This window comes from Rutidosis leptorrhynchoides, chromosome 10 (genome assembly GCF_046630445.1).
Source record: "Rutidosis leptorrhynchoides isolate AG116_Rl617_1_P2 chromosome 10, CSIRO_AGI_Rlap_v1, whole genome shotgun sequence".
In the NCBI taxonomy this organism is placed as follows: domain Eukaryota; kingdom Viridiplantae; phylum Streptophyta; class Magnoliopsida; order Asterales; family Asteraceae; genus Rutidosis; species Rutidosis leptorrhynchoides.
In genome coordinates this window covers 139801978-139874066 of record NC_092342.1, presented here as the reverse complement: position 1 = coordinate 139874066, position 72089 = coordinate 139801978, and the positions used below count along the sequence as shown (strand labels likewise).

The following is a 72089-nucleotide window of genomic DNA, read 5'->3' as shown; positions in this document are numbered from 1 at the left end:
GCGTCTATACCGAGACACCCGAAACGGAGAATGAGGGTGAGCAACGCTCAAGCGCTGACCCTGTTGTCCAAGGTGATGGTTCTGATGGCGCCGGTGGTTTTGGTGGCGCTGAGCAACATGAGAGTCATGAAGGTGACAACTTTCAACGAGTGGATGCCGAGGGGTCCAAGGTGACTGAGGCCCCAACTAAGAGTGGGCACAAGTGTAAACGCACTAAGAAGGCAAAAGGTAGTTTCATTTTGCTTAAGTTATGAACAATTGCGCTACTAATTATGTAACTAATCGATTATCTTTTTGCTTGCAAAGGCTCGCTTTCAGTTTTATGGTATGAATGACCTTATGTCAATACCAGAGAAGGCGGTGACCTCCCAATTCGACTACTTGGAGAGTATCAAACTCCCCAACTACTTCACGCATCTATCGCCCAAAGCAGCATGGCGCTTCGATGTTCAACTAACTATGTTGAACTTGATACGTTCTCAATTTTACTTGCAGGGGGCAAGGGCTCATTTGGATGGCGCTAGCTCCTCTATGCCGGGCACCTTGACTGATGATCAAGCCCACGATCGCATCGTGCATCTGAATTAGAAGCTCAAGGAGGCAGAAAAAGTGCGCAAAGAGGCAACCACCGCCTCGTCTGCCTTAGCTGCTGAGAAGGCGTCTTTGATTTCTCAGGTTGAGGGGTTAACCGAAAAGGCTAACTCCCCTGAGTCTGAAAAGAGCGCTCTGGCTAAAGAACGCGAAGATTTGGTTAGTCGATTGTCTACTTGTGATGGGAATCGTGACACGGCGGTGCGTCAATTCGAGACCTTGAAGAAGGGTCTTCCTTCGGTTGTTTCTCGCGCTTGCGATTCCAAATATGTGAGCGATCTGTTTATTGACGCCGTTCTTGCCTATATGGCGAAGAAGAGGCTTACTACCTGGAAGAAGATTCAGCCTCACGTTCAATCTTTCGAAGCTTTAGACGCCATTATCGCTAAGGAAGTGGATCTTCTTGCTGTGTAAAAGAGCGAAGAAATCATGCCGTCGTTGGCGAATATCATGGTGCCTTCGCTGATAGCTTTTTCCAACGATCCTACTGACGACGCCCATCGTTTGTTAACCGAAGAGTTGTAATTTATTATTTCCTGCATGTATTTAATGACTTTTTGGGAAATGAAATATCTATTTTCATTGCATTTTTCTTATTGTGGATGGTGTTTGCATTTTATAGCGCACTTAAGTTTATGAATGCGCATGTATGCTATTTCGATATCTTTGGTGATTTGCTTGATTTATAATTACTGTATAGTCAAGCGCACAAGATCATTTGTTAAATTGTTATTCTGTGTGGCTAAGTTTTTTGTTGATTTTAATCGCAATTACACTCAAGGCATGTCAACATCTAACTTATCACATATATTGTTGTGCACACAATATATGCTTAAGTTAAACATCCTTATGTGCGCATCAGGAGTCTTGTAAGTGTGCCAACACTTAGGACTGAGGTCAGGCACGACCAACGCCGTCGTTTATATTCATGACTTGCAGATCTCAAGTTCTGTGCAGTAGGTTAGGTCAACACAATGACGCTTAACCATCAGGTTATAATAGACTAGCTTGTCGCCAAACAAGCTTCTGCCGCACGGGTGCCTGAGAAAGCAACCCTTCAAAGGCAGGAGTGCACTGTCTACAAGATTGTGCGCACCGTTTTCAAGTTATAGAACTACTTTGCATGTAAATGGCACAAAGATTTTAGCAGACAATAACTTGGAGACATGCAAACATAAAATAAATTAAACTGCGCACAAAGCACTTAGGATCATTATTATAAGTACAAACTTCAAATTTGCACTGGACACAATGCACATTAAGACAAAAATCCAAACTTTTCTAACATCAATAGTAACCGTATCCACCATGATCATAGCTGAAACCACATGCTCTCTCCCTCAACTTCTCATCCTTGTACTCCTCGAACTCATAGTCCACGTCGGCAATTTTGTTTCCCTCGTCATTTCCAGCTCCTGAAGAACTGGCCCCATCTTTCTTCACCTTTGCTGCGGCTTGAATACTTCGGATCTATGGATACCAGTCAAATATTGTTACAAACCAACGAATGCGCGAGTATGTGTGCAAGCACACTCTAATATGCGTCTTATGTTTCGGATTATGTAAGATTGTGCTCATTTTAATGCGGTAAGCGCGCAGACTGGTTGCGCGTTATTGTATCCCATCCGGTTAAGTATGTAAGTACCTATTTCACCATTGTGTGACCGCGTATGATCTGTAGTTTTAATTTTCAAAATAATTAATTATATATGTACCTGTTGAAGTCGGTAGTCCTCCACTATTACTTTGGACTTGAGCGTGGATTTTCCCAGTGGGGTAGGTAGCGTTATGAAGCCTTGATAAAGGAATGTGCTGATGGCAAAGTGTGATAACGCCGGTTGCCCAAGGATATCGTCGTATTCCGATTCCACGCGTATCACTTTAAAGTCAACCACCAACGTGTACTCCTTTCCCTGTCATGATCATCCCGCAGGGTCAGTGCTACTCCGAGTATCCATTTTAACCATGTGGGGTCACCATTAATTCCTCTAAATTGTTACTTCACCTCTCTTATGTTGCATTTCATTTTGTAGGATAGGTCATCAAAGCAGTGGAAGAAAATAACATTGGCACAGCTGCCAGTGTCGATAAAAACGTTGTTGATGTATTGACCGCACTCAGGCAAGTAACCCTCCATAACCAGCGGGGCACATTTCCTTTCATAAATAGGCTCACGTGGAAGGTGCGCCTTGAGGGTTTCAAATGACATCAACGGTTCTTTCTCGATTTCCTTCCTCTTCTCCCACGAAAAAGACATAGATAACATTGTCGTTCTCAGCTCCTTCATTCTCCTTCTTGTTCCCACATGATTCATCCTTCCCCGGATTTAAGTGTTTTAGTTCTCCGCGCTTGAGGCAAACGACCACCTTATCAACCAATGCTTTGCAATGATTGGTCTCGTGTCCGAAGTCGTCGTGAAAGTCGCAGAATTTTGACTTATCACGTCGCGCATATTCGGACATGCGCGCAGGTTTCTCAAATGTTTTGGAGATGGGCTCCATTACGTATATCTCCTTTAGACTCTTGGTAAGGCTTCTGATTAAGGCTTGCTTGTTTTCCCTTGTGTCGTTGTCTCTGTTTCGATGATGTTGCTAGTTGTTATTGTTGTTCCCCTGATGGTTTCGCTGATGCCTTCTATCGCTGTGATGATTGTTACCATGGTGGCGGTACGGGCTGGAGTCATGTTTATTTCTTCCAAAACCTCCTGACTAACGTCCATCCCTTGGCGAATCGTAGCCGTCGCGCCGACCATTTCCTGAACCGCAGTAACCCGAATACCAGGTAGTATCTTCTTCAGCACGCATGTGCTCGTGCGCTTCTCTGATTGCTTCTACTAGCGTCTCTGGAGGGCGCTTCCGAAGTCTCTACCATAACGCTAGGTGGCGTTCCCGGCAGATTCCATGTATGAAGCCAGATACCTTTAACGATTCAGCGCAGTTAGGGATTTTGGCTACTTCTTGGCAGTACCTATCGATGAACTGTCACAAGGACTCTCCTCGTTCATGCTTGATGTCATGGAATTCGACATGCATCCTTCGATTTGTGCGCATGTTATGGAAGTTAAGCTGAAAATGCGTGTGAAGATCATCATAACAGCTTATAACGGGCTCTGGAAGGTGGTTGAACCATTGTCGAGCCACACCTTCAAGAAGCGGAGGAAACTCCATGCATTTTGTTTCATCAGCCCAGTGCTAGTTTCGCGCTTTTCCTTCGTACTTCTACAGGAAGTCATCCGGGTCCGAGAACCCATCGTAATACCCCAAGGTGAGCAGTATCACGTTCAGATTGTGCGCTGAAAACTTTTCCCCAGTGGGAGCGGTTTCAAAAGAGGGTTTGACGGGTACTCCTTTCATTCCCGCATACAGGTTTTTGATCATGAGTTCGGCCTTCCCAGGCTGTTCAAATTCATGCACCATGTCATCTGGCGCATCATTCATCAAAGCATAGATCAGATTGGCTTGGCGGAGAGCACGTTGTTCGCGCGTTCGAGCCAGTGATTTGGTGGAGGCTCCTCTTCCCGCGGGCGAGGTTCCTTGTGCGAAAGTAGTGGTGCTAGATCCAGGGGTTGATAAGGAGGCATCCCTTCACGGCGAGGGCGAGGGCCTTGTACTTTGTGGGCTGGCAGGGCTGCTAGTGTGACTTGGGCTACTGCATGTAGCCTCAGGTGCTGGGTAGGCGGGGGTGAACCCCACGCTTGCGGTGTTCGAGGCCCAGGGTATCGGCTTGATCGCCTATGAGGTCTTGAAAGGTGATGTGGGCACACCAAGGGGAGGTATCTGGGTGCCCCTTGGTGGCATACTGTCGGAGGTTCCTACAGATCCTTTGATTGTCAGCTTAGGTCCTGTGGATGAGGTAGCTCGCGCTTGTGCAGGTTTAGGTACTTCTGGCTTGCTAGTCATTTCAACACCTGTTACTGTATCAAAAAGAAACAAGCGGGTTGTTAGTGGACATACATAGAAAAGATCAAATCAAAATCTTTTAACTTGTGTGTCCCACGAATGGCGCCAAATGATCAAGCTTAGAATAATCTGGTCGGGTTCGGTCCATGCTTGAAATCAACGAAGGGGGGATTTAAGGGTCAATTGGGTTTAACTCTCCGGTCTGGAGTACCGTGAATAACCCCTCACGAGATGATGATCTCTGTAGGGGTGGTTAAAGATAGACTCACCATCGACGGGTTATCCGGTTAGTGATGGATCGCGCAGGGAATAAGGTTTATGTTCATAGAACGTTACCTGTATATCGAGAATATCTCGTGATATGCTATGAGTCCGGTAGCACGGGTAGAGCAGCGCTATGTGCTATTGTTGATAGTGTGTGTGTGCAAAAGTGAAAAGTCCCTCTGTGCTGTGAATGAAGTCCATTATTTATAGGGCAATCCTTCTTGTCTTTTATCGCCACATAATAAGGTTAAAAGGATCCTGGCCTGCCAATAGTACATATTTGAGTGAGCTGACCTGACAAAAGTAAAAACTGTTCTTGTCGGACTTGACCTCTTGTCTGCCAGGTGTCTTCTGCCAGCTACAGCATCGCCTGACATGTACACGTCACCAATGCGTATGAATGGGATTAGCGCTATACAGGTTATGTTAGCACTTTCTGCCTACACGCGCGTTTCTTACAGCTCTTGCGGCGTTGCTGTTTGATGCGCTACATGAGCTGATCAGGTATGCGTATCATTATTTATGTATCTAGGATTCTATCCATACGGTCGTTTAAACCCTCTAAGGTTAACGTTAGGATTAGGGATATCCGTCTTAGCCAGAATCTTCAAAGCCTAAACTCTTAGTGACAAATCAGTTAGGTTCATAGCCCAGTTGATTGAGGTTTAGTGTTTATTCTAGGAAGTTAAACTCTTGTGATAGTTTCCCATCAGAATTCTATTCTTCATACCTATCCATCTTTATCTTTACAGTTATATTATTATTAGTTAATCTTAATTTATATCACCACTTATCACTAGGGTTAACTATTTAAGCACTTTTGTCCCACGTTACTGAGCAAACATACAAAAATACGAACCTGTGTTGTTTACCACTTACTCGTTAAAAGGAAGACAAGTATGTGAGTTATAGCTAGGAAATCCAATCTAAATATAAATAATGAAACCGTTACTCTCTTTTGGTAGCTAATTCTGACGTATTACGACCTAACGACACCACACAGATAAAACCATCCGTTTTGGCCATATCAAGAGAGTAACAAGTTTTTGGCTCCGCTGCTGGGGATTGAATTTTCTGTCTGTTAAGGTAATCGTTGATACTTTCAAGATATCTAAGATTCTTGAGTGGTGTCTAAGAAAGACAATTATACACGGACTTGGTTGTTGGATTTTCTGAACAGTCTCCAATTATATTAGAACCAAAAGGATCCTGCCTCTCCGTTGTCGTCCTGGCCACTTGTTTCAAAAATAAATTGATAAGAAACACACATGCTTAACAAACAGGGAGTTTGTCGATATAGGATTTATAGTCGCCATTATAGTAAACCCTTTTTAAACTATAAAAACAAAATATTAATTATGGTATTTATTTCTGTAGATTCCAGTTCAAACTTAACGATTACGAAGAAAGTGCGAAAGGCAGTTGCTCTCCCACAACTTCGGAAACCAGAGAAGTTTTTCTTTATAAAACCAAAACAAATCTAAACCCTGATGAATCTCATCAAGAATTAATTCTTAATCCTTGTAGTCCAAGAAGCTGGATAACTTCATCCGACTTATAGATTTCATTGCTTTTTGTTAAGTTTTACTCAAATGAACCAGGATTCGACCCTCTTCACGATCCAAAAGGGAGGCTCAGTCATAACGAACTCCTCATTATGGAAGATGAAATAAGGGAAGAATACCCAACTATTTTCAAATATCCAGACTTGTTTGAATTTAATCCAAAAGAAAAACAACACGTTGATAAGTCAGAAGCTCCGTTCACTAGAAATCTGTTAAATCCTAGTAGAAGGTTAGACGTCTATAGAGAATTCATTAGGCACCTCTATTCCTCGGATTTCCTGTTCTCAACATTTCAAATAAATCTGTTAAAAGAGCTGCGTTCTCAAGTTCGTTCTTTTCACAAACTGTTAAAAGAATGTGGGTATGATATTTTTATCAAGTATCGGGATGCAGAAATCGACCTCAAATTTGATTTAGAGTCATTCATCAGTTTTCTACCTCACATCAGTGATAAAGAATTTTCTCAAATTCATATCAACCGTTATGTCGTTGCAATGATTTCTAAATTAGAATTTTGGATTGAAAGCAAAAACCCTAACCCTATTTCAAAATATGGAGATCGAGATTTCTTTTACTTTGATCCAGCCTCATTTCTCATCAAAAGATTAATCGAAGTTTTTTCGGATTCAACCCAGGAAAGAATACATCAGAATTTCTTCACAAAAAGAAAGAAAATATATTCTGAACTCGTGCAAATCCTCACTATGTCAAAATTTCCATTTACAACTCCATAAAGAAAGATCATTCGGGAAATATCTGAAAACTTTAAATTTACTATCGGTGATCCTGACTGCGCAAAAGATCTTTTATTTCAAGACACAGTGTCAAAACTTCTTTTTGAACTTAATTATCGAGATACTGGACCTAGAGATCGAATTTCAAATATTAAAAAGTTAGAAGGGCTTTGGTTAAACTTATGGACGACATCAGAGATTTACAAAAGCGTGAGCTTAAAATGCTAAGTGATTTTGAAATATTTTCAGTTCCGCTGATTTACTCTGGATGGTCAAAGAAGCTTTAAATTTATCTTTCTTTCCGCGTCATTTCTGGAACTTAGTTGTGAAACCTGTGTAATTTGTGTTATTAATAAAATAAAAAAATTTATTCTACTCCATCCATTTGTCTTTTTCTTTTTATTTCCAGTTTAATTAGTAAAAACAACCGGATTAAAATCTGAAGTAAAATTTTATAAATCTTTTATTAAATTAGTGATAACAATTTAAAATATAAAAATTCGCGAGTCGGGTCGGGGAAATAAGCCCGTGCGCCACACGAGCCCATTTTTTTTTCTTTTCCTTTCTTCTTCTTTTTCCTTTCTTTCCTTTTTTCTTTTCCTCTCCCCTTCCCCTTTGCTTCGTCCGACGAGTGCACACACACACTTTTCAAATCTTAACCAAATTAAACAATTCAAAGCACTAATCCGAGTCTCTCGTGCCTCCTAAACACGTTTCCATCATCAATTTCGCATAAAAGGTACTCTTTCATTGTTAAAAATTGAATTTTTACTCGAAGTCAAATTTTTGACTTTTGAGAAAATTTGTGTTTTATGCCCAATTTTGATTCCATATATGCTTAGTTAGACAATGTGATTGATATGTGTTAGTTTCTAGGTTCGATTGAGGAATTTTGGTTCACTTTTAGCTTTTGATTCGTTAATTTTAGTTTTAGGTTAGAAATTGGTGAAATTTTTGGAAATTTGATGTTTTGCTTGCTCATTTACGCTTAGTGATTCATCTAGTATGCTTAGAAACTAGTTTTGGAACAATTTAGGATTGTTTGATTAAAAATTGAAGTTTTAAGAAAACTATACAAAATTAGGCTTTAGGTTTTTTCTATAGTTAAAACGTTTTTAAAACTTAGGATGACTTGGAAATTAGCCAAAATTAAGATATTATTGACTTGCAAATGAAATTTGAGCCTAGTCTTTGACTTTTCTTATTTTGTACGTTTCGATCAAAATGAATATTTTTTGATAAAAATGGTCCTAAAATTTGACTTAAGGAAGTTATAGGCAAAGTTTGATGTTTAAAAATATTTAAGGTAATTAAAAATGATCATTAGAATCATTGTATGCTTAAAAATCATCTTACTTTGATCAAAATTGCTTATTACGACTAACTCACTATGATTATTATTTTTAGCATTATTTGTTGCAATCACGGGTACGCTTTGAATTTTGCTTAGAAATAAGTTTATACCAAGATTAGATATTGTTTGCGGTAATTTTGGCTATAATCGACTATAATAGGGATTTGGAAAATGTCATTTTTAAAGCCCTCATTTCGAATTTTTTTCAAAAAATATAAGCATTTTTTCATTTCTAAGTGTTATTATAAATCTTATTATTTTGGAACATAACCTACATTATTTGACTCTCGCAGATGGCTAATTATCTACCAGAAGAGTACGAATTGCCCCACCCCATCCACGGGCAGGATAACCCGGTGGAATGCGAGCCGTTCATGAGAAACTGGATAAACTGACAAAAGGGCTCCAACAAGTACATAAACTGGGAGATAATGGAGCAGTGTGGGTGGGCTGATGAGCTGAGACAGATTTTGAGTTTCACGGCACATGGAAAAACAAACAGCGCGTGGAAAAAGCTGTTTGAAATCAATGAACCGGTGTATCAGGAACCGTATGCAGAGTTTATGGCAACATGAAGATTCGAAGCAAATGTTGACCAGGAAGAATATAACAGTCATCAATGCATCCATTTCCGCCACCAGAACCAAATGCATCACCTGACTCTCGCACAGTTCGCAATTCACCTAGAACGATACAAGAGATCTCACGTTAACCGATCAGTGTTTAAGAGAGGATACACCATCCTGAACCCAATCGATCATCAAGCTTTCTGGTAAACCTACACCTCCGATAATGAAGCCTAGAGGCCAAGTAAAAGGCCTCAAAATTCATTAACCCCATTCATCGCATTCTCCACCACCTCATCGCCAAAACTCTTCACCCAAAAACCCAACATGGCGGTGCTGTCACCATTAATGATATGCGCCTAATGCACGCCATGATCCACAACCAAAATATGCAGGTTACACACCTCCTAGCTCAAGCATTCACTAATGAAAGGAATGCCCCGAGTTCAGTTATACCAGTTTCGGGAGCCGTTGTCACCAAACTCCTTTGTCGGATGCATGTTTTAGGTAGTGTTGAAAGATTTGGTTATATAAGGGCAACTGAGTCAGAAGAGATAGGGTATAGATTACTGCACACTTGGCAGTACATTCGGATAGATGATAGGCAGTTGATAGTTGCAGCTAATCTGGCAATCCCATACTCGGAAGATCGAACAGTGCATGGGTGAGAGTTAGGGAATTTAGGCATCATACAAGAACTAGGGATGGTAGGAGACGGCGAGGTTCACAGGAACCACGAGATGAGGATGATCCTACAATGCAGGGAAGGCCCGCAGACACTCATCAGAAGATCAGGGAGACCAGCTGCGATTTGAGCCGTACCATTATCATATAGGGGATTTGCCCAGACGGGAGAGGTGGTTCACTGAAGCTGCTATCTTTTAGAACCTAGATCATTTCACACACTACGCAGGCAGGCAGCTTAACGTTCCCCTGTATCCTCATGAGTATCCATTGATGTTCGCCCACAGAGACCCCAAAGGTGCAGGGCCTAGCCATCAGTATCCATAACCTCCATCTCCTCCTCAGCATCACTATACACAGCACACGGTCATTCCATCTCCTCCAAGGGAACAGAGAACAGGGGCCGAGGATTTTGTTACCAGCCTTTTTGGAACAACCCGCGTCAGCACCCACAGAGACACATCCACTGATGCTCAGACCAGTGTATGGGATCAGGCTGCAAGCCAGTATATGGCTAGGATGTTGCACAGGGTATGGGAGGAATGGTTATGAACCCGAATTGGGGTCGAGATCTGCAAGAAGGGCAGTGTTGGCGTACAGGGCCTATGATTCACACGACCACCTCATCACTTACCGGACTGATAGCGCATTCAGACGAGGTTCAATTCCGGATATCTTCAGGCATGAACACTTCGGAGTTAGCACGACAGTTCACTACCGATGAGGAGATGACCGATGAAGGGTAATCAGCTTTAAGGAACCCAACGAGGCCACACACGAGCGTATCTTACTCTCTCCCCTACCATCCAGATCAGCCATGACTTTCCCTATCTCTCTGCTCTATTTTATGATTACTTGTGATCTTATGACACATTACTACATTACTATGCTATGTATGTACGCCCAATCTTGGGCATAACTACTTTTATGTTTTTAAGTTTGTATGATAATTAGAATAAATTGCATGAATAAAACGTCACAAACAAATGACGATCGAGACCAAACAAGATGGGAGCACGATTTGGAGTAAGGACGCACTAAACAAGGAAGGCGCTAACACGAGAATAGAAGAAACCGTAATCGGCAAACCATCCATTACACACCTTGCAACCATAGGGGAGTACTACGTCTTCACCACTTTTTCAGTAGAATATACGTAGTATACTAGACCACTTTAAACACTAAGTGTGGGATTAGCAACCCCACCAACATAAACTTTTAATAACAAAACGTCTCTTTCAAAACCTAAGTATGGGATACGCCGTATCCTTAACATTGAGGACAATGTTATTTTAAAGTGTGGGATAGCAAATATTACACATAATGATTCTCGTAAAATCCTCAAGTGTTTATAAAACTAAATTTTTCACAAAATTTAAAACTTTTCGAGCTATAAAACACTAAAGGATTATAAAATTCTATAAATGATCAAAAAGTTTTAGTTACAAAATAGACAAAATGGTAAAACAAGGTCAAAAACTTTTTGCGAAAAACCAAACTACATTTTCCAAAAGAGCATTGCATAACGAAATGTGCAATTCAACCCATTATAATTGTTGTGAGTTACCCCAAATAAGGCTTGATAAGCACTCATTTTTAGTGCTTCACTATATTTCCGTTGAGCGCGCCGATGTTAGTATCTCTGAATCAGAACTTGCTCTTGATCTACATTTCGGAATCACACCTTTTGACGAGAACTACTAAGTTAGAAACCTCGGCTATTCGTGAAGACAAAACACCTCCATCAAATACCTTCATTTCCATTTTCACTCCAAGCCACCACAAATCAATCTATCATAACCTATTCGGAAATCCCGACAAAATCATCACTTCCAAAAAATCTTCTATAAAACTGCATTTAGAAAATGCGAGCATCCATGCCAAATACCAAAGAGACCGCCAATAAAAGGAGACCTCAAGAGAAAAGCAAAAGATGCTTGCCAAAAATAATATATATGTATATATATATATATATATATATATATATATATATATATATATATATATATATATATATATATATATATATATATATATACATAGTGGTAGGATCAAGAGGGAAGTAGCCTATCGGGGGGAAGCGGGGGGAAGCAAAAAAAAAATTTCTTCATTTTTTGAAAAACGTTTGTTCACCAACATTATAGATTGGATAAAAATATGAATATTTAATAAAGACACTTTGTGATAAATATTTTTATTTTGGCTGGAAAATGCTCGAAGAATTAATATATAACAATTATCGTGTTTTTCGAGCGTATGTTGAGGTTTTAGATATTAGAGTTTATATATTAGGGTTTAGATATTAGGTTTTATAGGGTTTAGATATTAGGGTTTAGAAATTTAGGGTTTAGGGTTTAGATTTAGGATTTAGATTGAGTTTTTAACACGGACGGTTTAGAGTTTAGGGTTTAGGGTTTGGTGTTTTGGGTTTATTCCATAAACCCAAAACACCAAACCCTAGACCCTAAACTCTAAATCGGGCTAAATTTTACTTCACAAAACATGAAAAAAAAAAACGTTAACATTCTTCACGAACAATATTATCTCGAATGTTATTTTTGTCTATCGTTTTCTCGCCAAAATAATAACATTCATCACAAAGTGTCTTTTTTAAATGTTCATATTTTTGGGTGATCTTTATGCCTGAAAAAAAAAATTCAAAAAAAAAAAAATTTTTTTGCTTCCCCCCGCTTCCCCCCGATTGGTTACTTCCCCATTGATCCTGCCCATATATATATATATATATATATATATATATATATATATATATATATATATATATATATATATATATATATATATATATATATATATATATATATATATATATATATATATATATATATATATATATATACACACACATTCTGATGAATAAAGGTTCTAAAAAAAGGAGCGAAACCAGAAAGATTCGAGAAAAGAACTCTTGGCAGTCAAAAAGAAGGATGCTCGTCCTGAAATTCCCGACAAATAGCTGAAAGGATCACCAAAGCCAATATTTAAAAAGAAATCCTATCTATCAAACCCTTCACACCCCTAAAACCTCCAAAATCACCATCTCTTCACGACATAAGCTTAATCTATAACTGAAAATTCTCTCAAATAAGTGATGGAGATTTGAGTCTTGATCAAGCCTATGACGAAGAATGCGAACATGACTGGCTAAGAGAGATTTCATTTCTTAGAACTATAGGACACCCGAAACACTTTAGTAAATTGAGTGACCCTAGTGAGATAGCCTCAGTTATGTAACCTCCTCTAATGTTTGCGGGAAAAAGGTTTGAGAATAACAAAAAGAATAAAACCAAGTTTTCGCTCCTACGTCTTACGAAACAAAGATCACTTGATCACTACAAATAAAAATCATCGGTGTTAAAAGCTCAAAAGTTTGCTTGAGGACAAGCAAAGTCTAAGTGTGAGATATTTGATATCGGCTAAAAAGTCACGTTTTTACCCCCGATATTGAGTCCCAAAAGCATAAAGTTCAAAACTTTGTTGGCAAAATAATCGCTTTTTCAATTAAATGTGTAGATAAAGTAATTACAAAGACGATGCAAAAAGAATCAAGAGAATCGGAGCTAAAACGAAGATTCTAGAGCGAAAACGGTGAAAGATAAGAAATCAAGTTACGATCCAGCAAATCAACAAGCCAAACAGCTTGCCAAACGGCTTGCCACTATGGCAAATGGACTGCCATACGCTTAAGGCAAACGATCACAGTAAACGGGCTGCCTGTACAAACTGCCTGTGCAAACGGCTTGTCAAATGACCTGCCAGCTGTTTGCAGGCATTTTTCATTTCTATTTAAAGGCTTGTTTTCATCCATTTTAAACACACCTCTCCTCACTCTCTCACTACAATACACTTTCTCTCACTAGAGCTTTCAAGGCCTTCTCACCTCTGAGCGGGAAATTAAGTAACCGGAGGTGAACGTCGAAGATTGTAATAGGAGCGGTCTAGAGGATGTCAACACTTGTAATGGTCCAGATCTCTTCTGTAAACAGTGAACGCTTTCCTTAATTTAATAAAGTTATCTTGTTACTTTAAGTTGCTTTCATCTTGCATGCTTATCTATCTGTTGCAAATGTTTATTATGTGTTGAATACTTTATCTGAAACTTATGCTAATGTTATGCTGAAACCTTGACGGTTTAGAATTTTAATTTACGAATCATCCTTTCCGCTTATTCACGTGGCTATAACCTAGAATTAGGACTTGATCAACCCTAGGATACAAGGTAAGTAGTTATGTGTACGTAACGTCACAATAGGGATATAGTACCTACGTATGAATAACCATTTATTCGTCAAAGAAGAGCTGCCCAATTAAGTTGTGATTAGAGTAGGCAATATAGAGTTCAGTGAACACTGGCTTACTCAAAAGTATGACAACCCGAAAATTTCCGACTAAATTCAAACCTAACTGTTATATAATTCCGACGATTCACGAACCATTGTTTGTAAATAATTATGTATTAATATTAATTTGTTATATTAATATTATTATTATTTACCATCATTTACAAGCATTATTATTACAACTAATACTAATGTTATTATTATTAATAATTATTAATAACATTAATATTATTATTATTATCACTTTTACTAAAAGTGATAAGATTATTATAAATATCATTATTATTAATACAACTTATTATTATTAATAATATTATTATTATTATTAATATTTTATAATGATTATTATCATTATTATTAATTAGAATTTTAATTATCATTTTTATTGTCATATTAATATTATTACCATTTTATATTTTTATCATCATTATTATTATTTGTTATTATTAGTATTATTATTATTATTTGTACTAATATTATCATTTTTATTATTATCATTATTAATTGTTATTAAACTTATTTTTAATTATTTTTAAGTTTATTATTACTAGTATCTTATCAATATTACTATTAATATTATTAACATAATTATTATTAATTAGTATTATATTGACATTATTATTATTAATATTATTAATAATATTATTATTATTATTAATTCTATTATTATTATTATTAAAAGTATTATTACTTTATAAATATTAAATATTAATATAAATTAGGTATATCTTCCTTTTATTTTTTTCTTCGTGAATCAGCTGCACAATTTTTTATCATCATCAGATTGTGATATCTGCTTTTATTTATTTTATTATTATCTGCCTTTTTTTTTAAATCCCACGATCAGTTTATTTTTTTATTATTTATTCTAGCTTTATTTTTTATATTTTCTTGCCTGCTCAAATTGAAAATGTCGACCCAATTATTGGCTATAAAATAATCGATCTTCCATTATCATCAGCAATTACACAACACTTTTTAACAGCTTTTATTTGATGAATTTAACAAAGATATTTTTATATATATATATGCTCGTACCTCTGTTCATGTTTCATTTTTCAAAAGCTTCAAAAATGAATGAAATTTCAAAATGTATTAATACAATCTTGTTAGGAATCCTTCATTCATACTCTATGCAAAATCCTAGGTTCCAATTTCAATTATCGAGTTCGAATTCTCAAGTCAAAGTTCTTGTTTTCAATAGTCAAATGTTGTTCTTCGATCAAATTCGTAATCGTTTTTGTGTTTCAAGTTCAATTGAAGATTCAAACAGTTTCTAGATGTGATTAGAAAACTATTTCATGAAGGAATCTAAGTCTATAACGTCCTTAAAATCCAAAAATCCAAAAAAAAATTATATATATGCCGACGAACAGCGGGCCTGTTAAAAAAAATTTTATATATTTTTTTTCTAGCTTTTCTATTAATTCAAACACTCACATGGAACGTTTATGTTTCAAATCAAGTTTTAAATCGAACAAATAATTTAATTATTAAGTTGGATTGATCTCTGGTTGAATGAAGAACGAAGAAGAACAACAACTTATTATACGGGTCTTATATAATTAAAATCTGTTTTAATTAAGAAAAGCAGAAGCAGAAGAGTGGTGTGGGATGTTTACGGGTATTCGAGAGGTCACGGGTTCGAGCCCGGTTCGGGTCATATTTTTAGAAAAAGCTTTAAAGGTAGCTTTCTTTATCAAAATTTTTTATTATTATTATTATTGTTATTATTATTAGAATTATAATTATTATCATTATTATTATTATTATTATTATTTTAATTATTATTATTATTATTAGTATCATAACTATTATAATTATTATTATTACTAATAAAAGTTACCATGTATTATTATTAACATAATTAAAATTATAATTACTATTATTATTGTTACTACTAAAATTATTATTATTACTAGTATCATTAGTAGTATTATTATTATTAAAAATTATTATCATTTTTACAAAAATATCATTATTATTGTTATCATTTTTACTACTAATATCATTATTATTATTACTATTACTATTGTAGATATTATAAAAATTATTAATATCATTATTATTGTAAACATATAACATTTTAATTATTTTAATTATCAGTATTATAAGAACTTTCATTTTCACTATTATTATTATTTTACTAAATAAGTATAAAGTCATATATATTATACTTATTATATATATCAATTATCAATAAATTAGTTAATTAAAATAGTTTAATAAGACATGTAATTTATTGAAATAACAATTACACCATTAATAATATAATTGTTCAATTACAATTATAGATTTTAATATATAAACTTGATATAGGTTCGTGAATCCGAGGACAACCCTACACTTGTTCAGTGTCGTCATATGCATATTTACTACAAACTATCGTATCGTATCATGAGTTTTCATAGCTCCCTTTTTATATATATTTTTGGGCTGAGAATACGTGCGCAACTTTTATAACTGTTTTATACGTTAGACACAAGTACTAACTATTAAACTGTGCTATATCTGGCTATGTCATGCAAGTCCCTACTGTGATATTTTTAATTGCTTTTACATAATGCATTCTTAATTATTGGGGGTAGGCCTATCGGGAGTAACGTCCTCGATACATTTGACCAAGTCATTGTATTACTTAATAATGATTCAAACTGACAAGGACAGTACAACTTGTCACGGGGCAAACTTCGAAACTGTTTAGTCTAAATATCATAAACTTGGCACTACTTTTAGATCCCTGCGAGATCTACTTTTATAAATAAAAATCTTGTGGTCTATATCTATTACTGAAATCATTATTTATGACAAACCTATGAACTCACTCAAACTCGTGTTGACTTTTTAAGCATGCTTATTCTCAGGTATTTAAATATTGCTTCCGCTGATTATCTGCTGCTTTGAATGATGATTGCTTGCCATGATTGGAATCTTCATGCATTACTTATCGATTCATTTAAAAACATTTAATGCTCTAAATACAATGTAATCTATTTATCTTCCGCTGCAAAACTCAATAAAACGTCTCATATAGAGTCGTTCTCGTTTATACAACTGTGATTTGATATAATTAGTCACAAATACCCCAGACCCTATTTGGGGGTGTGACAGATTGGTATCAGAGCAGTTTGTTGTAGAGAACCAGGATTGCATTTTATGTGTGCCTTATACAATTAGGTACCTTAGCAATGTAGGACTACAACTTTCCTTGACCATAGTGCCTTTAATTGTTGCCTTTAATTGTTAAATGCTACACTATACCTTAGAAACTATGCTTATTAAATTCTTTAATCTCCCTTAGAATGTCAAGCCAATCTAAGAACTCTGCTCACTTTCCTAAGTACTATCCAATTCCGCTACCACATTTAAATGCGACACCATGATTTATGAAATTCTCGACATTCCTTTGTCATCTATCATGGTTTTGTGTATTACATATGTATTACATGAAATGTTATCCATAATTTTTGAAATCTCTACTATTCATATTCATTACTTTCAAAATCTTGCTTTCTCGTTATTTTTAATCATTGAATTTTCTTGACGAGTGGCGTCTACGAAACTCTAGAATGGAAGGGTTTGGATTTCCGATTTAAAGGATCCTATAGATCAAGCCCCTAGACCTGAATAGGCCATTACGAATTGAAAGTCTTTAATCGAATGATTATCTGATTACATACTTATCATTTTTATCTCGACACGTTATACTGCAATTATTGCATAAATGGAGTATAGACACATCATATCTTATCATATCTTATCATATCAATCCCAATAGATTTTGTCTAACACTTTTTCTAAATTTCCTCCGTAAATTACGAAAATCTTTTGCTATATATACGTATTCAAGGAGACGAATATATCATTCAATATTCAACACCCATTTCATATCAAACCCTATTCCAAACACATAATATGGATTTCTTACCTGATTCCTCAAGTTTTTCTAGCTCCGAAGATAGCGTGACGGGAGCACACCCACCGATCAATTACCGTGATTTCTTCAGAAAATGGGGATGGGCTCGCGAAATACTCACCCTATGGAGAAATGAAGAAGGTACTCCGTATCATGAGCCAAACTTACCACCAAACGTTGGAGTACTCGATCCACTTACCGGCGAACCTGTTCGCAATACCATTTTCAATCTTTTCGCAAGGATTTTCTGCCTCGAAGGTACACTCGATGAAGCCCAAGACAGTATTCGTTCTCTACTCTCGAATTCTAACCAGATAGGGTTATTAGAAGAAGTTAGAAGACTTCGAACTAAATATCAAGAATTGACAAACCTTACGGAGGAATGGGTAGAATAAATCCATAGACTCGAGCGTAAAGTAGAAACCCTGGAGGAGACAGTGCACGATTTGGAAGCTAGGCTCACACCTACTACCCAAGTACCATAAGCAACACCAGCAGCATAACCAGCACCACCAGTACCATCAGCATCACCACCAACAGCACCAGTACCACCAACAACAACATCCGCATCCCACGCCTCAACATCACACTCGTTACCTCAAACATTAACATCACACGCCCCATAGATACCAAGGAATATTAGTAATAATGAGTTAAGATGTATTGACTCATTCTTTCTGAAGAATTATATATGTATACTTTATATATATATATATATATATATATATATATGATTTGGAGCAATAATAAATCTTTTCGTACTAAGCTATTACGTGTGAATCTTAACTAGTAAGTACTACTTGGTTAATTCATATCACTGATATGCTATGATGTACACCCTTCGTTAATGACTTAACAATTGTTAATCACTGATTCAACACAATAAACTCCATTTCATAATAAACCAAGTTTATTACTCAAATACATGATTGATTGTATACTTTCATTTTCGATGTACTCGAAACTTTTTAGAAAACATTATTCGTGCCTTGCAAATTTCACAAGAATTCCACGAGCACCAACATCATATACCGAGGTATATCAATAAATATGAACGACGAAGGTATTGATTCATAACTTCATTAGCGAAATATTTCGCGACAATTATGAAATCTCTAAGGTTTTGGAGATTATTTATTCTCGTTTCAACCGCAATTCAAATGAGTTTAAAATTAAATTAACTCATTAAATCTATATTATATCTAAAGAATACATATATGAACGTATATCTTCATAAAGATTGTAATTAAAAAAATCTTTTGTACAAACTGTTAATTGTGAAAATATTTTAAAGGGTAGGTAATACCCAAGAAATATTTAGATTTCACATTAATATGTTACATTGTACATTCTTCCATTCTGATTCAGCAGTTATTAACTATACTACTTACATTCACAAGATATATGTATCCTTCTGATTTTGACATATCAGAATCCAATTAAAGCTCTAGCAAGTGTTATCTTCCTAAATATCACTACATTCCTGAATTATATTCATTCGCATTCTGTGATGAATTATCACATCAAACCACCGAAATTATCATTTACGACATTTCTTCGATAACCGTTAGAACCATTGATGGTTACATCCTACGCTTAAACACTTCAAATTCAAAATTCTTGAAAACACCTCGGATTGATAATCAATGAATCAAATTCGTTAACCTTGAGAATGCTGACGATGCAGCAAAAGCTATAGATGGTCTTAATGGCCAAAAGCTTGATAATAAATAATGAAGTGTTGGAAACGCTCAATAGAAAATTTGAAACTGAAAAACGGATTGAGCAAACCATGAAGGAGACTGTGGACAAATCACAAGGATTAAACCTATACTTAAAGAATCTAGATGATTCGATTTCTGATGGAAATTACAGAAGACATATATGCTCCTTACTTATCTTAAATCCTTACGGAAGAATTTTTTTCATTATTCTTCGATCTTAGAAATTCTAAGATATCATCGTATCTTTAAGTATAAATATCCTCGATATTTCTGAAGATATCTTCATAACTATTCTTGTCTGAGATTATTTATCACTTCGCACTATCCATGTTACATAATAAAGGAAACTGTTTTAGTTTTTATATTTCTATAACATTCAAGTTTAAATTATGAATGTTTTGAAGTAGTGTTGAGAATTGAAGCATGAGTTAGTATAATATAATGACGTCAGGCCAACATGATTATATTACAGTAAGTCATGCTAAATTTTTAATGGAAGATGATGATTCATAGACTTTATAAATCATCATTTGCCATGTTACATAATTCTTTCATTCTATTTAACCTCTAAACATATCAATAAAATATTTTTCTTGATGATTCGATCTTTTCCGTATATTCTGGTAAATTGACAAATCAAATCGTGCTATTACCTTTCCTTTATGCTTTGTATATTATGATAATTTGAAACTCCATGCCTACAAATTCTGGACCATTACTCGCTTTACTTAAAGTCGAGAAGAGAAAACAAGAGCATAGAGCTCCGACATATAAGGGAAAATATAAAGCCCGATAACAACACGGAAATTACAAACCGTGTATATCAATATGTATTGCAACGTAAAGACACGGGAGAATTAAAAACATTATAACCCCAAGGGAATAGTAGAAGAAAAAAATTCCTCTAGTGGTAAATGAAAAAGAAGAATGACTGTATATATGGTCAATATAATAACAAGGATCAGAACTGGATTAAGCATTTCCTTAATCTTTTGGAAGTATGAATTGAGGAAGAAAGTATAGAGGTGGAAAAGATAATGAAACGGAAGAAGCTAATTTATAGCGAAATTCCAGACACAGCAATCGAGGCAATTCATCGCATTTAATCAAAGAAAATCCCAAATTCCTTAATTATTGGATAATCAAATCTTATGGATTATGAAGATTTCCTTTAATCCCTTGAATCCTGGAAATCAATTGTGACTACGTCAAAAGTTAAAGCAAACAAATATTTCAACATTTCAATCTTTTACAATAGCTTCGTTTATACCCTTCCTCTAATCGAATCGTTTCATCCATATTACCCAATATTGATAAAACTCTATTTTTCAACTCATATTCATCATTCTTGTAGTAAACAATGACGATCTCTATCAAATTTCATGACCGTGATTTTCACGAACTCCTCTCTATTTTGTCTACCCTAATATTGTGACATAAACGCTCAAGGTTTAAATGAGCTCAATATTATTCATAACGCATTTCATGTATCCAATTTACTGAAATGACTTGTATAACATCATCATTTTGAATGATCTCCGCATTAATAATAAAATGCACTTCATCGAAGAACCTGTAGAATTTATGGTTCGTATGATTTAAACGCTTGAAACAGAACAATATTCTATCCGTTGGAATTCATGAAAGGCCCCGAGTATACCTGGGAATGTGAAGACCAAATAAAATGTAAATATCCTCGTCTATGTACGAACAACGCCGATTGATGGCAACAACTAAATTTCGGGACGAAATTTCTTTTAACGGGTAGGTACTATGACAACCCGAAAATTTCCGACTAAATTCAAACCTAACTGTTATATAATTCCGACGATTCACGAACCATTGTTTGTAAAAAATTATGTATTAATATTAATTTGTTATATTAATATTATTATTATTTATCATCATTTACAAGCATTATTATTACAACTAATACTAATGTTATTATTATTGATAATTATTAATAATATTAATATTATTAGTATTATCACTTTTACTAAAAGTGATAAGATTATTATAAATATCATTATTATTAATACAACTTATTATTATTAATATTATTATTATTATTATTATTATTATTAATATTTAATAATGATTATTATCATTATTATTAATTATAAATAAAATTATCATTTTTATTATCATATTAATATTATTACCATTTTATATTTTATCATCATTATTATTATTTGTTATTATTAGTATTATTATTATTATTATTTGTACTAATATTATCATTTTTATTATTATCATTATTAATTGTTATTAAACTTATTTATCATTATTTTTAAGTTTATTATTACTAGTATCTTATCAATATTACTATTAATATTATTAACATAATTATTATTAATTAGTATTATTTTGACATTATTATTATTATTAATATTATTAATAATATTATTATTATTATTAATTCTATTATTATTATTAAAAGTATTATTACTTTATTAATATTAAATATTAATATAAATTAGGTAAATTAGGTATATCTTCCGTTTATTTTTTTCCTCGTGAATCAGCTGCACAATTTTTTATCATCATCAGATTGTGATATCTGCTTTTATTTATTTTATTATTATCTGCCTTTTTTTTAATCCCACGATCAGTTTATTATTTTATTATTTATTCTAGCTTTATTTTTTATATTTTCTTGCCTGCTCAAATTGAAAATGTCGAACCAATTATTGGCTATAAAATAATCGATCTTCCATTATCATCAGCAATTACACAACACTTTTTAACAGCTTTTATTTGATGAATTTGACAGATATATATATATATATATATATATATATATATATATATATATATATATATATATATATATATATATATATATATATATGCTCGTACCTCTGTTCATGTTTCATTTTTCAAAAGCTTCAAAAACGAATGAAATTTCAAAATGTATTAATACAATCTTGTTAGGAATCCTTCATTCATACTCTCACTAAAATCTTAGGTTCCAATTTCAATTATCGAGTTCGAATTCTCAAGTCAAAGTTCTTGTTTTCAAAAGTCAAATGTTGTTCTTCGATCAAATTCGTAATCGTTTTTGTGTTTCAAGTTCAATTGAAGATTCAAACAGTTTCTAGATGTGATTAGAAATCTATTTCATGAAGGAATCTAAGTCTATAACGTCCTTAAAATCAAATTTATATATATATATATATATATATATATATATATATATATATATATATATATATATATATATATATATATATATATATATATATATATATATATATATATATATATATATATATATATATATATATATATATATATATATATATATATATATATATATATATATATATATATATATATATATGTCGACGAACAGCATGCCTGTTAAAAAAAATTTATATTTTTTTCTCGCTTTTCTATTAATTCAAACACTCACATGGAACGTTTATGTTTCAAATCAAGTTTTAAATCGAACAAATAATTTAATTGTTAAGTTGGATTGATCTCTGGTTGAATGAAGAACGAAGAAGAAGAACAACTTATTATACGGGTCTTATATAATTAAAATCTGTTTTAATTAAGAAAAGCAGAAGCAGAAGAGTGGTGTGAGATGTTTACGGGTATTCGAGAGGTCGCGGGTTCGAGCCCGGTTTGGGTCATATTTTTAGAAAAAGCTTTAAAGGTAGCTTTCTTTATCAAAATTTATTATTATTATTATTATTATTATTATTATTATTATTATTATTATTATTATTATTATTATTAGAATTATAATTATAATCATTACTATTATTATGATTTTAATTATTATTATTATTAGTATCATAACTATTATAATTATTATTATTACTAATAAAAGTTACCATGTATTATTATTAACATAATTAAAATTATAATTACTATTATTATTGTTACTACTAAAATTATTATTATTACTAGTATCATTAGTAGTATTATTATTATTAAAAATTGTTATCATTTTTACAAAAATATCGTTATTATTGTTATCATTTTTACTACTAATATCATTATTATTTATTACTATTACTATTGTAGATATTACAAAAATTATTAATATCATTACTATTGTAAACATATAACATTTTAATTATTTTAATAATCAGTATTATAAGAACTTTCATTTTCACTATTATTATTATTTTACTAAATAAGTATAAAGTCATATATATTATACTTATTATATATATATATATATATATATATATATATATATATATATATATATATATATATATATATATATATATATATATATATATATATCAATTATCAATAAATTAGTTAATTAAAATAGTTTAATAAGACATGTAATTTATTGAAATAACAATTACACCATTAATAATATAATTGTTCAATTACAATTATAGATTTTAATATATAAACTTGATATAGGTTCGTGAATCCGAGGACAACCCTACACTTGTTCAGTACCGTCATATGCATATTTACTACAAACTATCGTATCGTATCGTGAGTTTTCATAGCTCCCTTTTTATATATATTTTTGGGCTGAGAATACGTGCGCAACTTTTATAACTATTTTATACGTTAGACACAAGTACCAACTATTAAACTGTGCTATATATGGCTATGTCCTGCAAGTCCCCACTGTGATATTTTTAATTGCTTTTACATAACGCATTCTTAATTATTGGGGGTAGGCCTATCGGGAGTAACGTCCCCGATACATTTGACCAAGTCATTGTATTACTTAATAATGATTCAAACCGACAGGGACAGTACAACTTGTCACGGGGCAAACTTCGAAACTGTTTAGTCTAAATATCACAAACTTGGCACTACTTTTAGATCCCTGCGAGATCTACTTTTATAAATAAAAATCATGTGGTCTATATCTATTACTGAAATCATTATTTATGACAAACCTATGAACTCACTCAACCTCGTGTTGACTTTTTAAGCATGTTTATTCTCAGGTACTTAAATATTGCTTCCGCTGATTATCTGCTGCTTTGAATGATGATTGCTTGCCATGATTGGAGTCTTCATGCATTACTTATCGATTCATTTAAAAACATTTAATGCTCTAAATACAATGTAATCTATTTATCTTCCACTGCAAAACTCAATAAAACGTCTCATATAGAGTCGTTCTCGTTTATACAACTGTGATTTGATATAATTAGTCACCAATACCCCAGGCCCTATTTGGGGGTGTGACAAAAAGCATGATTCACGTCAGAAGCAACGTTCTTGAGATGTTGTAAGATGATCCGGGATTTAATAAGTGATCGCAAAGGAGAGACTTCTAATCCAATTAGCAGTACCTTAGAATATCTAAGATTGCACATCTGTTAATGTTAAGGCAGAGCTTAGTATTAAGTGGAGAAATATTGTTGTAGTTAGACCAACTAGGATTAAGAAAAGCTGAGACTTTCCTTTAGGAATATACCACTTTGTTCATGTACCTAGGATTCTATCTATAAGGTCGTTTAAACCCTCTAAGGTTAACGTTGGGAGTAGGGATATCTGTCTTAGCCAGAATCTTCAAAGCTTAAACTCTTAGTGACAAATCAGTTAGGTTCATAGCCCAGTTGATTGAGGTTTAGTGTTTATTCTAGGAAGTTAAACTCTTGTGATAGTTCCCCATCAGGATTCTATTCTTCATACCTATCCATCTTTATCTTTACAGTTATATTATTATTAGTTAATCTTAATATATATCACCACTTATCACTAGGGTTAACTATTTAGGCACTTTTGTCCCACGTTACTGAGCAAACATACAAAAATACGAACCTGAGTTATATTTATCACTTACTCGTTAAAAGGAAGACAAGTAGGTGAGTTATAGCTAGAAAACCCCAGCTAAATATAAATAATAAAATCGTTACTCTCTTTTGGTAGCTAATTCTGACGTATTGCGACCTAACGACACCGCACAAATAAAACCATCCATTTTGGCCATATCAGAAAGAACACAAAGAGGGTTTGGGTTTAGGTTGGGAAGAAGAAGGAAAAGGTTGGCTAATAGGCTGACAAAAAGATTTGGGCTTGGGTGGTAAATTTGGCTTGGAAGGTTCATTTTCAAAACGGATCTTGGGGTTATTGGACTCATTTTGTTGGGCTTCTGTTTCGAAGAGATTAGAAATTCTAATTGGGTTGATTGGGCTAACGTCAACTGAAGAAGGGCAATTGGGCTTGTTAGGCCCAAATGGGTTAAAAAGGTTAGCAGGGCTGGAAGAGGGTTTGTGTGTCGATGATGTGGGAGAATTTGGTGCAAAGTTTAAAAAATTAGAGTTGCTTGACTTATCTGTAACTTTATCTTGATTGACTGCGTTCTCGCCTGACAAGTCGGCTGACAGTTTGCTCTTCGATTTCTTCAAAACCTCGTCATTAAAATCTTAGTTGGATAATTCCTGTTTTTCAATACACCTCGACGCTTGATATTTAGCCAATTTTAAATCACCTTTTTTCCGGTATCTTTTCCTATGTCATGTGCCGAAAAATCCATCTAAGCTTCATCTTCCTCCAATATTCTGATATCTTCACTATCCGAAGAAATCCAAGTGCTATTTGAGTCGTCCATATCTAGATCCATTTCTAAGGTATCACTTGCTTCTTCCACCACTTTAACATATAATATGGACGAATCTACTTTGGCAGACACAAATTTATGAAGAAAATTTGTCCCTCTTACTTTAACAAGGACTTTCCCTGAAATTAAATTTTGATTATCCCCATCGATAGAGCAGTTTTTAAAGTAATTTATGCTTAGAATTTGTTAGAATCGTGTACATGGGTTAAGATACACACGGACACACCCATGTTATGTATGTATTTGATAATGTACCCCACCCTTACGAGGTAAAATACGCAGTAGTTTACGAAGAAAGGAAACAAAGTCATACTCTGACAGAGCGGTGGCATCAAAAACTACGCACCGAATCTTGAATAGAGTGAAGTCAAAGTAATAGTGACCTACTGCTACTAGTCCGACGCCCCAACAAAGAAGGAAAGAAGACAACATAGTTTTTATGGTGTAAGAAACCAAAGAGGAAATTCAACTAATACCTCCAAATTACATGTGAACTAGTGGTCTTGAAGGGAGAGAAAATTCTCCTATAAATAAGAAAGCTAAACGAGACATATACACAACATAATGAACCAGAGTTCACATCTTCACAATCTCAATACTCTCTCGGTGGTGTAAAGCAGTTATCACACTTGCTACCTTCGGGGAATCGCCAACAAAGAGAAATTCACCCTTACATTACCCATATTTAACCTTCTCCGTGACCTGGCGTTGGTATACTTATCTCTTCGATATGGCTCATCAAGAATTGTACAAACAGTATTCTACTTTTGAGATTAATAATTTTTTGAAAGGAAAATTATATTGAAACATGAAGGTATAGTAAGATGAGTGTCCATACGTCCATGAATCACCCATGAGAAGCTACATGAGAACTATGGGCATGAAAATTATGGGTTAAAAAGCAAGCAACCCTATATATACATAATCACGAAATATTAAGATAGATGCTTGAATTAGATAACCATGTTAGCCACTCGAACTTTCTTCCTCTCAATCTATTTGAAGTTCATAATTTGTATCTCATTTAAAGCTACCGGTCCATTCCAACATTTACTTTAAAACACCATGTTATTTGAGTTCTTCCAAATTAGGTATGCACACACCCAATGTAAAGCTTGCCAAATCTCTCTCATATCTCAACATTGTGTGATTTTCGTTGTCATTTGTAGATCGGGCAAATTATGAAATGTCCCGTTCATATTGATTATAAAAGTTCCATATTAATTGATTTCGTTGCGAGGTTTTGACCTCTATATGAGACGTTTTTCAAAGACTGCATTCGTTTTTAAAAACAAATCATAACCTTTATTTTATCGACAAGATTAAAAGGATACCACCTAGATTATCATAAATGATAATCTAAAAAAATATCACACTTACACACTACCAATACATATTGGTTTACAATATTAATATGTTACAACAAAGTAAATTTCGAATGCAGTTTTAAACAATATTATACAAGCATGCTGACTCCAAATCTTGTCCATATATTAGCATGCAACAGCGAAAGCTCTTAATAATCACCTGAGAATAAACATGCTTTAAACGTCAACAAAAATGTTGGTGAGTTATAGGTTTAACCTATATATTTATCAAATCGTAATAATAGACCACAAGATTTCATATTTTAATATACATCCCATACATAGAGATAAAAATCATTCATTTGGTGAACACCTGGTAACCGTCTTTAACAAGATGCATATAAGAATATCCCCATCATTCCGGGACATCCATCGGACATGATATAAAACTCGAAGTACTAAAGCATCCGGTACTATGGATGGGGTTCGTTAGGCCTAATAGATCTATCTTTAGGATTCGCGTCAATTAGGCGTGCACTAATTCTAAAAATTAGTGATGTTCCCTAATTCTTAGGCTACCAAGCAAAAGGGGTATATTCGGCTTCGATCATTCAAACATAGAAAGTAGTTTCATGTACTTGTGTCTATTTTGTAAAACATTTATAAAGCTGCATGTATTCTCATCCCAAAAATATTAGATTTTAAAAGTGGGACTATAACTCACTTTCACAGATTTTAACTTCGTCGGGAAGTAAGACTTGGCCACTGGTCGATTCACGAACCTATAAAAAATATGTACATATATATCAATGTATGTTCAAAATATATTTACAACATTTTTAATACATTTTAATGTTTTAAATATTTTCAGTCAGCTGTCCTCGTTAGTAACCTACAACTAGTTGTCCATAGTTAGATGTACAGAAATAAATTGATATATATTATCTTGACCCAATCCACGACCCAGTGTATACACGTCTCAGGCTAGATCACAACTCAAAGTATATATATTTTTGGAATCAACCTCAACCCTGTATAGCTAACTCCAACATTACTGCATATAGAGTGTCTATGGTTGTTCCAAATAATATATATAGATAGGTCGATATGATATGTCAAAACATTTGCATACGTGTCTATGGTATCCCAAGATTACATAATATATTATAATACATGTATAATACAATATAAGTTAGCTAGGATATGATTTGTATAGAATTGTTACAATATTTCCCGTAGCTACAACAATCAAAAAATATCCAATCTTGTTTTACCCATAACTTCTTCATTTTAAATCCGTTTTGAGTGAATCAAATTGCTATGGTTTCATATTGAACTCTATTTTATGAATCTAAACAGAAAAATTATAGGTTTATAGTCAGAAATATAAGTTACAAGTCATTTTTGTAAGAGGTAGTCATTTCAGTCGAAAGAACGACGTCTTGATGACCATTTGGAAAAACATACTTCCACTTTGAGTTTAACCATGATTTTTGGATATAGTTTCATGTTCATAAGAAAAATCATTTTCCCATAAGAACAACTTTTAAATCAAAGTTTATCATAGTTTTTAATTATCAAACCCAAAAGAGCCCGGGGTGTTACTACGACGGCGTATGTCCGGTTTTACGGTGTTTTTCGTGTTTTCAGGTTTTAAATCATTAAGTTAGCATATCATATCGATATAGAACATGTGTTTAGTTGATTTTAAAAGTCAAGTTAGAAGGATTAACTTTTGTTTGCGAACAAGTTTAGAATTAACTAAACTATGTTCTAGTGATTTCAAGTTTAAACCTTCGAATAAGGTAGTTAAAATATATGAATCGAATGATGTTATGAACATCATTACTACCTCAGATTTTGTGGATAAACTTACTGGAAATGAGAAAAATAGATCTAGCTTCAAAGGATCCTTGGATGGCTTGAAAGTTCTTGAAGCAGAATCATGACACGAAAACAAGTTCAAGTAAGATTTCCACTCGAAATAAGATTGTTATAGTTATAGAAATTGAATCAAAGTTTGAATATGAATATTACCTTGTATTAGAAAGATATCTTACTATAAATAAGAAAGATTTCTTGAGGTTGGATGATCACTTTACAAGATTGGAAGTAAGCTAGCAAACTTGGAAGTATTCTTGATTTTATGATACTAGAACTTATAGAATTTATGAAGAACACTTAGAACTTGAAGATAGAACTTGAGAGAGATCAATTAGATGAAGAAATTTGAAGAATGAAAGTGTTTGTAGGTGTTTTTGGTCGTTGGTATACGGATTAAATATAAAGGATGTGTAATTTTGTTTACATGTAAATAAGTCATGAATGATTACTAATATTTTTGTAATTTTATGAGATATTTCATGCTAGTTGCCAAATGATGGTTCCCAAATGTGTTAGGTGACTCACATGGGTTGCTAAGAGCTGATCATTGGAGTGTATATACCAATAGTACATACATCTAAAAGCTGTGTATTATACGAGTACGAATACGGGTGCATACAAGTAGAATTGTTGATGAAACTGAACGAGGATGTAATTGTAAGCATTTTTGTTAAGTAGAAGTATTTTGATAAGTGTCTTGAAGTCTTTCAAAAGTGTATGAATACATATTAAAACACTACATGTATATACATTTTAATTGAGTCGTTAAGTCATCGTTAGTCGTTACATGTAAATGTTGTTTTGAAGCCTTTAGGTTAACGATCCTGTTAAGTGTTGTTAACTCATTGTTTATTATATCAAATGAGATGTTAAATTATTACATTATCATGATATTATGATATATTAATATATCTTAATATGATATAAATACAATTAAATGTCGTTACAACGATAATCGTTACATATATGTCTCGTTTCGAAATCATTAAGTTAGTAGTCTTGTTTTTACATATGTAGTTCATTGTTAAAATACTTAATGACATGTTTACTTATCATTTATCATGATTAAACATAGTGTATCAATATCTTAATATGATTCATATGTATTTAGTAAAACGTTGTTATAACGATAATCGTTATATATATCGTTTCGAGTTTCTTAATTCAATAAACTCAATTTTATGTATATAACACATTGTTAAAATACCTAATGAGATACTTACTTATCATAATATCATGTTAACTATATATATAATCATATATCATATATATGTCATCATATAGTTTTTACAAGTTTTAACGTTCGTGAATCACCGGTCAACTTGGGTGGTCAATTGTCTATATGAAACCTATTTAAATTAATCAAGTCTTAACAAGTTTGATTGCTTAACATGTTGGAAACACTTAATCATGTAAATAACAATTTCATTTAATATATATAAACATGGAAAAGTTCGGGTCACTACAGTACCTACCCGTTAAATAAATTTCGTCCCGAAATTTTAAGCAGTTGGAGGTGTTGTCGTATTTTCTCTAAATAAGTGCGGGTATTTCTTCTTCATCTGATCTTCTCATTCCCAGGTGAACTCGGGTCCTCTATGAGCATTCCATCGAACCTTAACAATTGGTATTTTGTTTTGCTTAAGTCTTTTAACCTCACGATCCATTATTTCGACGGGTTCTTCGATAAATTGAAGTTTTTCGTTGATTTGGATTTCGTCGAACGGAATTGTGAGATCTTCTTTAGCAAAACATTTCTTCAAATTCGAGACGTGTAAAGTGTTATGTACAGCCGCGAGTTGTTGAGGTAACTCAATTCGGTAAGCTACTGGTCCTACGCGATCAATAACCTTGAATGGTCCAATATACCTTGGGTTAAATTTCCCTCGTTTACCAAATCGAACAACGCTTTTCCAAGGTGCAACTTTAAGTATGACCATCTCTCCAATTTCAAATTCTATATCTTTTATTTTAATGTCAGCGTAGCTCTTTTGTCGACTTTGGGCGGTTTTCAATCGTTGTTGAATTTGGATGATCTTCTCGGTAGTTTCTTGTATTATCTCCAGACCCGTAATCTGTCTATCCCCCACTTCACTCCAACAAATCGAAGACATGCACTTTCTACCATAAAGTGCTTCAAACGGTGCCATCTCAATGCTTGAATGGTAGCTGTTGTTGTAGGAAAATTCTGCTAACGGTAGATGTCGATCCCAACTGTTTCTGAAATCAATATCACATGCTCGTAGCATGTCTTCAAGCGTTTATATCGCCCTTTTGCTCTGCCCATCAGTTTGTGAATGATAGGCAGTACTCATGTCTAGACGAGTTCTTAATGCTTGCTGTAATGTCTGCTAGAATCTTGAAATAAATCTGTCATCCCTATCAGAGATAATAGAGATTGGTATTCCATGTCTGGAGACGACTTCCTTCAAATACAATCGTGTTAACTTCTCCATCTTGTCATCTTCTCTTATTGGCAGAAAGTGTGCTGATTTGGTGAGACGATCAACTATTACCCAAATAGTATCAAAACCACTGGCAGTCCTTGGCAATTTAGTGATGAAATCCATGGTAATGTTTTCCCATTTCCATTCCGGGATTTCGGGTTGTTGAAGTAGACCTGATGGTTTTTGATGCTCTGCTTTGACCTTGGAACACGTCAAACATTCTCCTACGTATTTAGCAACATCGGCTTTCATACCCGGCCACCAAAAATGTTTCTTGAGATCCTTGTACATCTTCCCCGTTCCAGGGTGTATTGAGTATCTGGTTTTATGAGCTTCTCTAAGTACCATTTCTCTCATATCTCTAAATTTTGGTACCCAAATTCCTTCAGCCCTATACCGGGTTCCGTCTTCTCGAATATCAAGATGCTTCTCCGATCCTTTGGGTATTTCATCCTTTAAATTTCCCTCTTTTAAAACTCCTTGTTGCGCCTCCTTAATTTGAGTAGTAAGGTTATTGTGAATTATTATATTCATAGCTTTTACTCGAATGAGTTCTCTGTTCTTTCTGCTCAAGGCGTCGGCTACCACATTTGCCTTCCCCGGGTGGTAACGAATCTCAAAGTCATAATCATTCAACAACTCAATCCACCTGCGCTGTCTCATGTTCAGTTGTTTCTGGTTAAATATGTGTTGAAGACTTTTGTGGTCAGTATACATAATACTTTTGACCCCATATAAGTAGTGCCTCCAAGTCTTTAATGCAAAAACAACCACGCCTAATTCCAAATCATGTGTCGTATAATTCTGCTCGTGAATCTTCAATTGTCTAGATGCATACGCAATTACCTTCGTTCGTTGCATTAATACACAACCGAGACCTTGCTTTGAGGCGTCACAATATATCACAAAATCATCATTCCCTTCAGGTAATGACAATATAGGTGCTGTAGTTAACTTTTTCTTTAACAATTGAAACGCCTTTTCTTGTTCATCCTTCCATTCAAATTTCCTCCCTTTATGCGTTAATGCAGTCAAGGGTTTTGCTATTCTGGAAAAATCTTAGATGAACCTTCTGTAGTAACCAGCTAGTCCTAAGAATTGGCGTATATGCTTCGGAGTTTTCGGAGTTTCCCACTTTTCAACAGTTTCAATCTTTGCTGGATCCACCTGAATACCTTCTTTGTTCACTATGTGACCGAGGAATTGAACTTCTTCCAACCAAAATGCACACTTTAAAAACTTAGCGTACAGTTTTTCTTTCCTCAGCAACTATAGTACTTTTCTCAAATGTTCTTCGTGCTCTTGATCATTCTTCGAGTAAATAAGTATGTCATCGATGAAAACAATGACAAACTTGTCAAGGTATGATCCACACACTCGGTTCATGAGGTCCATGAACATAGCTGGTGCGTTAGTCAACCCAAACGGCATAACCATAAACTTGTAATGATCGTAACGCGTTCTAAAAGCAGTCTTTGGAATATCATCCTCCTTCACCCGCATTTGATGATACCCAGAACGTAAATCAATCTTCGAATAAACTGACGAGCCTTGTAGTCAATCAAATAAGTCGTCGATTCTTGGTAGTGGGTAACGGTTCTTAATGGTAAGTTTGTTCAACTCTCGGTAGTCGATACATAACCTAAATGTACCATCCTTCTTCTTGACAAACAAAACAGGAGCTCCCCACAGTGATGTGCTTGGTCGAATGAAACCACGCTCTAAAAGTTCTTGTAATTGGCTCCGAAGTTCCTTCATTTCGCTAGGTGCGAGTCTGTATAGAGCACGAGCTATTGGTGTAGCTCCCGGTACAAGGTCTATTTGAAATTCAACGGATCGGTATGGAGGTAGTCCCGGTAATTCTTTCAGAAATACATCGGGAAATTCTTTTGCGACGGGAACATCATTGATGTTCTTTTCTTCGGAATTGACTTTCTTGACGTGTGCTAGCACAGCATAGCAACCTTTTCTTATTAGTTTTTGTGCCTTCAGGTTACTAATAAGGTTTAACTTCGCATTGCTCTTTTCTCCGTACACCATTAAGGGTTTTTCTTTTTCTCGTATAATGCGAATTGCATTTTTGTAACAAACGATATCTGCTTTCACTTCTTTCAACCAGTCCATACCGATTATCATATCAAAACTCCCTAACTCTACTGGTATCAAGACAATCTTAAATGTTTCGTTAACCAGTTTAATTTCTCAATTCCGACATATATTATCCGCTGTAATTAATTTACCATTTGCTAATTCGAGTAAAAATTTATTATCCAAGGGCGTCGGTGAGAAACTTAGTTTAGCACAAAAATCTCTACTCATATAGCTTCTATCCGCACCCGAATCAAATAAAACATAAGCAGATATATTGTCAATGAGAAACGTACCCGTAACAAGCTCCGGGTCTTCCTGCGCTTCTGCTGTATTAATATTGAAAACTCTTCCACGGCCCTGCCCATTAGTATTCCCCTGATTTGGGCAATTTTTAATAATGTGGCCCGGTTTTCCACATTTATAACAGACTACGTTGGCAGTACTTGCTCCGACACTACTTGTTCCGACAATACTAGTTCCGGCATTATTTGTTCCTTTAGTTCTGTTATACATTGGTCCGTAGACCTCACACTTTATCGCGATATGACCATTTCTTTTACACCTGTTGCAAAATGTTGTGCAGAACCCCGGGTGATTCTCTTCACACCTTTGGCATTGCTGTTTCTGATTATTGTTGTTGTTGCGGTTGTTATTGTTGTTAGGACGATTATTGTAATTGTTGTTGTTGGGATGTTTGTTGTAGTTGTTGTTGTTGGGATTGCGATTGTTGTTTTTGAGATTTATGTTGCGGTTGTTGGGATAGTTGTTGCGATTGTGGTTGTAATTGTTGTTGTCGTTGTTGTACTGGTGACTCTTGCCACTGTTTTCCTCCCACTTCCTCTTGAGTTGTTTCGTGTTGGCTTCTTCGGCCACCTGTTCTTTAATTCTCCCCTCAATTTGATTTATGAGTTTATGAGCCATTCGACTTGCCTTCTGTATGGAAGCGGGCTCGTGTGAACTCACATCTTCTTTAATCCTTACTGGTAACCCTTTTACAAACGCGTCGATCTTCTCTTCTTCATATTCGAACGTTCCTGGACACAATAGGCACAACTCTGTGAATCGTCGTTCATACGTGGTAATGTCAAACCCTTGTGTTCGTAATTCTCTAAGCTCTGCCTTGAGCTTATTGAACTCGTTTCTAGGACGGTACTGTTCGTTCATCAATTGCTTGAATGCTGACCATGGTAATGCGTAAGCAGCATCTTGTCCTACCTGCTCAAGACAGGTATTCCACCATGTTAACGACGTACTTGTGAAGGTATGTGTAGCGTACTTAACTTTGTCCTCTTCAGTACACCGATTCGACCTTCTTGATCCACCGTTTCAATCCAATTGGCCCTTCGGTTCCATCAAATTACAAAGGTTTGCAGGCAGTGAATTCTTTGTAGGAGCATCCTACACGATTTTTTGTGGAATTAGTTCCACTGTTAGATCCAGAGTTATTGTTATTTTTCATCGCAGCCTGTACTGCGGCTAGGTTTGCTGCAAGGAAAACACGAAAGTCTTCCTCACTCATGTTCAAATTCTGACGAGTTGCCGGTGCCATTTCCTTCAAAAATAGCAAAAAGAATTGAGTTAATCATATAGAATTTAAGAGTAGTCAATAGTATTTCGTAGCATAATATGAACTTATTTATAAAAGCTTTTTCTTCATATTAGCATTTTATAGTTTTAATTCGGGTAGTACCTACCCGTTAAGTTCATACTTACTAGCTACTATACAACTTAACTACTACGCTTCTATATGAAAAACTTATTACAATAAAATTTCACGTTCAAACTTTATACAAAATATTACAAACTTACAATACCGCTATTATACATATAGGATGAAATATAACACATAATAACATTGCTACTCGGCAGCTATAAAGGCAATTCTAGTTAATACGCAAGTTGTTCAGCAAAAGAAATAAAGACACGTAATTCATAAGTCCAGAAACAAGTCATGCATTCTGGTTTTACTAAGACGACTTCCCATCCTTGGTTTTGTGGAAAGTAACCGTTATGACCATTGGCTAAGCAGCATGTTGTAATCTCGTCAAAAGAACAAGGGTTTCGTAATGCCCAACAGCCCCGTAACAATCTAAAAACCTTGTTTCTCATCTCAACTACCGAGTCCGTCACTTGTGGGAATGTTTTATTTAAAAGTTGCAACCCAATGTTCTTTTTCTCAATTTGATGAGAAGCGAACATTATTAACCCGTAAGCATAACATGCTTCTTTATGTTTCATGTTAGAAGCTTTTTCTAACTCACGAAATCCTATGTTGGGATATGTTGAGTCAAAATAGGTTCTTAACCCGTAGCGTAAACTTGCATTTGGGTTCCTCGCATTTAACGCTTTAAAGAAAACACTGCGTAACTTACGGTCTCCCCAATGTGATATACCCCACCTATCAAAGGAAAGCCTTTTATAAACTAAGGCATTTCTGGAAAGTCTTTCAAATGTTTGACAAGTTAATTTCGCCATAACTAAATGTGCTGATGAATTCTGACCGACTCTAGACAAGATTTCCTCAATCATATCCTCTGGTAGGTCTTCTAAAATATTCGGTTGTCTACCCTTAACGTCCATTTTGTTTTTATACTTTAAAATAGACAAGGATTAGATTCGTAAAAGATAATTAACAAACAATACAAGCAATTTTTACATAGAACATAAAAGGACAAGCACACTACAATACACATAATACACAACATGATTACAACCCTCTAATCTGAATCACTGGTTTCTTCTTCTTCGGACTTGGTTCGTTTTCCTAATTTTCTAGGGATATATGGTGTTCCTCTAATACGAGCCGTCGTTTTCCATAATGGTTTAGAAAAACCTGGTGGTTTAGAGGTTCCCGGGTTATTGTTACAATTTAAGAAATACGGACGTTGCCGATACATATAAAGTTCATCGGGGTTGGAATCAGGTTTCTCTATTTTTATACCTTTCCCTTATTATTTTCTTTTGCTTTATTAAATTGGGTCGAGGTAATTTCTATAATATCATCGGAATCCTCATCGGGATCCGATTCATCGGAAAATTGGTAATCTTCCCAATATTTTGCTTCCTTGGCGGAAACACCATTGACCATTTTTAACGTTGGTCCGTTGGTTGAGGATTTTCTTTTATTTAATCAATTTACTGTAGGTATCATTATTTCTTCCTCCGGAACCTCTTCTTCTTCCGGTTCCTCCTCTTCCGGTTCCTCCTCTTCCGGTTCCTCCTCTTCTGATTCCTCTTCGGGAATTTGTGAATCTTCCCAAAGTATATTCGACTCTTCATTATTATCAGGTGAGGCGATGGGATTTGTACTAGTGGTAGACATCTATCACACAATATCAAACATATTAAGAGGTTAATATATCACATAATAATTACATATAGTTTCCAACAAAAGTGTTAAGTAATCGTTTTTAAAGAAAACACAGTCGAAGTCCAGACTCACTAATGTATCCTAACAAACTCGATAAGACACACTAATATAAATTTCTGGTTCTCTAAGACCAACGCTCGGATACCAACTGAAATGTCCCGTTCATATTGATTATAAACGTTCCATATTAATTGATTTCGTTGCGAGGTTTTGACCTCTATATGAGACGTTTTTCAAAGACTGCATTTGTTTTTAAAAATAAAACATAACCTTTATTTTATCGACAAGGTTAAAAGGACACCACCTATATTTTCATAAATGATAATCTAAAAGAATATCACACTTACACACTACCAATACATATTGGTTTACAATATTAATATGTTACAACAAAGTAAATTTCAAATGCAGTTTTAAACAATATTATACAAGCATGCTGACTCCAAATCTTGTCCATATATTAGCATGCAACAGCGGAAGCTCTTAATAATCACCTGAGAATAAACATGCTTTAAACGTCAACAAAAATGTTGGTGAGTTATAGGTTTAACCTATATATTTATCAAATCGTAATAATAGACCACAAGATTTCATATTTCAATATACATCCCATACATAGAGATAAAAATCATTCATATGGTGAACACCTGGTAACCGACATTAACAAGATGCATATAAGAATATCCCCATCATTCCGGGACATCCATCGGACATGATATAAAACTCGAAGTACTAAAGCATCCGGTACTTTGGATGGGGTTCGTTAGGCCCAATAGATCTATCTTTAGGATTCGCGTCAATTAGGCGTGCACTAATTCTCAAAATTAGTGATGTTCCCTAATTCTTAGGCTACCAAGCAAAAGGGGCATATTCGGCTATGATCATTCAACCATAGAAAGTAGTTTCATGTACTCGTGTCTATTTTGTAAAACATTTATAAAGCTGCATGTATTCTCATCCCAAAAATATTAGATTTTAAAAGTGGGACTATAACTCACTTTCACAGATTTTAACTTCGTCGGGAAGTAAGACTTGGCCACTGGCCGATTCACGAACCTATAACAAATATGTACATATATATCAAAGTATGTTCCAAAATATATTTACAACATTTTTAATACGTTTTAATGTTTTAAATATTTTCAGTCAGCTGTCCTCGTTGGATCCGGATTCTCTACAGTTAGAGATAACATGACATATCATGTTATATTAATAATATCCGTCAGATCTAATGTACGGTTAAGATTGACAAATTTCCCCACCTTTTTTCTTCCCTCCTTTTTGACCACAACTTCCCTCCAATTTAATGTAACTTCTCTATCTTATATTCTACTACTGACATTTACGCATACATGTATGACATATGTACTACAAAAGTAACTCATTAGTTTTAAAAACTAGCATGAATGGTATGGATGGCATGGATGACATGGATGACAAGAATGACATTGATCACTCTTTTAGGTATACTACAATTAATTGTCAGATGTTGATTTTTTAGCTTTTTGTAGGAAAGCACAATTCGTAATATATATACATCATGTGAATTAAAGAATATATAAGCATCATGTAAAAAGGAAATAAATATTTTTAAACTAACAATTGGTTTTTAATGTACTTATAATAGGTCTACACAGATAGATATCACCTATGAGCCTCAAATGGGCATGAAATTTGAAACTGTTGAGGATGCATGGCAGTTTTGGGTTAATTATGGTGCACGAATTGGTTTTGACGTTCGTAAAGAATGGAGTAATAAGAACAAAAATGACCAGCGTATAACTTCCGCAAGATTTGTATGTAACAAACAAGGCTTCCGGAAAACGGATAAAAGAGATCATCAGACTAAATGTCCGCGAGCCGAGACTAGGACAAACTGTGGATCGCGAATGGGTATTATATTCAATAAGGATACACAAAAATATAAGATAACTGATTTTGTACGTGAGCATAATCATATGCTTCATACTCCCGAAACCGTGCACATGATGTCATCACAAAGAAAGATATCTCAAGTTCAAGCAATGGAGATTGATTTAGTGAATGATTCCGGGATTAAGACCAAAGCATCTTATGAGCTAATGAGTCGACGTGGCGGAGGAAAATCTAGTGTTGGCTACACTTATATAGATCAGAAGAATTACATTGGAAGAAAGCGACAACGAGAATTAAAATATGGTGAAGCTGGAACTTTATTGAGGTACTTTCAACAACAATCACTAGAAAATCCATCCTTTTTTTATGCAACCCAATTAGATAGTGAGGAACAAATAACAAATATATTTTGGGCTGATGCAAGAATGATTATGGATTATAGTTATTTTGGTGATGTAGTTACTTTTGATACTACTTATAAAACTAACAACCAGTATCGACCTTTAGGTGTATTTATTGGTTTTAATCACCATAAGGGAATAACTGTGTTTGGGGGTTCACTTCTATATGATGAAACTATTGAATCTTTTGAGTGGTTGTTTAGGACATTCTTAGAAGCACATAACAACAAAAAACCAATTACGATTTTTACTGATCAAGATCAAGCAATGGCAAGTGCCCTAGTTAATGTTATGCCAAATGTACATCATGGGTTATGTACTTGGCACATTATGCAAAATGCTATAAAGCATGTGGGCAATATTGTGAAGGATGATCGTAGGCTTCTTAAGGATTTTAAAAAATGTATGTATCAATATGATGATCAACAAAAATTTGAGAAAAAATGGGAAACAATAATTGATTATTACAATGTCAAAGAGAATACATGGTTGAAAGGTATTTATGAAAAGAAAGAAAAATGGGCTAAATGTTATATGAATGATGTGTTCACATTAGGAATGCGAAGCACACAACTTAGTGAAAGTTTGAATGGTGATTTAAAGGACTACTTGAATTGTGAACTGAATATTCTTGATTTCTTTAAGAATTTTGTGAGGGTAGTAGAAGATAAGCGTTATAATGAGTTGAAAGCCGAGTTCGATTCTAGGCAAAAGTTACCGAGGGTGAGGATGCCTAAATCGCCATTGTTACAACAAGTTGCCCGGGTTTATACTCCATCCGTTTTTGAATTATTTCAAGAGGAGTTTGATTGGTCATTGTCAGCTTCAATAAAGCATCACAATGAGACGTGTAATGTGCATACATATGTAATCGACATGTTCAATCAATATGGAGAGTACATTGTCACAATCAATCCTTCAGAAAATACCATCTGTTGTAGTTGCAAAAAATTCGAAACTTTTGGATACCTTTGCTCTCACAGTTTGAAAGTTCTTAATGTCATGGATATAAAAATACTTCCAGAGAAATACATCTTAAAAAGATGGTCAAGAGAAGCCAAGAATGAAAGTGTTCAAGATGTTAATGGAAAGGAGGTGCATGTAGATGCAAACTTGAGTGCAACACAAAGGTATAGATATTTGTGCTCAATATTAGTTAAACTTGCATCAAAAGCATCTCAATATGAGGAGACCTATGATTTTCTAGGAAGAGCTTCGAATGAATTATGTAAACAAGTTGAAAGCATGTGTGTTAACCTTAATAAAGTTACTGTTGAGAATAGCGGAGTTGATGGATCGTCATCTAAAAGTAAGGATAAAAAAGAGAATGATGAATCACCTTCAAATGTGAAAGGGATTAAAAAAACAGCAGGTCAAAAAGGAAGGAGAAGACCAAAAAGTTGGGTAGAAAAACTTCCAAAGAAGAAAAAAAATGATATTGACTCAGTTGCGGACAAGGTATTCGAGAAGTTCAAGGGATTTCTTTGTGATGCTCAGGTATATATATTATAATTGTAAGTATATATATGTGTGTGTGTACTGTGTATTGAGTAGCATGTAGATGTGGATTATATTATTATATACTGACTTGACTTATTTTTGAACAGGCCTATAATCTCAATCACTCTTTTCAATTATCTCAGGATACAAGGACCTTGCTTAATAATGTGGTAACTTAATAAGTTATACTACATACTTTGTAATAATAAGAAAGTAAACCTTTTACCCTTTAGTTCATATACGGAGTAATTTTGAAGCATATGTGCTTTTTTGTAGGACACTCGAAATGGGAATCAGGATTCAAATATAACTTCACATATGAACTGATTTTTGGAGATCAAGTCATTGTTATCTCATGAAGTCAGACTCGAAATTTAAGACTAATTGGCTTTTTTATTATGAATGAATCTTTATTATTTGTTGTGAGGATGTTACTCTAATTTGGTGGTAATATGAATTTTAATTTGTAGAGAATATTGTTCATACATATTATGGAAGTACTTCCTTTTATCCAGTTTTTCGGAGTGTTACAAGTAAGGAGAGAGAAAAAAGATATAGAAATTGGAAGTTACATTAAAAAGGGGGAATCAAAAAGGGTACGAAAATTTTCAATCTGGGCCGTATATTAAATCTGACAGATATTATTAATATAACATGACATGTCATGTTATCTCCAACTGTAGAGAATCTCATCGTTAGTAACCTACAACTAGTTGTCCATAGTTAGATGTACAAAAATAAATTGATATATATTATCTTGACCCAATCCATGACCCAGTGTATACACGTCTCAGGCTAGATCACAACTCAAAGTATATATATTTTTAGAATCAACTTCAACCCTGTATAGCTAACTCCAACATTACTGCATATAGAGTGTCTATGGTTGTTCCAAATAATATATATAGATGGTTCGATATGATATGTCAAAACATTTGCATACGTGTCTATGGTATCCCAAGATTACATAATATATTAGAATACATGTATAATACAATATAAGTTAGCTAGGATATGATTTGAATAGAATTGTTACAATATTTCCCGTAGCTACAACAATAAAAAAAATATCCAATCTTGTTTTGCCCATAACTTCTTCGTTTTAAATCCGTTTTGAGTGAATCAAATTGCTATGATTTCATATTGAACTCTATTTTATGAATCTAAACAGAAAAATTATAGGTTTATAGTCAAAAATATAAGTTACAAGTCATTTTTGTAAGAGGTAGTCATTTCAGTCGAAAGAACGACGTCTTGATGACCATTTTGAAAAACATACTTCCACTTTGAGTTTAACCATGATTTTTGGATATAGTTTCATGTTCATAAGAAAAATCATTTACCCAGAAGAACAACTTTTAAATCAAAGTTTATCATAGTTTTTAATTATCAAACCCAAAACAGCCCGCGGTGTTACTACGACGGCGTATGTCCGGTTTTACGGTGTTTTTCGTGTTTCCAGGTTTTAAATCATTAAGTTAGCATATCATATAGATATAGAACATGTGTTTAGTTAATTTTAAAAGTCAAGTTAGAAGGATTAACTTTTGTTTGCGAACAAGTTTAGAATTAACTAAACTATGTTCTAGTGATTTCAAGTTTAAACCTTCGAATAAGGTAGTTTTATATATATGAATCGAATGATGTTATGAACATCATTACTACCTAAGGTTTTGTGGATAAACCTACTGAAAATGAGAAAAATAGATCCAGCTTCAAAGGATCCTTGGATGGCTTGAAAGTTCTTGAAGCAGAATCATGACACGAAAACAAGTTCAAGTAAGATTTTCACTCGAAATAAGATTGTTATAGTTATAGAAATTGAATCAAAGTTTGAATATGAGTATTACCTTGTATTAGAAAGATATCTTTCTGTAAATAAGAAAGATTTCTTGAGGTTGGATGATCACTTTACAAGATTGGAAGTAAGCTAGCAAACTTGGAAGTATTCTTGATTTTATGAAATTAGAACTTATAGAATTTATGAAGAACACTTAGAACTTGAAGATAGAACTTGAGAGAGATCAATTAGATGAAGAAAATTGAAGAATGAAAGTGTTTTTAGGTGTTTTTGGTCGTTGGTATATGGATTAGATATAAAGGATGTGTAATTTTGTTTACATGTAAATAAGTCATGAATGATTACTAATATTTTTGTAATTTTATGAGATATTTCATGCTAGTTGCCAAATGATGGTTCCCACATGTGTTAGGTGACTCACATGGGCTGCTAAGAGCTGATCATTGGAGTGTATATACCAATAGTACATACATCTAAAAGCTGTGTATTGTACGAGTACGAATACGGGTGCATACAAGTAGAATTGTTGATGAAACTGAACGAGGATGTAATTGTAAGCATTTTTGTTAAGTAGAAGTATTTTGATAAGTGTCATGAAGTCTTTCAAAAGTGTATGAATACATATTAAAACACTACATGTATATACATTTTAACTGAGTCGTTAAGTCATCGTTAGTCGTTACATGTAAATGTTGTTTTGAAACCTTTAGGTTAACGATCTTGTTAAATGTTGTTAACCCATTGTTTATTATATCTAAAGAGATGTTAAATTATTACATTATCATGATATTATGATATATTAATATATCTTAGTATGATATATATACAGTTAAATGTTGTTACAACGATAATCATTACATATATGTCTCGTTTCGAAATCATTAAGTTAGTAGTCTTGTTTTTACATATGTAGTTCATTGTTAATACACTTAATGACATGTTTACTTATCATTTATCATGATTAAACATAGTGTATCAATATCTTAATATGATTCATATGTATTTAGTAAGACGTTGTTATAACGATAATCGTTATATATATCGTTTCGAGTTTCTTAATTCAATAAACTCAATTTTATGTATATAACACATTGTTAAAATACCTAATGAGATACTTACTTATCATAATATCATGTTAACTATATATATAATCATATATATGTCATCATATAGTTTTTACAAGTTTTAACGTTCGTGAATCACCGGTCAACTTGGGTGGTCAATTGTCTATATGAAACCTATTTAAATTAATCAAGTCTTAACAAGTTTGATTGGTTAACATGTTGAAAACACTTAATCATGTAAATAACAATTTTGATTTAATATATATAAACATGAAAAAGTTCGGGTCACTACAATTAAAAGTTGCAAAATTCCCCAAATTCCACCATTTGAATACTCGATCCCATATATCAAGTGCATGCTTGTAAAAGATAAGAGAATGATCTACCGATTTCAAGTCATCGTCACAAAGAGTGCATATTTTTAAAAGTGAACAAACCATCAAAAGTCATATTCGAGTGCCACGAGATAATAATAATAATAATAATAATAATAATAATAATAATAATAATAATAATAATAATAATAATAATAATAATAATTATTATTATTATGATTATGATTATTATTATTATTATTATTAATATAATATATCCATCCGTCGAATACAGAGAGAGATGACTTTTCACACTCTTGGGGTGTTTCATTCGGGGTAGAGAAATGACTTCTATTTATTCTAAGTTAGAGGAAAAATTGTCTACGTCTCACCTCCCTCATACCCCACACATGGGAGATTGGATATTTTGTTGTTGTAATAATAATATTAATATTAATATAATAATAATAATAATTGTTTGCTTTTTTTATAAAATAATAATAATTTTATGGATTTTGATAGGGCTGTTATTAATATGGTTTAAAATATTATATATTTTAATAACTGTCATTTTAAAACTGATTAGTAACCTCTATTTACAATAATTCAATGAATATTTGAATACATCGTTAAGAAAAATCATAATTGTATTTCTCATTTATTATTATTATTATTATTATTATTATTATTATTATTATTATTATTATTATTATTATTATTATTATTATTATTTTATTACTTACATATTAAATGTGGTGAGGATGTGAGTAGTTTCAATTATATTGGATTGTAGTTTTGAGTTTGCGTTCACATTACAAACGGTGTAAATTTAAGGGGTTAACAGTGTAAATATATAATTTTATTAAAATAAAAGAAACTAATTTTACCCGAATTTATAACGGGCCCTATCTTTTCGCTCGGTGCGAGTTAAATTTTTCCGAGACCATCATTCAATTCGGAAAAATCTTACGAACCCAAAGGGACTAACTATACGCGAAACGGACAATTTTTAAAACAACACAAACACAACGACAACCGGTAATTTTTCGCTCGCCACGAGTTAAATTTTTTCGACGGCAGCGTCAGACTCGAAATAATTTTATGAACAAAACGAAACTAACCACGTTCGAAACGGACACTTTTTAAAAACACTAAACACAACGACAGCCCGTATCTTTCTGCTCGCCGCGAGTTAAATTTTTCCGACAGCACCGTTACACTCGAAAAAAATTTATTGAACAAAACAAAACTAACTACGTTCAAAACGGATACTTTTTAAAAAACGCTTAACACAACGACATCTAAAACGGCGCTTAACACATGGGCCGTGTTCCCCTCTGTAAATACACAACGCTACGTTAAATATGAATACGTAGCCCGGAAGCCCCTGCCGCAACGCGCGGGTCGGTCCGGACTAGTTATTATTATTATTATTAATTATTATTATTTACATTACACTTACATTTATATATTATATTATTATTATTATTATTATTATTATTATTATTATTATTATTATTATTTAAACGAATTCGTGATATTTGAGGGTTGATTCTCACACACCACTTTTTGATCAATGCACACTTAATTACCTATTTTATCCTTAATTATAATTATAATTATAATTATATTATAATTATAATTATAATTATAATAGAATTCAATTCTTTAGAGGCATAACTGTAAATTTATGAGACAAAAATGTACATGAATAAAAAAAGTGGTGTCGAGAATATCTTCTTATAGAAAATATCCCCATTCATATGCTGCACCTTTGCCCCCTAAACTTTAAAAAACAAGGAAACAAATAATACTAGTAATAATTAACCTCAACAATCAACATTCCATACATCTCCGATCTGATAAAATAAAAATCCAATCCAATGAGCGGAAGCGAAGGCAGCTCAGGCCATTCCGCCGGAGATGCACCACCGGTCGCCGGAAAAAAGAAAGATAAGGCTAAAGTAAGCCGGACATCGTTAATTCTTTGGCACGCTCATCAGAACGACGCAACGGCCGTACGGAAACTATTGGAAGAAGATCGGTCTTTGGTTCAAGCTAGAGATTATGATAATCGAACTCCGCTTCATGTTGCCTCACTCCACGGTTGGATCGATGTTGCTAAATGTCTGATTGAGTACGGTGCTGATGTTAATGCTCAGGATCGATGGAAAAATACGGTACTTATATATGCATATTGATTATATTAATTTTGAAATTAAGATTGATTTTAGGCTATAACTATAATTTACAGCTATACCTGTTTGATAATAAATGATTTGTGTAGTTCAGCAGAATCCTGTGCAATCCTATTGTTGTTTATTAAAGTAGAATTATTAGATTATTAATGTATATGTATATATGTAATTTTTTTTTTTTAATGGCTTAGTTAGTTGGTCAGACATCCCACGCACGCAAGGAGGAAACCCGGTCTCGATCTTCGCCGCAGACCCAATCGATTTTATTATATACCCTACCCAGCAGACTGTAGTAGGGGACCCCCTGGGACCCCCCTGCCCCCACACGGGAACAGAGAGTATATAAAATATACAGGAAAACCTCCCCCCATGGAATCGAACCCGCGCCACGCATGTGAACACGACTCAACCCCACAGAGTGGTACCACTCAGGCAAGACCTCGGTGGTTATGTATATATGTATAATATGTATAATAATTAGTAATTACTTATATTGAGATTAAGTAAAGTTACACGGAGTAAATATATTTCATAGTAATAACACCTATTTCATAGTTGTTAACGTGCTAGCAATGATAAATTGATAAATATATTTGATTATACTATGCTAATGACTAATGTCAGCAATTATATGATTGCAATAATGTGCACAAGCTTGTTTAAATCCCACTCAGCCCAACAATTTGCCAATCTATTTGTTAGAAACCTTGAGAAATACCTGATTAAGGGAAAACGAAAGAATCCAAATTTTCTGCAAGATTAATTATTAGCATTCTGCTTGATATGTGTACTAGTATTAGACTATCGATTATAGGCTTTGTTATGTCTTGGTGTCGAGCTTTCACCTAGTTTAATCAACTCATAATACTTGATATTTCTAATAACAGCCTCTAGCTGATGCGGAAGGAGCCAGGAAACATAGCATGATTGAGTTACTAAAGTCATATGGAGGCCTGTCGTATGTAAGATCAAGACCTGACACTCTTATCCTATGTCCGATGCAACATTCATTTTTTAGTAGGAAGTTTCTGGTTATTCTCATACATATTCAAAGAATTTTGGGATCTTTTGTGCAGGGTCAGAATGGAAGCCATTTTGAACCAAGGCCTGTGCCACCACCTCTTTCAAATAAGTGTGACTGGGAAATTGACCCTGTTGAATTGGACTTCACAAACTCGCACTTAATAGGCAAGGTATGGTTCTATTTGCTTGAATCGTGTCAACTGAATGTTTAATTCGGACGAGTCGACTTATTATTTTTCGAATATATAATTGACATCAGTTATAATAACTATTTCTGAGAACAATTGGATGATGACAAAATTATCAAAGACTGAGATTCCTTATTTCGATTCAATAACGTATGAATAGTTCCTTTTTTTTTTTCTTTTTTTTTTTCTTCTGATAATAGGGGTCCTTTGGTGAGATTGTAAGAGCCTGTTGGCGTGGAACACCTGTAGCTGTCAAACGTATACTTCCAAGCCTCTCAGATGACAAATTGGTTATGTCAGTTCTGTTATGCTTAGCTAGTTTCTTTATAGAACATATAACTTATACTGGTACAATGTTTACAAAGATGTATTAGATATAGTATTTTGTCAAAATATCAAATCTCTAACTCATCATCTGGTCAAACTAACAAACTACTGATGAAAGTTGATGGATTTACTACTACCGTTATGGATGAATTTGCTTATCTATGTTTACCTTACGAGTCCAGTCAGGACTTCAGGCATGAGGTGAATTTGCTGGTCAAACTTCGCCACCCTAATATAGTGCAATTTCTTGGAGCTGTTACTGAAAAAAAGCCGTTAATGCTGATAACTGAGTATCTACGAGGGGTAAATAATGACAAACATCTGTTTATATGAATGTGGAACTAACAAAGAAAATGTTAAAAAGTGCTTTATGGCTAATGTCTGAACATTGTTATATGGATGCAGGGTGATCTTCATCAATGTTTGAAGGAGAAGGGTGCACTAAGTCCAGCAACAGCTGTAAACTTTGCTTTAGACATTGCAAGGTAATTTTTTATTTGGTAATGGCATGTAATAGGAACATACTTCCACAAGTGGTTTGTTTTATGCAACGTTTTTAAATGTACCCATTAAGTCATTGAACATACGAAATGTGTTCTGCTCTATGAAAAGAGTCGAATATGAAGGTTTTCGACTATGAGGGGTGGAACACATTTTACAAGTTCAATTACTAAGATGGAACACTTCTACATTTCTACAAGCACGTTACATAGATCAGAATATTATTGAATATTCAATGAGTTATGGTCCACAAAACTGAGCGTAGGTCGCATAAAACCGAACACATGTGTAAGTATGTTGTATTGTAGGCCATTATCCCTTTTTTATTGTTTATGATATACGTTTTCTTTATGATGGTAACCCTTTTCTGTTTGCAGAGGCATGGCTTATCTTCATAATGAGCCTAATGTCATCATTCATAGGGACCTAAAACCGAGGTTTGTTTATTCAGCATATTCCGAATACCAAGCTTGCTGTACTATCTTCTTTATTGTGTAATTGTGTATCATGAGATGGCAGTTTCGACCCGTATGCTTATTTATGGGTTCATTGCCTATGCTTTGTTTATGAGAGGTGAGAGGTCAAATTTGATAAATAAAATTGGTTAACGGATATAAGGAGGTTTTTCCTAGTTACTTTGGGAGGGTGAGTATTTTTTACTCATATGTACGCTGCTTAACCGAGTTATCCCATGACCGTTTTGCGACCCTTTCCATGGTCACCTCAAGTTATATTGCTAGTGAGGTTTGAACCCGAGGCCACTTTTGAGAATATCATAACGCCAACCACTATGCTTTCTTGGGATGGTTAAATCTGAATAACAACAACAACAACAATAATACCCAATCCCACGAATGTAGGGTATGGGGGAGGTAGGGTGTAGACAATCTTTCCTCGTATCCTAGATTAGAAGGAAGTCACTACTCCATTGCGGGAATAGACCCCGAGACTAGATAAGGCCGTCCCTTCCTGTACTCGAGAGTAGAGAGATTGCTTCCTAAAGGACCTCTGGCCAATAAAGATAAATCTGAATAATAAATATTTAGCTAAAACACAAACATGTTAAAAGTCGCCAAAAGTATAATATCAATGCTGACAGCTACTATATTAGTTCTTGGAAAACAATAGTATAATATAGTTTTGTCTACCATATCTATCACGCTAATATTAAAAGTATGCATAGCATATACAATAACAATTTTGGGTCAAACCAACCTGGCCAACTACCCATTATGCTATCTGTCTAACCCAACTAATTTGTCACCTTTTGTGACACATGTTTACACTTGGTAATGATCTTGGATCACTTACTCACTTGGTTCCATTTTTTTTTTTTTTTTTTTAACTTTTTTTGCTTATCTTATTATATGTGGCTTATATTTTAGGAATGTGCTTCTAGTCAATTCCAACGCGGACCATCTAAAAGTTGGAGACTTTGGACTTAGCAAGCTTATCAGGGTTCAAAATTCTCATGATATATACAAAATGACCGGCGAAACTGGCAGCTGTATGCCCTGCTCGTATATTACCTTTTTTTTTCCGTAAAAGTATACGTTATACATATTGCTATATCAGAATCTCATTAACAGTTCCTGGTTTTTCATGGTATATATAATCTAGATCGCTACATGGCTCCTGAAGTCTTTAAGCACCGTAAATATGATAAAAAGGTTGATGTGTTCTCGTTTGCAATGATATTACACGAGGTATTTTCTTTATGATTAACAATTTTGATTAAAGATGTCATATCAAATAATGGATCCTTTGAGAATGATGTTTTAATGTTGGTATAGATGCTTGAAGGTGAACCACCATTATCAAATTATGAAGCTTATGAAGCAGCGAAATACGTAGCAGAAGGACATAGACCTCATTTTAAAGCAAAAGGTTACACTCCCGAACTTAAAGAGTAAGTCATATTCATGCAACTACAGTTTCGTAAAAAATGTTACGTAAATATGTTATAGTTAATATATTGGTGTGATGTTGATGTGTTTATATTTCATTTGGTAGCTTGATAGAAAACTGCTGGGCAGCAGATATGAACAAGAGACCTTCATTTTTGGAGATTCTGAAGAAGCTTGAAAAAATCAAGGAAACAATACATCCAGATCACCATTGGCATATATTTACATAATAATTGGCCTTTGTTTTCGACAGTTCATAATTTTGTGAACAATGCTTGCTAGCCAGTTTTTACACCACCAGTTTCTTCATGCAACAGCAACGACTTCGGACAAGTATCAAGGAACTTTAGAAAATCACGACTTTTTTCTCGATTCAAATAATGAAATCTTCGCTTTTGTTCTCTTTTCCTCTTGTAAATGTTATAGTGTTTTCGCTTGTTTCTTATAGATTCAACTGTTGTTCTTGGAGACACTATTATTTTCTACAAATATAATTCGGTATCATTATATGATATAACAATATGATATCACAATCGACGACGAGTACTGCAGATCTTGTATTGCCCAAAGTGAGATGAAAAGAAAGGTCTACAACTATAAACCAAGAGCTACATTAAATTCGCGCCTTATACAAACATTATACTTACTTTCTGGCCCTGCTGTTGGTAAAAAAACTTGAAAATATCCTTCACATACTAGACTTAAATGAGCTTTTTCTTCTCAAAGAAGGACTTTAAGTGCCATAGTTGCAAACTTGCAACCGACAAACAGATGAATAGCGAAAGAAAACTTAACCATGCCATTCTTGAGTTGGTCTTGCTGTTAAGCTCTTGCATTTCTTTTTCCCTGTAACAAGCATTGTTGACCCAATTGACATTAGACTTTTAATACAAGTCACTTTCTTTTAAAAAATGTTATAATTAAAATTAAAATAACCTGTCGCGAAGATAAACATCTCCTCATGAATGGAAGTGATGGTTTCTTCAAGCTTCTTTAGCGCTAATTCCATCGCCTGCAAAACAACCATATTTGCCGTTGACTTGTACAATTATGTAACATCGCTGAACATTGAGTTGTAGGCTTGTAGCTTAGCTGTTAGTGGTCTGCCTCTCTTAGCGAGAGGTCAGGATTTCGACTCCGCTGGGCTGCAACATTGTACTCAATGTTATCCTTGACCTGAAGTATCCACCCAGGTCGAAAACCCCAAAATTTTTACACTGAAAAAAAAATTCACTGGGGGCGGGCGCCCCCCTCTGACCCCAAGTAGTTTCGCCAGTGAGTGCGGGGGCAGCGGGGAGAGGGGTTTTTTACCGGTCATGCCCTTGGATTAGTCCGGGTTCCTCCAAGACAATAGTTAGGGGCGGGTTATGCAACTACGGGGGATGAACGCGTGCGTGGGTGGTTATGTAACTAAGTTTGAATTGTAAGGAAATTACATATTACATATTACATATCACACATTACACATTAGAGGTACTTACATCTACGGAAGTTTTAGTGACTACATTAGACCAATCTTTAGCAGCCACACCAGATTTCCAATTAAATTCAACTGCAAACTTAATCGACGGATGATGATCAATGGCAAAAAAGCAAGCCATGTAATCACCACCCTCAGCAGCTTGAAATGCAAACTGTCCTGTTTGCACACGATCGGCATAATGATACGAATTCCCATAAATTGATGTCACCTAAGTAAGTTACATAAACCAACATTAACCAACAAAATCATAAACAATCAACTAATTAAGCTTATTGATATATATAAAAAAAGATTACCCTTAAAGTAAGTTTGTGGGATTCAGGTAAAGGTAGATGTTCATTAGGATTAACAACAGAATAGTGACCAACTGTCATAGAATTACTTTTGATATCTTCTGATATGCATTTGGTATGACCTGATTCCATCTCAAAACGAATAGATTGAGTGGGGATGGATAAAAACCCTATAATTATAATTATTACAAGTGAAAGTATAACCTTCATGGTTGTTAAAATATGAACTTTTTTTTTTTTTTTTTTTTGGAGTTGGATGGTTTTAGGTAAATATGGTGGAAGTGATGTTGATGGAGAACGATGATGATGTTGTTTTGTTATAAGTTTTCCAGAATTGAATAAAGACTTCGATTAAAACAAGAAACCATGGACCGATAAGTTTCGTTTGAGATGTTTAATTTCAAACTATTTTTTTTAGTCATGTATCGTTAGATAATTTTTTGTTGTGGGTCAATTATGTTTGTCACTTGGTCACCGTAATTTTACTAATTACACGATCGGTCCCTGTATTTAACGACTGTCAAGAAAATTCCACTGATTTCAGTCATGTGCTTAGGGTATTTTTATCATATTGTCATCCCCTCCCCCGCCCCTTTCCCTAATTGTCTTCTTCCACCTAAAACCAAACACATCCACTCTAAAAAGTAAAAACAAACACATCTACGTGCATTAGGCTTAGGATTCGAATCATCAATGAATCCGAAATTCAACTTTATGCATCATGGCATTTTTATCGTTTTACCCTTCCGAAAAAATTACTCTCTCTGTCCCATATCTTTTGTCCAACTTCGTTCCACGAAACAGAAAGAAAATGAGATCTTCCTCGTAGGGCGTTCGATTCCGCGAAATGGCGACCCGTTTTCCCGGAGTATTCCGTTGTGGCTTGCATTGTTCGAAAAGCTTCTGAGCATCGTAGGCCATTCTTGAGGATGGACCCTCGGAATAGCCGCGCCTGGATCTGATCAATCTACTCAGCAATTCATCTGGTGACTTAACGCCAAAGAAGCCCCAAGAAGCATCAAAAATTTCCGATGAGATCTATGGAGCTATAAGAGTAACTAAGACTAAAAGTCAAGAAGTCCTTTTCTTGACTTCGCCTGCATTCATTATAGTTTCCCCATAACTTTATTTCAATCTCAGAGATTCAATATTGTTGAAATCGTGGAAGCGGACCTTTTATTTACTTTTTCCACGCAAGAATTCCTCCTCCGATTGAATCTGCTTGTTCTTGGATGCTCCATAGGAATCCGTCGCTATTCCTTTCCTCCACCGAGAAAGGTTCATCCCGAGTCACAAGAACAATCTCTTTTTTTTTTTTTTTGAATTATTTTCTTTTTCATTATCCTTTTTTAGATGTCCCAAATTAATTGTCCACTTCCATAAATGGATAAGAATAATGTGACAAAATTCTTTTGTGCCCTTACTTTATATATGTAAGAAGAAAAAAAAGGTAAAAAATAAGGGGTAGAACTGCAAAGTTAAAAAGTACATGTGTCAGGTACTTTTTCTTAAACTGTGTGTTTTTTATCAGTGGACAATAAATTTGAGACAGAGGGAGTACTTCCATTGAAAGTAGTGTTCGTAAGTATCATATATCAGGATGATCTGAACCAGCTATGATCACAGGATCGAGTATCGAGTTCATCACATTTGAATCTGTAGGGTTCTAACTTGATTATGGCCTTGTATTCTCCATCAAATTAGACCAGTTGATCTTCACAAGTTGAAATTGAAGAAAATCGAGTATCCCAAACAGTCAACAGACACTGATTTGAACAAATTGTTGATCAATTGATTAATTGAACAACCAACCACGAAGTAATTTTGATAATCGAAACTACGAAAACGATAGTCTAACAGATTTCACCTCAAGCTCTAATACCATATGATATGAAGCAGAGTATAAACTCAGATGATCAATTTAAAATTTCAAAATTGATCAATTAAAACATGAGTTACAAAGAAGGAAATGTTAGAAATTGGGTATAAATTGAATGTCGGATTCGTTCTTGAATCGTGTAATCACTGTCTCTATAAAGTATTTTGACCCTACGATTGCCTTGGTTACACGAAATCTTTACAGGGATAAGACAAGAACGCAATCAGTGTTTTTGGCAATGAAATCACTGATCTTGTTAGAGAGTATGAGTGTGTTTTCTGTTCGTTAGAATGAAAGCAAAGTCCTCTATATATAAGAGGTGAAAAGGTGCGACGAAAGGATATAACCTTTCAATGTAAATGTGCAACCTTTCAACGAAAAAATGCAACTTTTCATTTACATCTTTTAGAAATAACATCACTCTTCATGAAGAGATGTAATCATTCGTGGTTACCTTCCCATGAAAAGATGTAATTTTCAATACCTTATCGAATTAACCCGAACGAGTGTGCACTCCGCACTTCTCCAAACTCGTCATTGAGCCTAATTTGATAAGCCTTTGCTTTCTAGTAAATCCCAATTAACTAAAATGATTGTTGATAACACTAAAATCACCAACAAATTTCCCCCATTTTAGTATAATCCTTGATTTACTAAAATAATTAAACAAACAGAATAAACCAATGCATAAATGAAAATGTTTCAGAAATTGAATTTTTACTTAGTATAATATTTACGAGAATTCGAGTATCAGGGTGTTTCAGAAATTGAACCCTTCCACTCATATGAAAACTATAAAATATTATACACATCAGTTTCTTACATATCCCTAAGACAACCTTGACACTATTATAAGCCATGTGTCCCAATCCTTCAGTGAACATATTGGCAGCTAAGTCCAAAGCTCCATTGAAGCGGCAAAACTTCATGTTCACATAGGTAGCTCTTTTAGTCTTGCACCCGCATATGCAATTTTTCAAAAGAACTATTAAGAAGATAAACTTCAACCTAACTCCACTTACGGGTCTAAACACATACTTTGGGATCAGTATATTTATGTGTTTCAATCTTCAGAAAGTAAGCTTACCTCATTGAATTCAGCTCCTAGCGTTGTACTAGAAGGGAATTGGGCATCTCACTTTGAAAGATCTGGTTGGACTTCAATCCCACAACATTAGCCAACTTTTGCGCGCTTTTGACTAATGCTTTTGTCAAGTGATTTAGTCAAACTTTGTTGTGACCCAACAAAATTCACATCTATCACTTCATTCGTGATCAACCTCACGAAACACAATGTGTCTAAGGCATAAGTGTCTAGACTTTCACTTGTATAGGTACATGCCTTAGTCACAAGACATCCCATCACTAGGGATCACCATGAACTTTAATCTCATTCATTAAATTTTACACCGCCCCGTCTGTACCCGAGTTCAAATTTCGCCACTGTGTACCATATTGATAAATCATCAAATTATTTGTGGTCATAACTTCCATGAAAAAGACCCATGAATAAAGACTTCATGTTTCTTTTATTTAGTAACACAACGGTCACTTTACAATCATGAAAATTATTATGTGACTTCTTCCAACAGATTATTACCATCCATTAAATAGGCTAACAATTGTTACTCATTACTTTACCATACATAGTTTGATGACACGTAACCATGCATGAATAAATAATCATGAATAAAATAATCATGCATGTTTAATTTACCACCATTTGTTCTTCACTGACATATCACACGTATTAGTTCACAGTAATACGACTATGAACACCAGACTCTCACTTTATACAATAAATAAGAATTAAAGTGCAGAAAATGAGAGAACACGATAATATAATGAAAGACTGATAATATTGATAGTGCAAAGTACAAATTCATAATAAAATATACGCCCCTATTTATACAGGTAAAAACCAAATCTGGAGATTTGGTTTCCATAACTACTTACCAATAAAGATGGAAAAGATAAACTAAAAACAAGCCAAATCAACTATTAATTAGGAAGTCAACTCTGGAGATAAAATCAAATCTTCAAAACAAATCTTCTTAAATAACAAGCATATCTCCAAAATATTCTTTGACTTTGGTTTCAAGAAATCATCATACGTTTATTTCAATAATTTCAGAGTCTGCAACTTCAGACTCTAAATTTCCAGACTCTAAAATTTGCAAAATACTTTTGACTCATCAGATTACTATTTCTATTTTTTCAACAATCTCCCCCTATCTGATGATGTCAAAACAACCTGTACTCCTAAACAAACATCTTTGCATACTCCCTTTCAATTAGCTTGCACTTGCTCTTCATATGAGAAATTTTCTTCAACATGCTCAGCTTGCTATGCAAGTGTTTTAACAACTGCATCCTGAAAGGAGTTGTTTGCTGTGTTTCACATCTGGACAGTAAACTAATCAACATATCAATACCAGCTCCTTCAAACTGATCACACCTAATTAACATCTTTTGATTTCCAGTGGTCTTAATCATTAAACCATCCAAATATTCAACATACATATTATCCACAAATTTCATATGCTCAGGAACAGCATACCTTTCAACATTACCCTTAACTCTTCTTTCTTTCATCTCCAGAATAAAAGCTCCACAAAACACCTCGTAATCTTTAGAGCATATGAACCCTTCTTCAAACACTAAGTGAACCAACATAAACACCCTTTTTAAAACTTCATTCAAAATAACCTGATCCCCTGCACACTCCTTAATACAAAAAGCTATGCCTCTCCATTTACAAAAACCCAAACGAACTATTTGATTTATTTTCACCCTCAATCTTCTATCTGTCATATGAGTCATTGTCAGCAAGAGAATTACGCCTTCAAACTCAGATATTTCAACCTCAACTTTCACAATGTCACCATCATATCTTCTGAATCTGAACCTTTTGTTCATTTGAGCCCTAAGATCACCATCTGCTCTTTGTGTAGCAGCAACCAAAACACCACTAGAATTACCCTGTTTTTCACCATCACCCCTATCAGTAATATCCTCCCCCTCAATTTGAGTCTTCTTGGATTGCTCTCCCTCAATGTGAGTCTTCTTGGATTGCTCCCCCTCAATACCTGCAATACATGCATCATCTGATCTTTTTCTTTTCTCCTCCTTTTTGACATCATCCAAAGGAAGAGTAGACAGGAACTTTCAAATTTCAGTCTGTTCACCCTTAAGGAAAGAAATATCAGATGCAAACCCAGTAAAACATTCTTTTATTTCATCAACATTAGCCATTCTTTTCTCCAGTTCTGTCAACCTTTGATTAATCTCTGTTACAGACCCTGAACCACTTGAACCAGTCAACCCCTGCATATCCCCAACCAACCTCCTCACCTCCATCAACTCAGTTTTAGAAACAAAATTATTATTAAAGTTAAGATTATTAAATTTAGACTGCACAACAGAAAGCTTGTCATCAAACTCCTTAGTCAACCTGGTCAAAGCCTGATGTAGGCCAACCATGGTGACTTGTGCCTCAGTCTAAGAAGTAGTGCCAATGGATGTGGGTAGGGTTGGTATGTCCTCACAGCCTTCCTGTTGAAATGTCCCGTTCTTATTGATTAAAAATGTTCCATAGTAATTGATTTCGTTGCGAGGTTTTGACCTCTATATGAGACGTTTTTCAAAGACTGCATTCATTTTAAAACAAACCATAACCTTTATTTAATAAATAAAGGTTTAAAAAGCTTTACGTAGATTATCAAATAATGATAATCTAAAATATCCTGTTTACACACGACCATTACATAATAGTTTACAATACAAATATGTTACATCGAAATTAGTTTCTTGAATGCAGTTTTTACACAATATCATACAAACATGGACTCCAAATCTTGTCCTTATTTTAGTATGCAACAGCGGAAGCTCTTAGTATTCACCTGAGAATAAACATGCTTTAAACGTCAACAAAAATGTTGGTGAGTTATAGGTTTAACCTATATATATCAAATCGTAACAATAGACCACAAGATTTCATATTTCAATACACATCCCATACATAGAGATAAAAAAATCATTCATATGGTGAACACCTGGTAACCGACATTAACAAGATGCATATATAAGAATATCCCCATCATTCCGGGACACCCTTCGGATATGATATAAATTTCGAAGTACTAAAGCATCCGGTACTTTGGATGGGGTTTGTTAGGCCCAATAGATCTATCTTTAGGATTCGCGTCAATTAGGGTGTCTGTTCCCTAATTCTTAGATTACCAGACTTAATAAAAAGGGGCATATTCGATTTCGATAATTCAACCATAGAATGTAGTTTCACGTACTTGTGTCTATTTTGTAAATCATTTATAAAACCTGCATGTATTCTCATCCCAAAAATATTAGATTTTAAAAGTGGGACTATAACTCACTTTCACAGATTTTTACTTCGCCGGGAAGTAAGACTTGGCCACTGGTTGATTCACGAACCTATAACAATATATACATATATATCAAAGTATGTTCAAAATATATTTACAACACTTTTAATATATTTTGATGTTTTAAGTTTATTAAGTCAGCTGTCCTCGTTAGTAACCTACAACTAGTTGTCCACAGTTAGATGTACAGAAATAAATCGATAAATATTATCTTGAATCAATCCACGACCCAGTGTATACGTATCTCAGTATTGATCACAACTCAAACTATATATATTTTGGAATCAACCTCAACCCTATATAGCTAACTCCAACATTCACATATAGAGTGTCTATGGTTGTTCCGAAATATATATAGATGTGTCGACATGATAGGTCGAAACATTGTATACGTGTCTATGGTATCTCAAGATTACATAATATACAATACAAGTTGATTAAGTTATGGTTGGAATAGATTTGTTACCAATTTTCACGTAGCTAAAATGAGAAAAATTATCCAATCTTGTTTTACCCATAACTTCTTCATTTTAAATCCGTTTTGAGTGAATCAAATTGCTATGGTTTCATATTGAACTCTATTTTATGAATATAAACAGAAAAAGTATAGGTTTATAGTCGGAAAAATAAGTTACAAGTCGTTTTTGTAAAGGTAGTCATTTCAGTCGAAAGAACCACGTCTAGATGACCATTTTAGAAAACATACTTCCACTTTGAGTTTAACCATAATTTTTGGATATAGTTTCATGTTCATAATAAAAATCATTTTCTCAGAATAACAACTTTTAAATCAAAGTTTATCATAGTTTTTAATTAACTAACCCAAAACAGCCCGCAGTGTTACTACGACGGCGTAAATCCGGTTTTACGGTGTTTTTCATGTTTCCAGGTTTTAAATCATTAAATTAGCATATCATATAGATATAGAACATGTGTTTAGTTGATTTTAAAAGTCAAGTTAGAAGGATTAACTTTTGTTTGCGAACAAGTTTAGAATTAACTAAACTATGTTCTAGTGATTACAAGTTTAAACCTTCGAATAAGATAGCTTTATATATATGAATCAAATGATGTTATGAACATCATTACTACCTTAAGTTCCTTGGATAAACCTACTGGAAAAGAGAAAAATGGATCTAGCTTCAACGGATCCTTGGATGGCTCGAAGTTCTTGAAGCAGAATCATGACACGAAAACAAGTTCAAGTAAGATCATCACTTGAAATAAGATTGTTATAGTTATAGAAGTTGAACCAAAGTTTGAATATGATTATTACCTTGTATTAGAATGATAACCTACTGTAAGAAACAAAGATTTCTTAAGGTTGGATGATCACCTTACAAGATTGGAAGTGAGCTAGCAAACTTGAAAGTATTCTTGATTTTATGTAACTAGAACTTGTAGAATATATGAAGAACACTTAGAACTTGAAGATAGAACTTGAGAGAGATCAATTAGATGAAGAAAATTGAAGAATGAAGGTGTTTGTAGGTGTTTTTGGTCGTTAGTGTATGGATTAGATATAAAGGATATGTAATTTTGTTTTCATGTAAATAAGTCATGAATGATTACTCATATTTTTGTAATTTTATGAGATATTTCATGCTAGTTGCCAAATGATGGTTCCCACATGTGTTAGGTGACTCACATGGGCTGCTAAGAGCTGATCATTGGAGTGTATATACCAATAGTACATACATCTAAAAGCTGTGTATTGTACGAGTACGAATACGGGTGCATACGAGTAGAATTGTTGATGAAACTGAACGAGGATGTAATTGTAAGCATTTTTGTTAAGTAGAAGTATTTTGATAAGTGTCTTGAAGTCTTTCAAAAGTGTATGAATACATATTTACTTATCATTTAACATAATTAACCAAGTGTATCAATATCTTAATATGATTCATATGTACCTAGTAAGACGTTGTTATAACGATAATCGTTATATATATCGTTTTCGAGTTTCTTAAATTAATAGTCTCATTTTTTATGTATATAACTCATTGTTAAAATACCTAATGAGATACATACTTATAATAAAATCATGTTAACTATATATATAACCATATATATGTCATCGTATAGTTTTTACAAGTTTTAACGTTCGTGAATCACCGGTCAACTTGGGTGGTCAATTGTCTATATGAAACCTATTTCAATTAATCAAGTCTTAACAAGTTTGATTGCTTAACATGTTGGAAACACTTAATCATATAAATAACAATTTCATTTAATATATATATAAACATGGAAAAGTTCGGGTCACTACAGTACCTACACGTTAAATAAATTTCGTCCTGAAATTTTAAGCAGTTGGAGGTGTTGACGTATCTTCTGGAAATAAATGCGGGTATTTCTTCTTCATCTGATCTTCTCATTCCCAGGTGAACTCAGGTCCTCTACGGGTATTCCATCAAACCTTAACAATTGGTATCTTGTTTTGCTTAAGTCTTTTAACCTCACGATCCATTATTTCGACGAGTTCTTCGATGAATTGAAGTTTTTCGTTGATTTGGATTTCATCTAATGGAATAGTGAGATCTTCTTTAGCAAAACATTTCTTTAAATTCGAGACGTGGAAAGTGTTATGTACAGCCGCGAGTTGTTGAGGTAATTCAAGTCGGTAAGCTACTGGTCCGACACGATCAATAATCTTGAATGGTCCAATATACCTTGGATTTAATTTACCTCGTTTACCAAATCGAACAACGCCTTTCCAAGGTGAAACTTTAAGCATGACCATCTCTCCAATTTCAAATTTTATATCTTTTCTTTTAATGTCAGCGTAGCTCTTTTGTCGACTTTGGGCGGTTTTCAACCGTTGTTGAATTTGGATGATCTTCTCGGTAGTTTCTTGTATTATCTCCGGACTCGTAATCTGTCTATCCCCCACTTCACTCCAACAAATCGGAGACCTGCACTTTCTACCATAAAGTGCTTCAAACGGCGCCATCTCAATGCTTGAATGGTAGCTGTTGTTGTAGGAAAATTCTGCTAACGGTAGATGTCGATCCCAACTGTTTCCAAAATCAATAACACATGCTCGTAGCATGTCTTCAAGCATTTGTATCGTCCTTTCGCTCTGCCCATCAGTTTGTGGATGATAGGCAGTAATCATGTCTAGACGAGTTCCTAATGCTTGCTGTAATGTCTGCCAGAATCTTGAAATAAATCTGCCATCCCTATCAGAGATAATAGAGATTGGTATTCCATGTCTGGAGATGACTTCCTTCAAATACAGTCGTGCTAACTTCTCCATCTTGTCATCTTCTCTTATTGGCAGGAAGTGTGCTGATTTGGTGAGACGATCAACTATTACCCAAATAGTATCAAAACCACTTGCAGTCCTTGGCAATTTAGTGATGAAATCCATGGTAATGTTTTCCCATTTCCATTTCGGGATTTCGGGCTGTTGAAGTAGACCTGATGGTTTCTGATGCTCAGCTTTGACCTTAGAACACGTCAAACATTCTCCTACGTATTTAGCAACATCGGCTTTCATACCCGGCCACCAAAAATGTTTCTTGAGATCCTTGTACATCTTCCCCGTTCCAGGATGTATTGAGTATCTGGTTTTATGAGCTTCTCTATGTACCATTTCTCTCATATCTCCAAATTTTAGTACCCAAATTCTTTCAGCCCTATAACGGGTTCCATCTTCCCGAATATTAAGATGCTTCTCCGATCCTTTGGGTATTTCATCCTTTAAATTTCCCTCTTTTAAAACTCCTTGTTGCGCCTCCTTTATTTGAGTAGTAAGGTTAGTGTGAATCATTATATTCATAGATTTTACTAGAATGGGTTCTCTGTCCTTCCTGCTCAAGGCGTCGGCTACCACATTTGCCTTCCCCGGGTGGTAACGAATTTCAAAGTCGTAATCATTCAACAATTCAATCCACCTACGCTGCCTCATATTCAGTTGTTTCTGATTAAATATGTGTTGAAGACTTTTGTGGTCGGTATATATAATACTTTTGACCCCATATAAGTAGTGCCTCCAAGTCTGTAATGCAAAAACAACCGCGCCTAATTCCAAATCATGCTTTGTATAATTTTGTTTGTGAATCTTCAATTGTCTAGACGCATAAGCAATCACCTTCGTTCGTTGCATTAATACACAACCGAGACCTTGCTTTGATGCGTCACAATAAATCACAAAATCATCATTCCCTTCAGGCAATGACAATATAGGCGCCGTAGTTAGCTTTTTCTTCAATAACTGAAACACTTTCTCTTGTTCATCCTTCCATTCAAATTTCTTCCCTTTATGCGTTAATGCAGTCAAGGGTTTTGCTATTCTGGAAAAGTCTTGGATGAACCTTCTGTAGTAACCAGCTAGTCCTAAAAACTGGCGTATGTGTTTCGGAGTTTTCGGAGTTTCCCACTTTTCAACGGTTTCGATCTTTGCCGGGTCCACCTGGATACCTTCTTTGTTCACTATGTGACCGAGGAATTGAACTTCTTCTAACCAAAATGCACACTTTGAAATCTTAGCGTACAGTTTTTCTTTCCTCAATACTTCTAGCACTTTTCTCAAATGTTCTTCGTGCTCTTGATCATTCTTTGAGTAAATAAGTATGTCATCGATGAAAACAATGACAAACTTGTCAAGATATGGCCCACACACTCGGTTCATAAGGTCCATGAACACAGCTGGTGCGTTAGTCAATCCAAACGGCATAACCATAAACTCGTAATGACCATAACGCGTCCTAAAAGCAGTTTTTGGAATATCATCCTCCTTTACTCGCATTTGATGATATCCAGAACGTAAATCGATCTTCGAATAAACCGACGAGCCTTGTAGTTGATCAAATAAGTCGTCAATTCTCGGCAGTGGATAACGGTTTTTGATGGTAAGTTTGTTCAACTCTCTGTAGTCAATACACAACCTAAATGTACCATCCTTCTTCTTGACAAACAAAACAGGAGCTCCCCACGGTGATGTGCTTGGTCGAATGAAACCACGCTCTAAAAGTTCTTGTAATTGGCTTTACAGTTCTTTCATCTCGCTGGGTGCGAGTCTGTAAGGAGCACGAGCTATTGGTGCAGCTCCTGGTACAAGATCTATTTGAAATTCAACGGATCGATGTGGGGGTAATCCCGGTAATTCTTTCGGAAATACATCGGGAAATTCTTTTGCGACGGGAACATCATTGATGCTCTTTTCTTCAGTTTGTACTTTCTTGACGTGTGCTAGAACAGCATAGCAACCTTTTCTTATTAGTTTTTGTGCCTTCAAATTACTAATAAGATGTAGCTTCATGTTGCCCTTTTCTCCGTACACCATTAAGGGTTCTCCTTCTTCTCGTACAATGCGAATTGCATTTTTATAACATACGATCTCTGCTTTCACCTTCTTCAGCCAGTCCATGCCAACTATTACATCAAAACTCCCTAACTCTACTGGTATCAAATCAATCTTAAATATTTCGCTACCCAGTTTAATTTCTCGATTTCGGCATATATTATCTGCTGAAATTAATTTACCGTTTGCAAATTCGAGTAAAAATTTACTATCCAACGGCGTCAATGGACAACTTAATTTAGCACAAAAATCTCTACTCATATAGCTTCTATCCGCACCCGAATCAAATAAAACGTAATCAGATTTATTGTCAATAAGAAACGTACCCGTAACAAGCTCCGGGTCTTCCTGTGCCTCTGCCGCATTAATATTGAAAACTCTTCCGCAGCCTTGTCCATTCGTGTTCTCCTGGTTCGGGCAATTTCTAATAATGTGGCCCGGTTTTCCACATTTATAACAAACTACATTGGCATAACTTGCTCTGACACTACTTGCTCCGCCATTACTCGTTCTGACACCATTTGTTCCTTTCGTTCTGTTAACCCCTGGTCCGTAGACCTCACACTTCGCCGCGCTATGACCATTTCTTTTACACTTGTTGCAAAATTTGGTGTAGAACCCCGAGTGATACTTTTCACACCTTTGGCATAGCTGCTTCTGATTGTTGTTGTTGCGGTTGTTATTGTTGTTGGGATGATTGTTGTAGTTGCTATTGTTGTTGTTGTTGTTGTTGTTGTTGGGTCATTTGTTGTAGTTGCGATTGATGTTGCGATTGTTGGGATAATTGTTGCAATTATTGTTGTAATTGCTGTTGTTGTTGTATTGGTGATTCTTATCACCGTTTTCCTCCCACTTTCTGAAGGCTTTTCGTATGCCCGAGAGACATATTAAATTTATGTGGCTAATATGTTATGATCCAAGTCGGGTCATACCCAATAACAAACTTACCTACACCTTATACGTATTTGATCTTAACGATTGGATCATTAAACAAATATGCGACACTTGGATTTTAGAAAATCGGGTTTCTAAAATATCATCACTCGAGATAAATTATTTGGATAATTTATATATGATATGGATTTAGTTATTTATAGGTTTAAATAACTATATTGTGTTATGTTTTTTTAAGTGGTTTATATAAATATGAAAGTAGCAAATATTTATATGGTTTCTTTTGCAAGTTTTATAAAAATTGCTACATTTTATAAACACACAACAAGAGTGGCAGATTTGGGTCTCCAAGAGAGCCCACCCATGCTCACTTTTGATGTTTCCAACATAGCACAATTACTTAGATGCATGCTCTTGACCAAAGAATAAAAATACACATGCATACACACTCTTTTAAGTGAGAAAAAGAACAAGAAATTCAGCTTCCTGCTGCCATTTCAGTCGTGGTTTTGCAGCTGCACAAGTGGCTTCATTTCTTGTTTTTCAAGCTCTAATCAAGTGTCTAATAAAATCCTAACTAAAGGCTAGGGTGTTGGTGATAAGTTTGGGGTATTATCTCTTGAGGTTTCATAGTTTTGAGACTCCATTCACCATCATCTTTTGACAAGCTACTGTCCAGAATCTTGGGTTCAAAGGAAGTGGGTTACAAGCTTGGTTTAAAGGTGATTAAGTGTCTAAAACATAACTAAGTTCAAGGGTGGTGTTGGTGCATCAAAGGTTTAGGATTTTACACACTTGTTCATCATCTTCATCATCATTTTAACCTCCTAACTTGGAGAAGGTATAACATCTAAACTCTCTTGTAGTTTGTAAGTATATTAAGCAACTTGATCCTTGTGGGATTTAACTTTAAATTGGTTAAAGTTTAACAAGTCTAATAAATGGTTATTTACATGCTTCCGCTTTGAATGATTCTTAAAAGGTTTTAAGTATTATGAAACTTGTTAAATCCCTACAATGGTATCTAGAGCCGAAGTTGTTGAAATATGCTTCGAGATGATTATTAAACTCACTATATATTTTGCATTTTATGTACATGCATGATTGTAAAATGCAAAAATTAAAGTGTTTGGGTGGGTTTGTTGGTTGGCCGAATTTAAGGAGGTTCCAAATGGGTTTTGGAACTTGCCATTTGGTCAATTATGTTGTATGTTAAAATTCACAATCAAGCCTTGACCTCGTGTTTGAATGGTTGCATGTTTGGTTGATTTAATTCATTCATTTGGTTTGTAATAATATTTATTCAATTTGGTTTGTAATATTATTATTTTGGTTATGTAATTTATTTTATATTTGGTATGTAAAATAGATTAGGTTGTAATTTCATTTTTTAGACAAAATGTATTAGGATATATTTTGTAAAATGATGAAGATGATGAAGACTTGAAGAACTCAAGAAGCATGTGGATGCAAGGTTAAGTGGGAGGTTAAAACCTCTTACTTTGTGTTTGACCCATTACCCGGTGGCATTTTGTTTTCGGCTAAACAAAATGTCTACCAAAGGCTTGATTGTGAACATTTGTTTTGCATGCGTGGTTGTTTTAATTTCTTGTATGATTGTGGATTGTGTATGTTACTACAACAAGTTATCACACAAGTTAACAACAAGCAAAACTACTATTTAATTGGTTAAATTATTAACAACATGAAATGTACCAAACTACAATTTAATCGGTTAAATTGAAATGGCAAAAGACGCTAATAAACGGTTATTAAGAACATGATAAGGATCATATGTATAAAATGGTTTATATCAAGTAATTGGCTAAAATTATATGACTTGAAAATAGATTTCAAATGAACCATACACTAAATGCATGTTGGTGTATGGCATAAAAGTTTTCTCAAACTAGAAATAATGAAAACTTAAAATCCCTTTAACAAACAAGGTAAACAAGTTAAACGCCATCCTTTTATGTGACACTTAGACATATTAGGGAACTCATGATGGGATAAAGGTCACCTAACCGTCATGAACAAACTAATATGATTAAGGTGAATTTCGCATGCTTGTGGGATAAAGGTCACCTAACCACTTGTATGTTAAGTTTACACGTTTACACAAGTAGGACGACTTGATTTGGGAATCATGAACTTAGGGTCACCGAAGCATGAGGAACAAATAGGCGTTGATGGGATAAATATGCCATGCAAAAGGATTGCATGATCCTATAATTTAGAAGTTGCAAAAGGATTGCAATTGTCATATAATGACTACCTAGCTAAATCAAATGACGGGATAAAGGTCACCTAACCGAAATTTGGTTTACCGTTGGATTCTAAAATTTAATATATATATCAATTGGATTTAAAGGGTATTGATTGTTAAATTTAAAATCGATACTTAAATGAACTTTGTTAAATTTTGTAGATGGCCGCCAATAACAACAACATGCAAAACGCACCTATTAACTTGAACAACTTATCGTTAAGATCTCTCCTCGAGAAAGACAAACTCAGCCATACGAACTTTATGGATTGGTTTCGCAATCTTAGGATTGTCCTCAAACTTGAGGATAAGGCGTATGTGTTGGAAGACCCCATTCCCGATCAACCCGATGAGGATGATACGGAAGGCATGGCTTATTGGGATAAGTATTGCGCCGATTCGGTGCAAGTCGCTTGCCTAATGCTTGGGACTATGATACCCGAACTCCAAAAGGATTTCGAGCATCACACTGCATACGACATGATCACGCAATTGAAGGAGATGTTCCTTCAACAAGCTCGTGTTGAGCGCTTTGAAACGGTCCGAGCGCTTCATGCATGTCGTATGGACGACTCCCAATCCGTTTCATCTTATTTCCTTAAGATGAAGAGCCTCATTGATCGCGCAAACCGTCTTAATCTAAACATATCTAATGAGCTTGCCACGGATCTTATCCTAAACTCCTTGTCAAAGAGGTTTGCCCAATTTGTAATTAATTACAATATGAATGGGATGGATAAGACCATTGGCGAACTTCATGGCATGCTTAGAACGGCGGAAACTAGCATGGGTAAGAGGGCTTTACCCGTGCTAATGGTCAATGATGGTGGGTCCAAAGGTAATAACACCTCTAAGCCAAAGGCGGCTAAGAGGAAAGGACCCGCCCATCAAGGCAAGGGAAAGGGGAGGATGGTTACCCCAACCAAAAACAAGAACAAGAAGCAAAAGGTTGCCGGACAAGCAAACCCCAAGGAAGACCCGTGCTTCGGTTGCGGTGAAATGGGTCACTGGAAACGCAACTGCCCGGTCTACCTTAAGGAGTTGAAGGAAAAGAGGGATGCGGGACAAACCTCAGGTAATATATATATGGTATATGTAGAACTTAGTATTACTTCTTCTAATACATGGGTATTAGACACTGGATGTGGAACTCACATTTTCAATTCTTTGCAGGGGTTCAAAAGAAGTAGCAAGCAAACGGGAACATCAAGTCTCTTTATGGGTAATGAAGCCAAAGTGCAAGTGAAGGCTCAAGGAGACTTTGTATTAAAGCTTTCAAGTGGTTTGGAACTTATTTTGAACAATGTTTTGTATGCACCGGATTTATGTTGAAACATTATTTCAGTTTCCCGTTTAAAACAATGTGGTTTTTATCTTAATTTTGTTAATGATGATATCCACGTTTATTTAGATAATGTATTCTATTTTAAGGCTTCCCCTTCAAATGGAATTTATGAATTGGTTCATGATGACGCATCATCTAGTAGCTCAATATACCATACTAGCACCAAGAAACTCAAAAGGGATTTGAGTGATTCCTACTTATGGCATTGTCGCCTTGGTCACATAAACAAGAATCGAATGCATACACTCCAAAAGAATGGCCTTTTGAAATCAAATGAACTAGATTCATTTGATGTATGTGAATCTTGTTTACAAGGCAAAATGACTAAAGCACCTTTCAAAGGGACCTACGAAAGGGCTAAGGACTTATTGGGATTAATACATTCGGATGTATGTGGACCCTTTAAGCCCATAACTAGAAATGGTGAAAGATACTTCGTTACTTTCATTGATGACTTTAGTCGTTTCGAATATGTCTACTTGTTAAGACATAAGGACGAAACTTTTGAAGCATTCAAAGAGTATCAAAACGAAGTACAAAATCAACTCAATAAGACAATTAAGGTACTTCGAACCGATAGAGGAGGTGAATACCTAAGCGATGCCTTCCAAGATCATCTTAGAAGTTGTGGGATTATCTTGCAACTTACTCCACCCGGGACACCACAGCTTAATGGTGTGTCCGAAAGGAGGAACCGAACCCTAATGGATATGGTTCGATCTATGATGGCTAGAAGCTCGTTACCTCTATCATTCTGGGGTTATTGTCTATGCTCAGCGGCTCGTATTTTAAATATGGCCCCAACCAAGAAAGTGGAACGAACACCTCATGAGATGTGGTTTGGAAAACCTCCATCTCTATCATACTTAAAGGTATGGGGATGTGAAGCTCACCCTAAGCGTTACGTCCCTAATAAGTTGAATGCTCGATCCACGAAGTGTATCTTCATAGGATATCCCAAGGATGATATGAGATACTATTTCTATGATCCTTCCGAGCAGAATGTATTTGTTGCTCGGAAGGCTGAATTCCTTGAAACTAAGTTCCTAATGGAAGGCAAAAGTGAAAGGAAGATAGATCTTGAAGAGGTTCAAGATCAAGTAGATGATACACAATTGACTGACACTAGCACTCAACATGAAAATGTTGAGAGTGATCAGATGGATGATCAAAATACACAAGACGTTCGCAGATCTGGTAGGATTAGTAATCCTCCTGAGAGATATGGGTTTCTCATGGATGGTTGCTATGTGGTTGATTTGGATGAACCAATAAACTACCAAGATGCTTTATCAAGGATTGATAAAGATAAATGGCAGGAAGCCATGAACGCTGAGATGCAATCCGTGTATGACAACCAAGTTTGGGAACTTGTTGCGCAACCTCCTGGCTCTAGGCTAGTTGATTGTAAATGGCTGTTTAAAATGAAAACCGACATACATGGAAACTTGGATACATATAAAGCTAGACTTGTAGCAAAAGGTTTCACTCAAACTCAAGGGGTTGACTATGATGAAACTTTTTTGCCTGTGGCGATGCTAAAGTCTATTAGGATATTACTTGCCATTGCTGCTCATTATGATTATGAAATATGGCAGATGGATGTCAAGACCGCTTTCCTAAACGGACATCTTGAGGAAGATGTCTATATGGTTCAGCCTGAGGGTTTTGTTGATCCGAAATATCCTAAAAAAGTATGCAAGTTAAAGAAGTCAATCTACGGATTGAAACAAGCATCTGGAATGTGGAATCATCGTTTTAATGAGGAGGCCAAGAAATTTGGCTTCATTAAAAATGGTGATGAAGCTTGTGTATACAAGAAAGCTAGTGGGAGCACTATCATGTTCCTTGTACTATATGTGGATGATATATTGTTATTTGGAAATGATATTCCGGCAATGCAAGGTGTTAAAACTTGGTTAAGCAAATGCTTCTCCATTAAGGATCTTGGAGAAGCACAATACGTTTTGGGGATTGGGATCTATAGGGATAGATCCAAGAAACTGATAGGTTTAAATCAAATTGCATACATTGAAAAGATCTTGAAAAGGTTCAAGATGGAGAACTCTAAGAAAGGTTTGGTACCTATTCAAAAGGGAACACTTCTCAGTTCATCTCAGTGCCCCACCACGAAAGATGAACAGGAGGGAATGAAGAAAGTCCCATATGCTTCTGCCATTGGGTCAATCATGTATGCAATGATATGCACTAGACCGGATGTGTCATGCGCTCTAAGCCTGACAAGTAGATACCAGAATAACCCAGGCAACAGTCATTGGATTGCTGTCAAAAGTATATTGAAATACCTTAGGAGAACTAAGGATATGTTTCTAATATATGGGTCTGGTGAGGAGGAACTCGCTGTAAAAGGTTACGTGGACGCGAGTTTCCAAACTGATCGAGATGATTCTCGATCACAGTCCGGTTATGTCTTCACATTAAATGGTGGTGCGGTCTCTTGGAAGAGTTCAAAACAGGATGTTGTTGCTTTATCCACTACAGAGTCGGAGTACATCGCCACATCATTGGCAGCTCAGGAAGCTGCATGGATGAAGAAATTCATCGACGACTTAGGAGTAGTCCCTTCCATTCAGGACCCTCTTGAGATCTTTTGTGACAACGAGGGTGCGATTGCTCAAATCAAGGAACCTCGTGCTCACCAAAAGACCCGTCACATTGAGCGGAGATTCAACTACATAAGGGATGAGATTGAAAAGGGAAAGATATGTATTCGCAAAGTTCACACAGATCTTAATATAGCGGATCCACTCACGAAGCTCTTACATGGTGCAAAACATCAAGGGCATGTTAGTGCATTAGGGCTTCGATATTCTAGTGATTGGTTGTGATCTGTTTTAAGTATTGTAACGGAACGAAATTGTTCAAACTCATTAATATAATTATGGCATTAATTTATTTTGAGTTATGTTCCTATTTTGCATATTTTATCCATGAATAAGTAATTATTCTAAAATTCCGTAGTCGATCACATTCGTGGGAACAAGTGTGAGGTTTAGACTATTATGAACTTGGATTGGTATACATTCACGGGATGAATGAAGGGCAAGGTTGCAACCAAGGTTCATAGATATTTGTAGGATACAAATATTGGAAGACCCGCTCTCAAGATTTACTAAATGGAGCCTTTGTGGTTGATCACATGTAATCTTGAGTAAAGGCGAATATCATTGTATCCTCTGACCTGAGATACATATTGGGTTCGGATATTTACCAAGTATTGTGCCTTGATTCTTTCCTTCGCTATTCTGAAATATGGTAGCTCACAAGGAAGAGCTCAGGTATAATGCAAGGTACATATTTAGGACGTATGTAGTCAAGATGGAATTTGTCCCTCTTATTCGTTGAGAGTCAGATGTCTAAGGACTGATAAAGTTAAATCTAAAAGAGAGTGATCACTCTGTATCTCTTGGATTTAACATGACATCTAGGATGAAAGGAAATAATGAAAGACTCACCTATTCATATTCGAGATGGAACTCGAAAGGGATGATGTTATTGAATGGCACAAAGTCATAACATATTGGGGGTGATGGACGGTCGTTAGGTGGTATCCATCACTTGCATTAATTTCTTATGTTTCTCGTGCAAGTGGGAGATTGAAGGCTTTTCGTATGCCCGAGAGACATATTAAATTTATGTGGCTAATATGTTATGATCCAAGTCGGGTCATACCCAATAACAAACTTACCTACACCTTATACGTATTTGATCTTAACGATTGGATCATTAAACAAATACGCGACACTTGGATTTTAGAAAATCGGGTTTCTAAAATATCATCA

At 34.7% G+C, this 72089-nt stretch overlaps 2 protein-coding genes and 1 pseudogene across 2 annotated transcripts; 2 read left to right on the top strand and 1 right to left on the bottom strand.

The window, feature by feature from the left end:
• Window positions 1–38715: 38715 nt before the first annotated feature.
• On the top strand, window positions 38716–41416 carry LOC139870646 (protein FAR1-RELATED SEQUENCE 5-like). The gene is made up of 4 exons (XM_071858427.1): window positions 38716–38777; window positions 38941–41086; window positions 41197–41259; window positions 41366–41416. The coding sequence occupies exons 1-4, from the start codon at window positions 38716–38718 to the stop codon at window positions 41414–41416; spliced, it is 2322 nt and encodes a 773-aa protein (XP_071714528.1).
• A 4676-nt stretch (window positions 41417–46092) lies between these two features.
• Window positions 46093–50852, top strand: LOC139873370 (serine/threonine-protein kinase VIK-like). The gene is made up of 11 exons (XM_071861299.1): window positions 46093–46448; window positions 47354–47428; window positions 47543–47659; window positions 47878–47972; window positions 48187–48307; window positions 48410–48489; window positions 48883–48942; window positions 49891–50012; window positions 50126–50211; window positions 50299–50414; window positions 50519–50852. Exons 1-11 carry the CDS (start codon window positions 46152–46154, stop codon window positions 50640–50642), a joined length of 1293 nt encoding a protein of 430 aa, XP_071717400.1. The 5' UTR covers window positions 46093–46151; the 3' UTR covers window positions 50643–50852.
• On the bottom strand, window positions 50816–52398 carry LOC139873371 (transmembrane emp24 domain-containing protein p24delta9-like; annotated as a pseudogene).
• Between the last annotated feature and the right edge of the window lie 19691 nt (window positions 52399–72089).

What these genes read in the sequence shown, in the direction of transcription:
- LOC139870646 (XM_071858427.1), top strand. Translation starts at nt 38,716, where the DNA reads ATGAATGGTATGGATGGCATGGATGACATGGATGACAAGAATGACATT. An exon ending in GACATTGATCACTCTTTTAG is followed by an intron (nt 38,778 to 38,940) that starts GTATACTACAAT and finishes TACTTATAATAG; the next exon opens with GTCTACACAGATAGATATCA. An exon ending in GGACCTTGCTTAATAATGTG is followed by an intron (nt 41,260 to 41,365) that starts GTAACTTAATAA and finishes GCTTTTTTGTAG; the next exon opens with GACACTCGAAATGGGAATCA.
- LOC139873370 (XM_071861299.1), top strand. Translation starts at nt 46,152, where the DNA reads ATGAGCGGAAGCGAAGGCAGCTCAGGCCATTCCGCCGGAGATGCACCA. An exon ending in AGGATCGATGGAAAAATACG is followed by an intron (nt 46,449 to 47,353) that starts GTACTTATATAT and finishes TTCTAATAACAG; the next exon opens with CCTCTAGCTGATGCGGAAGG. An exon ending in TACACTCCCGAACTTAAAGA is followed by an intron (nt 50,415 to 50,518) that starts GTAAGTCATATT and finishes TTCATTTGGTAG; the next exon opens with CTTGATAGAAAACTGCTGGG.